The sequence below is a fragment of the Schistocerca gregaria genome, chromosome 5, assembly GCF_023897955.1.
Source record: "Schistocerca gregaria isolate iqSchGreg1 chromosome 5, iqSchGreg1.2, whole genome shotgun sequence".
NCBI classification, from domain to species: Eukaryota; Metazoa; Arthropoda; class Insecta; order Orthoptera; family Acrididae; genus Schistocerca; species Schistocerca gregaria.
The window spans coordinates 584,163,717-584,235,805 of record NC_064924.1 but is presented as its reverse complement, the minus strand read 5'-3'; positions in this window follow the sequence as shown (position 1 = coordinate 584,235,805).

Below are 72,089 nucleotides of genomic sequence, written 5' to 3'. Positions count from 1 at the left end.
TTCTTGGAGAACGAAAGCCTCCTCTCAAAAAATCAACATTGATTCAGCAAACCGAGATCTTGCTGAACTCAGCTCGCACTGCTCGTCCACGAAATCCTTAGTGCCACAATCAAAGACGCTCACTTTGATGGCACCTCTCTTACTTTCGGGTAGGTATTTGATAAGTTCCGCATTGATGTAAAGTGAACAAAATACGAACTTATCGTGTGTCGGACAAGAGTTGTGACTATTTTCAGAACTATGCTTATAGATCGCAACACCTAATTGTTACGTGAACAAAGTTGATAAATGCAAAGCTAATTTCAGGGGCACCCCAAGGTGTGTTACAGGCCTGTTAGTGTTAATGGTTTATTTTAATGATATGTTGGAGAGCGTCGGAGGACAGCGTGAGGCTATTCGAGGACAGTGTTGTTGCCTGTAGGATGTCTGCAACGTCAGAAGACTGTGGCGAATTGCAGGAGGAAATGCAGAGTACCGGAAACTGTTACAGGAACTGACATTTGGCCGGGAAAATAAATAAACATAACGTACAGTGTAAAGATGGGTGAAGATATTAGCAATTTATCGTTTAAACTACTGCTGATAAATCAGTGGAAATAATGACTATCATACAATACGTATGTAACCAATCAGAACGATCTCTAGTGGAATGAGCATATAATTAGAGGAAAAACAGATGCCAGATTGAGATACACTTGAAGAAAATACTACCTTTGGCATGTCTGGGGCTCTGACTCTTTAGTGAATTACCTCACCATCACGCAGATAGTTCATAGAGATATACGACATGTTCGAAGAAGCATTGCCCTTTCGAAAAATGGTGCCCCGATACTGTCCCATGAGAGGTAAATAAGAGGGGCAAGACGTCCGTGACGTATCATTGTGACGTGAAAGTACCCCCAATCAACACTAGCTGTGACCTGAAGTCTAATACGATGGCTCCCCACAACTTACGCCAGGAGTATGTTCTGTTTCTAAAAAACATCGGATGCATGATACAGTTCACTAAGTAGACGCCATACTCGCAAAGGTGGTAGTCCGAGATATGCGGCGCAATTCATGAGCAGTTCATTCTCCCCTGTCACGGCACCATTCCAAATGCAGCCGCGTGTGTTCCGCTGTTAATACGACTTATGCACAGGACGGTAATTTCCTAGTTCGGCTGGTGTTAGTCTCCGACCAATGACGCCGGATCACACAGAGTGTTGCAGAAAGTTTGTTCATGGTTAGATGTCGAGGCCCCGAACCCTGAAGACGAATATGGCTGTCCTGACCTTGCCATGCAGTCCGATGTTTGCAAGGTTCCACTCACCTTGTGGTGAATCTCTTGTCACACGCACGCCCCTTTGAAGTTACCCTGGAGACGAATATGGCTGTCCTGACCTTGCCATGCAGTCCGATGTTTGCAAGGTTCCACTCACCTTGTGGTGAATCTCTTGTCACACGCACGCCCCTTTGAAGTTACCCTGGAGACGAATATGGCTGTTCTGACCTTGCCATGCAGTCCGATGTTTGCAAGGTTCCACTCACCCTGTGGTGAATCTCTTGTCACACGCACGCCCCTTTGAAGTTACCCTGGAGACGAATATGGCTGTCCTGACCTTGCCATGCAGTCCGATGTTTGCAAGGTTCCACTCACCTTGTGGTGAATCTCTTCTCACACGCACGCCCCTTTGAAGTTACCCTGGAGACGAATATGGCTGTCCTGACCTTGCCATGCAGTCCGATGTTTGCAAGGTTCCACTCACCTTGTGGTGAATCTCTACTCACACACACGCCCATTTGAAGTTACTGAAATGCAGTTCTCAGCGGGAAAAAGCTATAAAACACAGCTGTACACCTCGTAACCCCAAGTCGCACTAAAACAATTGTTTTATCAGTGGAAGGAATAGTTAAGTGAAAGTACTCGTCTTAATGTGCTTAAATTCCACTCCATCGACACCAGTTACTACCAACCCTTACTCTAAGCAGTACGAAGTTCGAAAAGTCCACAGACGAACACAATTCATAACCTTAGCCAGTTTATGGTAATCGTTAGTCTCACTGACCAGAAAAATGATAAACGAATTCTTTCTTTTACAATGGCACACTCAAATGTTGTTACAGTCAGTCTCACGTAACAAAACGTACACTTTCGAGAGCAAGCAACACACTACGAGGAATGTAGCTGTTTAAAACTTCACGAAAAGTTCTGAATTTCACACCTTGCTCTAAATCGAACTCTCTTCCTCAATTTACGGCATTTCTCAAACATTTTGGTATCGAAGTATCACAATATTAATAATTTTCATCGCAGCACGTATCAGTAGGTCTGGTCACAATGAGATCCTACCCAACCTACTTATCTGCCTACACAAAAGAAGTTCCTAATTCCCAAAATATGCGTCAATATGCTACTTTCTGATTGGCAGAGGAATATCACAGCCAATCGGAAAGTGGCATCAAACCACTCAGTCTCGCGTATCTATACAGAACCAACGAAAATTTGTCATTGAATCAGAGTAGTAAATTAACATAAATTCTGAAAACCCAAAAATATGAAGTTAATTCTCTCTTAACAAAATACTTTACTGAAATCATAATCTCATTACCGCAGTACCACAAACTGACGAAGTAGCTTATCAGAAATTTCCCGATACAAATAACTAACACACACGTCATTCTAGAGCAGTCCTCACGCAACCAGTTACTTCAATGTATCGTATAAGAACCATACATAAAACGTTATTTCACATTGACAGCCTCATTCACTCCCACAACTGAGAGCAGTTATAATAGTCATTAATAAATAATAAGATAATTAAACAAACAGAACTCAAATAAAAATGACGGCATTTTGACTACAGCTCAATCAGTGTCCTTCAGCTAGTGACCTCTACCAGATCACGTAGACACTATATACACTCGGGCATCTGTCGCCGCCTGTCCTGCGCTTGACTCATAACACACGTCTGTTCACTACTGCTGTGATGTCAACAGGCATGATGTAGGGCTCTACGCCTCAGACTGTCACATTCAACTGCGCGGCCAGTCTAGATGTTGCACCATTTGGGATTCCTGTCTTATGTGTGCTACACTTTACTATCGGGCAGTGTACACTGCTCCATCTCACATGCTGACATTACGCCTGTTGTCGATGGCGGTGCCTCTCACGTCTTCAGATCCACTGTTGGCTCGAAGCTGACAATGGACAGTGTTGACCTTAAGGTGTGTAGGTGGACGCCAAAACCTTGTCAAGTTGCTGACTGCCTGTAAAATGATCAGCATATCCTGGTTTGGGCCAGTTCTAGCCATTGTTCTTCAGTGTTGTTATGTTAGAACGTGAATTTATATAACAATGTACATAGTCCTAACATGACATTTATCCGATTACGTCTGACGCTGAGGCGGGTTAATCAGATGATTCCTATGTAATAAAACTGTATGAGCCTTTACAATTGGCTTCATGTTGGTCAAAAGTCAGGAAAGAAAACGCGCTTACCATTTAACAGCTCATATCTAGTACATGAGAAGGTTAAAACAAACTTTTCTTTATTTAGGAACAAATGATACCATTTACAGCTGCCTAACTTTTAACACAAATCTTAAATGTAAACGTATGTAACACACTGCTCGTTCGTAATCTTACACACAATGTCTGGTAAGAGTACGCTATATGTAGTCGAAGAGTATGCACTTACATAAACTACAAGAAAACTATCCATGGCGTTCATAAACTGTGCATTCTTAATGCCACCACTGGCAGCAATTGTCACACCTCATCCAGTCTTCCGTGATAGGCTCGATTGGTTCAAATGGCTCTGAGCACTATGGGACTCAACATCTAAGGTCATTAGTCCCCTAGAACTTAGATCTACTTAAACGTAAGTAACCTATGTACACCACACACATCCTTCTTGTAGACTTAACTTCAATCTGGGCAAATCAAAACATCAGATACCTCCTTGGATTTGGAATACCTTGTTACTGAGGATGACCTAGAGATTCTGCGTTGTTCGTTGTTGATATTTTGTTTCTTCTTGAGTTGGTCTGGCTTAGCTTGTTTTCCTAACAATGCACTTTCAAACGCAGACCCAGATTAGATCTTGGATTTTTGGCCACTTGCTTTTTTGCTGAAGGTCTATCATATTTTGGCAGTGGATAAATACTGTATGGGCCTACACCTGTTCATACATCGACGCTCTGAACATCTCCAGATGACCTTGTAAGCAGGGCATCCATAGCTGTGAATAGTCGTTTTTTTGTTTTTTTCTTTTTTTGTCATCAGTCTACTGATTGCTTTGATGCGGCCCGCCACGAATTCCTTTCCTGTTCTAACCTCTTCATCTCAGAGTAGCAGTTGCAACCTACGTCCTCAATTATTTGCTTGACGTATTCCAATCTCTGTCTTCCTCTACAGTTTTTGCCCTCTATAGCTCCCTCTAATACCATGGAAGTCATTCCCTCATGTCTTAGCATATGTCCTATCATACTGTCCCTTCTCCTTATCAGTGTTTTCCACATATTCCTTTCCTCTCTGATTCTGCGTAGAACCTCCTCATTCCTTACCTTATTAGTCCACCTACTTTTCAACATTCGTCTATAGCACCACATCTCAAATGCTTCGATTCTGTTCTGTTCCGGTTTTCCCACATTCCATGTTTCCCTACCGTACAATGCTGTACTCCAGGCGTATATCCTCAGAAATTTCTTCCTCAAATTAAGGACGCTATTTGATATTAGTAGACTTCTCTTGGCCAGAAATGCCTTTTTTGCCATAGCGAGTCTGCTTTTGATGTCCTCCTTGCTCCGTCCGTTATTGGTTATTTTACTGCCTAGGTAGCAGAATTCCTTAACTTCATTGACATCGTGACCATCAATCCTGATGTTAAGTTTCTCGCTGTTCGCATTTCTACTACTCCTCATTACCTTCGTCTTTCTCCGATTTACTCTCAAACCATACTGTGTACTCATTAGACTGTTCATTCCGTTCAGCAGATCATTTAATTCTTCTTGTCTTTCACTCAGGATAGCAATGCCATCAGCGAATCGTATCATTGATATCCTTTCACCTTATATTTTAATTCCACTCCTGAACCTTTCTTTTATTTCCATCATTGCTTCCTCGATGTACAGATTGAAGAGTAGGAGCGAAAGGCTACAGCCTTGTCTTACTCCCTTCTTAATACGAGCACTTCGTTCTTGATCGTCCACTCTTATTATTCCCTCTTGGTTGTTGTACATATTGTATATGACCCGTCTCTCCCTATAGCTTACACCTACTTTTTTCTGAATCGTGAACAGCTTGCACCATTTTACATTGTCGAACGCTTTTTCCAGGTCGACAAATCCGATGAACGTGTCTTGATTTTTCTTTAGCCTTGCTTCTATTATTAGCCGTAACGTCAGAACTGCCTCTCTCGTGCCTTTACTTTTCCTAAATCCAAACTGATCGACACCTAGAGCATTCTCAGTTTTCTTTTCCATTCTTCTGTATATTATTATTGTAAGCAGCTTCGATGCATGAGCTGTTAAGCTAATTGTGAGATAATTCTCGCACTTGCCAGCTCTTGCCGACTTCGGTATTGTGTGGATGATGCTTTTCCGAAAGTCAGATGGTGTGTCGGCAGACTCATATATTCTACACACCAACGTGAATAGTCGTTTTGTTGCCACTTCCCCTAATGATTTTACAAATTCTGATGGAATGTTATTTATCCCTTTTGCCTTATTTAACCGTAAGTCCTCCAAAGCTCTTTTAAATTCCGATTCTAATACTGGATCCCCTATCTCTTCTAAATCGACTCCTGTGTCTTCTTCTATCACATCAGACAAATCTTCACCCTCATAGAGGCTTTCAATGTATTCTTTCCACCTATCTGCTCTCTCCTCTGCATTTAACATTAGAATTCCCGTTGTACTCTTAATGTTACCACCGTTGCTTTTAATATCACCAAAGGTTATTTTAACTTTCCTGTATGCTGAGTCTGTCCTTCCGACAATCATATCTTTTTCGAAGTCTTCACATTTGTCCTGCAGCCATTTCGTCTTAGCTTCCCTGCACTTCCTATTTATTTCATTCCTCAGCGACTTGTATTTCGGTATTCCTGATTGTCCCGGAACATGTTTGTACTTCTTCCTTTCATCAATCAACTGAAGTATTTCTTCTGATACCCATGGTTTCTTTGCAACTACCTTGTCTGTACCTACGTTTTCCTTCCCAACTTCTGTAATGGGCCTTTTTAGAGGCGTCCATTCCTCTTCATCTGTGTTGCCTACTGCGCTATTCGTTATTGCTGTATCTATAGCGTTAGAGAACTTCAAACGTATCTCGTCATTCCTTAGAACTTCCGTATCCCACTTCTTAGCGTATTGATTCTTACTGACGTATGTCTTGAACTTCAGCCTACTCTTCATCACTACTATATTGTGATCTGAGTCTGCTCCTGGGTACGCCTTATAATCCAGTATCTGATTTCGGAATCTCTGTCTGACCATGATGTAATATAATTGAAATCTTCCCGTATCTCTCGGCGTTTTCCAAGTGTACCTCCTCCTCTTGTGATTCTTGAACAGGGTATTCGCTATTACTAGCTGAAATTTGTTACAGAACTCAATTAGTCTTTCTCCTCTTTCATTCCTTGTCCCAAGCCCATATTCTCCTGTAACCTTTTCTTCTACTCCTTCACCTACAACTGCATTCCATTCGCCCATGACTATTAGATTTTCGTCCCCCTCTACATACTGCATTACCCTTTGAATATCCTCATACACTTTACCTCATCATCTTCAGCTAGCGACGTCGGCAGGTATACCTGAACTATTGTTGTCAGTGTTGGACTGCTGTCGATTCTGATTAGAACAACCAGGTCACTGAACTGTTCACAGTAACACACCCTCTGCCCTACCTTCCTATTCATAACAAATCCTACACCTGTTGTACCATTTTCTGCTGCTGTTGATATTACCCAATACTCATCTGACCAGAAATCATTGTCTTCCTTCCACTTCAGTTCACTGACCCCTACAATATCTAGATTGAGCCTTTGCATTTCCCTTTTCAGATTTTCTAGTTTCCCTACCACGTTCAAGCTTCTGACATTCCACGCCCTGACTAGTAGAACATTACCCTTTCGATGATTATTCAATCTTTTTTCTCATGGCAACCTCCCCCTTTTCAGTCCCCTCCCAGAGATCCGAATGGGGGACTATTCCGGAATCATTTGCCAATGGAGAGATCATCATGACACTTCTTCAATTACAGGCCACATGCCCTGTGGATACACGTTACGTGTCTTTAATGCAGTGGTTTCCATTGCCTTCTGTATCCTCATGTCGTTGATCATTGCTGATTCTTCCGCCTTTAGGGGCAATTTCCCACCCCTAGGATAAGGGAGTGCCCTGAACCTCTATCCGCTCCTCCGCCCTCTTTAACAAGGCCGTTGGCAGAATGAGGCTGACTTCTTACGCCGGAAATCTTCGGCCGCCAATGCTGATTATTTACCAAAACTTAGGCACTGGCGGGGATCGAACCCGGGACCAAAGACGTTTTGATTATGAATCAAGGACGCTACCCCTACAACACGGGTATAGTCGTATAGGGTATTAATAAATCGCTTCAGCCGTGGTTAGTCCTTTATTATTGGATGACTACTGGTTTCATGGCACTAATAGCCTGAAGGACGTACCTTTTAGCGCAACGACACCGGTAGTGATCCAGTAAAAAGGACTAAATACAGCTGAAGTAATTTCTTAATACCCAAGATGACCCTGAACTTCATTTGTGTCACATTCTTGGTTTCTTCCTGGTGACTGCACAACCATATCCTCTGTCAGTGAGGTGGAGCACCTGACAGGAACTTGCTGTTTTAAATCCTTTGGCTTCTTCAGTTGTAGGAAATTCGGCTCTCTCAGTGATTTGTGATCGAGTAGGCTTCTGCTGCGTAGACTTCCGGACTGAGAGGAAATACTCCCGTTGATTTGAAGGATTTGTCAGGTGTTTCTAATGGAGCTACTCTAGAATACACAGTTCGAAACAAAGAACTTAGATCCTCCTGCCTAAAGAGTCTTCCTGGATTAGCATCCGTCGGAAACAAAGAGGGAGGGAGAAGAAATGGTTCAAATGACTCTGAGCACTATGGGACTTAACTACTGTGGTCATCAGTCCCCTAGAACGTAGAACTACTTAAACCTAACTAACCTAAGGACATCACACACATCCATGCCCGAGGCAGGATTCGAACCTGCAACCGTAGCGGTCGCGCGGCTCCAGACTGTAGCGCCTAGAACCGCTCGGCCACTCTGGCCGGCGAGAGAGATGAGGGGTGGCATTAAGTGTACGTGCGTAGTCTTTCCCTCCACCTTACAGTGTACTGTTAACCGATCTGCCGCACGGTTCAAGAAAGTATCACAAATGGCAATAACTCCTTTGTTCCGCTATTTCTCGTGCCGCGGTTTGTTCCTCACAGAACGGTGATTCTTTTGATAATTAATTTTACTCTCTAGTGCATACCTAGGAAACGCTTATTTTGCTTACGATGTACAACTTAAAGATTACATAGTTTGAAACAAGAACTTACATTTACCTATCTTAATCAATAAATCTGGCGGAACCCTCCAAGATTAACTGTAATAGTGTCGCTTTCAGCAACAACTGAATGATTTTCACTGTCGGTCAGTGTTGTCAATGTAGATAAAGTACCTCTACGAATTCTTACCAAACGTGTACACCTACCAGATGGGTACTCTTATCCGACCTTACGCTATGTGACGGTAGTCGCTGGAAAGGAACTGAGCTGTTGTACATACCTACTTCATATATATTTTGTGTACGTTTAACTTATCCATAGACCTCCTCTTCGAAATAAAACCCAGAATGCGTCATTGTGTAGTTGATTTGCATGTGAAATTTTTGAGGGTCACGAAAATCTGTAGTTTGGTTTAGCAGTTTTGCCAACTTGTGGTGTAGGTAGAAAGCAGAGTGTTTGACCTACATGGACAGCGAATGTGGTTTTTATCAAGTGTTGTTGCTAAATAGGTGAGTGGCAGAAGCGTCACTCTCTGTTTCCTTCCCCCATTACTCTTTTTGATGGGAACACCGGACAGCTCTCGCGCCAGACACACTTACTGGAGTCACAGGTAAGGTCAGGTGCGAACTTCAGATGCTCTGTTCTCGTACGGATTCATGTATATGAATATTTCACGTGTAAGCAACAATCGTGTTTAACATTTCTACATTAGCTTATATATGTTAGGAAGCATTTGTGTATTTACTCGTGCTTTTGCCTTCCTTTTCGTATATGTGAATGAATGCGGTGTATATGGGTGATACTCTGTTTCCAACAAAGCTGCTGCCATTTGGAGTGGTGGTAGAAGCGACTTTGTCTTCCTAAGCCATTAGGAAAGATAATTCATAGCAAATGTTTCATTTGCACTGGTAGTTCATGGAATACTAATTCCGTCTACCGTTTCTTCCGAATTTGAGCACTTTTTGTGCCAGTGCCTTAGTTTCGCTAACTTACCACTTGGCCTGAGTATTAACTGAGGCTTCTGCTCTTCCAACGGATGTGAAATGTTTGCGGCAGACAGGAGGATTACTAGTACCAGGATTTTTTCTTTGAACAGGCGAGTTTTCCTTCATCAACATGATTCAACGTGCAGCCGTGAGATCCTCAGATTCTGCACGTATTCTGGTGTCATTACTTACACTAAAAACAAAGAAGACTCGAACCCCCGGCGGGAGGGGCCGCGCAATCCTTGGTTCGGCTCCTCAAAACACGCAGTCACTCCGCGCGGCCATTGTATATACATTGTTTCCTCCCTATTCATGCATGATGACCTATCTTGTGTGCTGAGTCTTTAGTAGACAAGTAGACGTTTTACCTGTAGTGGAGAGTGTCGTATTTTTATCCGTATCATGTGCACGAATGGTCGCATATTCAACCTTCGTTTTAAGACATATATTTCCCAACCTTACACATGCCGCTTGGTGTTGCGAGCAAACGTAAACCAATAGAGAGCCTTATGTATATTACTTTCTCTTTATTATTGGACCACTAAGATGTTAATATCTTCAATGGGGGCTATTAATTCGATTAAATTTATTCTTTGTGCTATCAGTAACTTGTCTTACATTGTATAATAAATCCATGAATGAAAATTAAAAAAAACAAATGTTCTATGTCACAAGTTCATCTCAAGATCCCTATTGGTGTTACGTGATTTCAGTAATTGCGTTATCCTTTACTTACCTGAAATGCTTCACCTTGTGAGGGACCCACCATGACAAAGTATGAAAGAGGACCAAGTAACTCACAGTTAACGATGAGAGTAACAATCTCAAACTCGACAACCCAGACAAGGAAAGTAGGTAGCTGACAATGCTTACACTGTTCATTCATCCCAGATTTTATTTCCTTCTGAAATGGAAAATCTGTAACTGAGCGAAAGTCATGTGCAGTGTAAGACGCAAAAATTTTTCGTCAATAGCTACCTAACGTAATTTATTTAACCTGTGGATGTAATTTGTTAAACTGATAGTAGTTGGTTATCAAAGCATCTAGTAACTGGGAAACTATACAACATAACACATATCTATTGATTTCATTCTGAAACTGTGTCAAAGTTCGCACTACACTGATTTATGACACATGTGCCCTTTAATATTATTCTAATTTCGATAAATTAATAAATATCCTCTCCGCAGCTCGAACTAATATTATTCTAATTTCTATAAATTAAAAAATTTCCGCTGCGTCGCGCACTCGAACATGGTCGAAATGAAAGTTCTAACCAGTGCCGACAATACCTTCCGTCCCCAAACAAACTAAGCGACGCTGATACTGTTTCTTTTTCCTTTCCTTTTTAGGTAACGAAATTTACATCTAAAATATTTTTATAAAATGGAGCATTTAGCAGTTACATTTCTTTTATGTTTACCTGACGCTACGATAATCTTCACAGTTGGCTTCCGGCAGGCACTTTGTCAGTCGTAGCCTGCACGATATTAATGCATTTGTTCCGTTCACTGGTAGTATAATTGTGTTTCTGACGCCTCACATTCATATCAATGACGATCTGAATCATAGTAAACAGCTGATTGCTCCATATTCACCTGAGGAAGTCACGAGAACGTGCATTCGTCACTCACTTGTCGCAGTTTTGTGTGGTGGTTCACAAGTGTGGAAAGTTAGTCTCTTGTAGTCTGAGTATGCACAATAGCCACTGTTGATCACGGACACGCCGAATTACACAGTTTTCTTCAGCGTGCTATGGTCCATGCCTCTAGCACCAATTATTACCCTGAATTCACAGTCAGTAACCTTTCGCAGTGCTGCCATTTTCACTACACACATGACGGCAATAGACTGCTCAGGTAATGTGTTTACACTGGCGTCAAACGCTGTATATAATACGCATCATTCGGGTGTCACACACAGCGAATCTTCAGATATGGAGACTCGTACCATGACTACGATATCCTGAGCTTACAATCAAAAATATAAAACCAATAAGAAGAAGTGAAAAGGGTGGAAACGAAATGCTTTTTTATGAACAATACCATTTACGTTAATTCAGCTATTTTCATTCTTTGCGAAAAGTTTCGGTTACTGCCTTCGCCCGTCATTGTCATTTGCCATGAATCACTTGCATAAGCTTCTTCTCATCTGAAACTGACGTGTAGGATTTGTTACAAAACTCACTGAAATTTATTTCAAGGGTTCTAAGTTTTGGATCTGATGATGGCAGTGGACGAAACTTGTAATAAGTTGAAATGGATGAAGAGTACTGTATGCTGTAATTACAAAGGAAATCGTAATGGGCACTGCTTCATTTTAGGAATTGAATGCCTTTATCAGTAAAAAATGGCCTACTTCGTTACGCCACAAAGCATTATAACATTGATCCAAAATACGTTGTCCTGGCAGAAGCAGATTCCCGTCTAACCGAAACCTCCTCTGTATAATGGCATTCTTAATGGCTGCCGAAAGATTAAACGGAATCAGAACTGCACCCGGTCACTGGTTCCCGGTCCCGTGTACCGACTGGAGCCTCGCTAATTACGCAGTCACAGTGGAAGTCTCAGGGGAAAAGGGGGGGTGGGGGGTGGTTACCGCTTTCAACCGATTGGGCACCCACCTCCTGCTAGCAGCGCGATCCCCATGTGCTGGCGACACGACGGCGTGGATTTCGACTCGGAAATTACGTCTCTCGGCTCCGAAAATACTGCGCTTTGCATACAAACACGCAGTGCGTACAGCTCCCATGAGAGGTCTGTTTCGTATTCACCTGCACTCAAAATCTACTCTTTCGCCTCCGCGTTAAATAACAGGTACGCTCTCATGTTCTTTTCTGCATTTTGATGACAACCCTTGCTTTCTATACGCAGCTTCAAAAGGTAATTCTTGTATTAGGAACACTAATAATAATGTTCTACTGTCACCAGGACCAGTTAAGGCACTGTAAGCACCGTTTTGTATCTCACAAGGACATAGACGAATGCTTTGTCAGTCTGAATTATATAATATCAAACAATAAGCTCGGATTTGCGAAAATTATTCTCTGGACTGGTGAAGTGTTGTTATTTACGAGGGCTATCCACAAAGTATATTACGTTTTGGAATTAAAAATAAACAAAATATTGGAATTTTTTTTATTATATACAGATGAAAGCCACACTTAAATACTACTTTTCTACATAGTTGCCATTTAAATTAATGCACTTATCGTAGCGATGGACGACCTTGGAAATTCCTTCGCCGTAAAATTCGGCCGCCTGTGCCTTCAACCACGTAATGACTGTCTTTTGGGACAGAAATGGTGTGATATTTTGTGGATTTCCTAGAAAGAGGCACTACAATAAACTCTCAAAGGTATTGCCAAACTCTGCACAACCTCAGAAGAGCAATACAAAACAAGCGCAGAGGAAAGTTGGGATCAAAGATCTTGCTGATTCACGACAACGCCCGGGCCAACACGGCAAATGCCACTCGTAAAGTTCTCGAATCTTTTAAGTGGGAGTTGTTTCCTCATGCGCCGTACAGTCCCAACCTGGCACCGAGCGACTTCCACTTATTCTCAGCAAAGAAGAAGTGGTTGGCTATGCAGCGTTTTGATGACGACGCAAAGCTTCAAGAAGAGGTAACCACATGGTTGAAGACGCAGGCGGCCGAATATTACGGCGAAGTAATTTCCATGCTCTTCCATCACTACGATAAGTGCCTTAATTTAAATGGCAACTATGTAGAAGAGTGGTATTTAAGTGTGGCTTTCATCTGTATATAATAAAAAAATTCCAATACTTTATTTATTTTTAATTCCAGAACGTAATATACTTTGTGGATAGCCCTAGTATTAATTTGACTTACCATCTCGTCTACTTACCGGGTCCTATTAGCCCTTCCATTAGGATGTGACGAGGATAGCTATAAAGCTGAATTTTATGTAAATATTAGCACATAGCGTTTCTCTCATTTGTAGTTTACCTCGCCTCTTGGCAGTAACAGCAATTAAAAGTTCCTAATACGAAGGTGTATTCGAATATCCAAAATTATTACTGACAGCTATACTAGACACGTCGTCACACATTACATTTTGTTTAGTGGTTTTATCTAGCGCTTTCATCCTGATTTTTCTTGTTGGTTATCCCACACTATACATTAAGGACTCACAGAGTAATATTATCTCTGCCGCCGTATCACTTTTTAATTGTCTTAAAGTAAATGAAAAATGTGGACGGAAATGTAATTTGTCTTCTCTTAGTGGATGTACAATTGATAGGACACAAGGGAGGTGCGTACAGGGCTCGGTAACAGATTTCGCAATAAATAGTGAGTTTGAAAGCAATTTTGATGGGACGAAGGTAATAACCAGATCAACAATATTGTTTTCATGTTGTTACACGAAGGACACAGAAAAATAATTACCCTGAGAGGAAAAAGATTTCTTTCGAAATTCGCAGTTTATGAAATGAGCATTACAGCCCTTTAAGCGGTTTAACACTCTGTATCGAATATCTTTGCATCTGAAGTGTGCCGATACGATTGTCACGGTATTAGTACCGACACTCACCCATCAATTTTGCACTCGTGTGGATCAAAAAATGTAGATAAACATGGAAATAATAGACCTTGGCGCGTAATTTAGTCATCTGCTTTTGCGTCAACGGACTTCTCACCAGTCTTCTGCAGCCCGTCGAGAGGTTTTCACTGTTGCCCATCTCTATATCTGCGAGTAGCACCTGCAGTATACGTCAGCAGTTACACATTGAATGTTTTCTGGTCTCTGTCTTCCCACACAGTTTTCAGTCTGCTGTTCGAATTATTACAATGGATGTTATTCCCTGATCTCTTTCTGCATGTTATATTATCCTGTCCCTTTTTATTGTCCCTGTTCCCAACTCACAAACGTTCCGCGTCTCCACATTTCCGTTACTCCCACAGTCCTTGACTCACTGCAGTACAATGCTGTCCTCGAAACTAAGTTACATATAAGAATACCCATAGCTGCCTACAGGCGTTGATATAAGTCAACGGGAATAGTTGAAAATGTGTACCCGACCGTGATTCGAGCCCGGGATCTTCTGCTTACATGGCAGAAGCTTTATCCATCAAGCCACCGAGGACACAGAGGAGAGTGCCACTTCAAGGACTCATCTCTGGCATGCCTACCGTGAGACCCACATTCGCAACTGATTGTCCATCCCTATATTCATAGTTCCCCTGGTCATTATACTCACAACTCGCAGCGTCACTGCACAGAAGAAGATAGTCAAATGGCCGGTGAGCCTTAACTACATATACAGGGTGTTACAAAAAGGCACGGCCAAACTTTCAGGAAACATTCCTCACACACAAAGAAAGAAAATATGTTATGTGGACATGTGTCCGGAAACGCTTACTTTCCATGTTAGAGCTCATTTTCTTACTTCTGTTAAAAATCACATTAATCATGGAATGGACACACAGCAACAGAGCGTACCAGTGGGACTTCAAACACTTTATTACAGGAAATGTTCAAAATGTCCTCCGTTAGCGAGGTCACATGCATCGACCCTCCGTCGTATGGAATCCCTGATGCGCTGATGCAGCCCTGGAGAATGGCGTATTGTATCACAGCCGTCCACAGTACACAATACGAGCAGGAAGAAAGTCTACATTTAGTACCGGGGTTGCGTAGATAAGAGCTTTCAATTGCCCCCATAAATGAAAGTCAAGAGGGTTGAGGTCAGGAGAGCGTGGAGACCATGGAATTGGTCCGCCTCTACCAATCCATCGGTTACCGTATCTGTTGTTGAGAAGCGTACGAACACTTCGACTGAAATGTGCAGGAGCTCCATCGTGCATGAACCACATGTTGTGTCGTACTTGTAAAGGCACATGTTCTAGCAGCACAAGTAGAGTATCCCATATGAAATCATGATAACGTGCTCCAATGAGCGTGAATGACGTGATTGCACAACTGCGTGCGGATTCTCATCAGCCCACACATGATGATTGTGAAAATTTACAATTTGATCACGATGGAATGAAGCCTCATCCGTAAAGATAACATCTGCACTGAAATGAGGATTAACACATTGTTGGAAGAACCATTCGCAGAAGTGTACCCCTGGAGGCCAATCAGCTGCTGATAGTGCCTGCACACGCTGTACATGTTACGGAAACAACTGGTTCTCCCGTAACACTCTCCATACATTGACGTGATTAACGTTACCTTGTACAGCAGCAACTTCTCTGACGCTGACATTAGGGTTATCGTCAACTGCACGAAGAGTTGCCTCGTCCATTGCTGGTGTCCTCGTCGTTCTAGGTCTTCCCCAGTCGCGAGTCATAACCTGGAATGTTCCGTGCTCCATTAGACGCCGATTAATTGCTTCGAACGTCATCCTGTCGGGACACCTTCGTTCTGGAAATCTGTCTCGATACAAACGTACCGCGCCACGACTATTGCCCCGTGCTAATCCATACATCAAATGGGCATCTGCCAACTCCGCATTTGTAAACATTGCACTGACTGCAAAACCATGTTCGTGATGAACACTAACCTGTTAATGCTACGTATTGATGTGCTTGATGCTAGTACTGTAGAGCAATGAGTCGCATGTCAATACAAGCACGGAAGTTAACACTACCGTCCTTCAATTGGGCTAACTGGCGGTGAATCGAGGAAGTACAGTACATACTGCCGAAACTAAAATGAGCTCTAACATGGAAATTAAGCGTTTCCGGACACATGTCCACATAACATCTTTTCTTTATTTGTGTGTGAGGAATGTTTCCTGAAAGTTTGGCTGTACCTTTTGTAACACCCTGTATATGAAGGTGGTATTTGTTATCGAGCATGTACCATCTTCATGTATATATAATATTTATTTCTCCAACTAAAGATATTATATGCAACAAACAGACTACTTTTGGCCAGGAATACCATTTCTGTCTGCGCTAACCTGCTTTCCTTGAGTCGTGTGTTAGTTTGCTTCCGCTATAGCAAAATTATTTGTGGAAAACATTTACATATTTTCGAAACACTTGCGGTCATTAATATTCAATAAAGGTTTAAATTGCAAAGGATATGGAGATTATCTGTATTCTCTTTCCTGTTATTTCTCATTACCTTCGTCTATATTCTTTTGCCCTCAGTACATGGTACCTCAGTCATTCCACTGTTTTTTCCATTCAACAGACCCCGTAATTCTTTCTCCAATTCAACAAGGATGTCTGTGTCATTAGTGGATCGTGTCATCGATATGCTTTCAAACTGTATTTTAAAACCACTCTTGAATCTTTCTTTCCTTTCGGTCATCTCTCTGTGATGTATAGGCCCAATAGTAAGGACGAAACACTCCATCCCTGTGTGATAAAGTTTTTAACCCGAGCACATACGCCTTAGTCATAATTCTTATTGTTTCCGCTTGGTTCTTCCACATAGTATACATTAATCGTCCTTCACCACATTTTGCTCCTATTTTACGTAATTTACAACTTCTCGCACTATTTCACATTTTTAACGCTGTTTGTAGATCGGCAGGTTATATGAAGGCGTGCAAAACGCCGCGTGTTTCTGAAATTGTTAATCAGACACAGAAAATTAATTAGGATACATTCACGCTTCTCAGTCAAGTAGCTCCTCAGATGGCATCACAATGACTGAGTGCACCCCACTTGCCAACAGCGCCCTGCAGGCCTGATGGTCACCCATCGAAGTGCTATCCCAGCCCTACAGTGCTTTGCTTTGGTGATCTGACGAGAACCGGTGTTACCACTGCGGGAAGTCCGTTTGCCGCTACTAGTAATACTCAATGTAAATTACCCAGTACGAGACATGCCTAGTGTTACCATCACAACTGGCTCTCTGAAGCGCAGAGGGGCTGTCGTGATTGTTGCAACAGGAAGCTGCTAACTTCTTGAGGGGAGACCACACCCAATGAAATCCTTTCAGCACCAAGATCCCTTTATGAACTCCTAAGTCACCTACCTAAATCGTACATCCTGCTCTTTCCTTCCCAGCAAGCAATCCACGACCATCTGTCGTTGTTCAAAAGGCACAGACTGCCAGTGGTGCAATTACTACTTCCACAAAAGTTGTTGCGTGAAAACTCCAGTCTCTTTTCATTCCACCAACCTATCTAAAAAAACGTCTCACTATGATCCGTCCTCCCGACATTGTAAAAATTTCTTATGTTGAGCGTTTTCATACCCAGCATCACAAGTCTTAAGAAAAGGAAAAAATGCGCTCAAGGGTACAGTCTTATTTCTGGACATCTCATGCTTCTTTGGGAATGCACGAGATTTTTATCAGCTAAATGCACTGTTCTGACGTGACGGAACCGTGGTCTCCCACTGAAGTTCTTTCCCTTGTCACTGTTTGGTCACTACGCTGGAGACATAACATAGATTAACAATAGCACTGGTCCCTTGTGGAATCGCCTGGTGACGCAACTTTTGCACTGACAACTCTTCACGCTATTTGTCCTATTTTCCGGAAATACCAGAGTCCTGCTGGTGGCTGGGGCGCACGTTTTGTTTGCCTCCTACACTGCCTTACCTATCTCAAATCACGCGTCTGTTTGTTGCCAAACACTCTAAAAGCAAGTAAAAAGAAAACCTGCTACATGTTAACTGTAGTTAAGACAGGAATTACCTAGACATCAGTCATATAGTCACTGCAGTTCACTTTGCTTTTGTAAATTTTTGTTGTAATACTTTGCTTATCATTATTCTGTCAGTTCAATGTTTTTTTCATATGAAATGTAAAAGTACATGCCAGATGACGTACTCTTTTTCATAACGTCCCCTAGAATCCAGGTTTTGCGCTACAGATGACTCTCTTAAGACAGGTAATGGCGTACTAACAAGAAAAATTTACGTACCCCCAGTGCTACTGTCATTACCTCCCTTTTCCTATTCCAGTCGCGTGTGGTTGGCGGAAAGAAGGACTGCCGGAAGGTCTCCGTGCGCGCCCGAATCTCTCTAATTTTACATTCGTGATCTCCACGGGTGGTATAAGTAGGGGGAAGCAATATATTCGAGATCTCATCCAGAAACGCACCATCTCGGAACCTGGACAGCAAGCTACACATCGATGCAGAGCGCCTCTCTTGCAGAGTCTGCCACTTGAGTTTGTTAAACATCTCCGTAACGCTATCACGCTTACCAAATAACCCTGTGACGAAATTGGCAGCTCTTCTTTGGATCTTCTCTATCTCCTCTGTCAACCCGACCTAGTACGGATCCCACACTGATGAGCAATACACAAGTATAGGTCGAACGAGTGTTTTGTAAGCCCCTCTCCTTTGTTGATGGACTACATTTTATGAGGACTCTCCCAATGAATCTCAACCTGGCATCCGCCTTACAAACAATTAATTTTATATGATCATTGCACATCAGATCGTTCCGTACGCATCCCCCCAGATATTTCAAAGATGTAACTACTTCCGGTGTTTGTTCCGTTATCATATAATGATACAATAAAGGATCCTTCTTTCTATGTATTCGCAATACATTAGATTTGTCTATGTTAAGGGTCAGTTGTCACTCCCTGCACCAAGTGCGTATCGGCTGCATATCTTCCTGTATTTCGGTGAAGTTTCCTAATGCTGCAACTTTTCTGTATACTACAGCGTTATCCGCGAAAAGCCGCATGAAACTTCCGACACTATCTACTAGGTAATTTATTTATATTGCGAAAAGCAATGGTCCCATAACACTGCCCTGTGGCACTCCAGAGGTTACTTTAAAGTCGGTAAACGTCTCTCCATTGAGAACTACATGCTGTGTTCTGTTACCTAAAAACTCTTCAATCCAGCCACACAGCTGGTCGGATATTCCGTAGGCTCTTACTTTGTTTACCAGGCCACAGTGCGGGACTGTATAGAACGACTTCCGGAAGTCAAGGCAAAAATGGCATCTACCTGGGAGCCTGTATGTAATATTTTCTGGGTCTCATGAACAAATAAAGCGACTTGGGTCTCACACGATCGCTGTTTCCGGAATGCATGTTGATTCCTATAGAGCAGTTTCTGGGTTTCCAGAAATTACATGATACGCCAGCAAAAATCATGTTCCAAAATTCTACAACAGATTGATGTCAGAGATATAGGCCTATATTATGCGCATCTGCTGACGACCCTTCTTGAAAACTGGAACTACCTGTGCTCTTTTCCAATCATTTGGAACCTTCTGTTCCTCTAGAGACTTGGGGTACAAGGCTGTTAGAAGGGGGAAAAGTTCTTTCGTGTGCTTTATGTACAGACGAAATGGTATTCCGTCAGGTTCAGTGGACTTTTCTCCTTTGAGTGATTTCATTTGCTTTTCTGTTCCTTGGACACTTATTTCGATGTCAGCCATTTTTTCATTCGACCTAGGATTTAGAGCATTAAGTGCAGTGCGGTCTTCCTCTGTGAATCAGTTTTGAAAAAAGGTATTTAGTAATTCAGCTTTACGCGTGTCATCCTCTGTTTCAGTGCCGTCATACCAGAGTGTCTGGATATGCTGTTTCGATCCACTTAGCGTAAGACCAGATATTCTTACGATTTTCTGTCAAGTCGGTACATAGAATTTTACTTTCTAAACGCTTCACGCATAGCCCTCCTTACGCTATCTTTGACATCGTTTAGCTTCTGTTTGTCTGTGAGGTTTTGGCTGCGTTTAAACTTGGAGTGAAGCTTTCTTTGCTTTCGCAGTAGTTTCCTAACTTTGTTGTCGAACCACGGTGGGTTTTTCCCATCCCTCCCAGTTTTATTCAGCAGGTACCTGTCTAAAACGCATTTTACAACAGCCTTATACTTTTTCCATAAACACTCAACGTTGTCAGTGTCGGAACAGATATTTCAGTTTTAATCTGTTAGGTAGTCTGAAATCTCTCTTGTATTACTCTTGCTAAACAGAGAAACTTTCCTCCCTTTTTATATTCCTATTAACTTCCATATTCAGGGATGCTGCAACGGCCTTAGGAGCACTGATTCCCTGTTCTGAATTTACTAAGTCGAAAAGTTCGGGTCTGTTTTTTATCAATAAGTCCACGAGTCGGTTCTCTGTTTAATCGCTCGAGGTAATTTTCTGAAAGTGCACTCAGTATAATGTCAGTCGATGCTCTGTCTCTACCACCCGTCCTAAACATCTGAGTGTCCCAGTCTATATCTGGCAAATTTAAATCTCCACCTAAGTCTATAACATGCTGAGGAAATTTATGTGAAGTGTATTCCAGATTATCTCTCAGCTGTTCATCTACTAATGCTGCTGAGTCGGGAGGTCGGTAAAAGGAGCCTATTATTAACGTAGCTCGGTTGTTGAGTATAACCTCGGCCCATAATAATTCACAGGAACTATCCACTTCCGTTTTACGGCAGGATAAACTAGTACTAACAGCGACAAACACGCTACCACCGGTTGCATTTAATCTATCCTTTCTAAACACCGTCTGTGACTTTATAAAAAATTCGGCAGAATTTATCTCTGGCTTCAGCCAGCTTTCCGTACCTAGAATGATTTTAGCTTCGGTGTTTTTTATCAGCGCATGAAGTTCCGGTACTTTACCAATGCAGCTTCGACAATTTACAATTGCAATACCGATTGCTGCTTGGTCCCCGCATGTACTGAGTTTGCCCCGCACTCTTTGAGGCTGTTGGCATTCTATACTTGCCCGACGCCGTCTAACCTAAAAAAACCGCCCAGTCCACGCTACACAACCCCTGCTATCCGTGTAGCCCCCTGCTGTGTGTGGTGGACTCCTGACCTAACCAGTAGAACCCGAAACCCCGCCACCCTATGGTGCAAATCGCGAAACCGGCAGCCCACACGGTACAGAACCGCCTCAGCATCTGATTCAGACCCTCCACCTGCATTTGATTCGTACCCTCCACCTGGCTCTGTACCAAAGGTCCACAGACAGTCCTGTCGACGATGCTGCAGATGGTGAGCTTTGCTTTCATCCCACTAGCGAGACTGGAGGAGGTACGGTTACTAACACTAAGAAAACATCTAAATTAAACACATGCATCCTCAAGGAAATCAACCTAACCTTCACTGAATGCTGGCCTCAATGCTCAAGGCAAGGTCTTGATGAATCAATATATTTTCGAAAAACGAATGAGGACTTTATTACCATCTGATGAAGAAACAACATTTTCTTTTTCAAGTAAGAGTCGGTAAGTTGTATCTGCTACTGTACCTTTAATGAAGTGTGGTTCTTTGCGCATTCATTATATGACAGAATAATACACTATTACTACCACTACTACTACAAAAATAAAATAATATGAAGTATGCGCCACGAAGGTGTTAGCCGAATGCGACGGAAATCATTAGGTGTGATGTATATGTGGAACCCAATAAATGATTATACTCGTAGTTTCATAAAATTTGCTGACTTATTATAGAGAAAATTCTTCCCAAATTGACCATACAAATAATCCATTGTCCACCTCTACCACTAATGCAAGCCGTCATTTGATTTTGCATTTACTACTATAGATGTTGAGTGTCTTCCTGAGGAGCAACGTACCAAACTGTGTCCAATCGGCACGTTAGACAGTGAAAATCCCATGCAAGTTGGGTGGCCCTGCGCATAATGCTCCAGACGTATTCAGTTCAGGAAAGATCTGCCAACCTTGCTATAACAGGTAGGGTTCAGAAAGCTCGAAGACCTACAGTAGAGATTCTTGCCATGTCGAGGTGGGCATTACTTGGCTAAAATGTAATCCTAAGGTGGCTTGCCATGAAGGGCACAAAACTGGCTATTGGCTGTCATTGATGTACCACGGCTGTAAGGGTGCAGCGAACGACCAGCGAAAGGCGTCCTGCTCTGACCACAATGGAACGTATTTGGTATCCCACAACTTCCAGGGCGTCTCCAGACATGTCATTGCTGGTCATCAGGGCTCAGTTCGAAACCAATGAAGACAATTCTACTCCAGTCAATGAGATTCCAGGGTGAAGACGTGTCGCGTGTTGGAAGATGCACATTACAGTGACGGGATACCAGCCTGATAGTCGCCCACAACCGGCCTGACAACCAGGAGTGATAGTCTGGTGTGCCATATTATGTAACAGCACGACCCCATTGTTAATCATCCTTGAGAGCCTAACAGCACAGTGGACAGTCATATGTCGATGATACTCTACATCCCATTTTGTTGTCCTTCAGCAAGATAATACCTACCCACAGACAGCGAGGGTTTCTGCTGGCTTTTCGTGCTTTCCTATCTCTACCTTGGCCATCCATCTTGCTGGAGCCCTCCCCACAGTGGACAGTCATATGTCGATGATACTCTACATCCCATTTTGTTGTCCTTCAGCAAGATAATACCTACACACAGACAGCGAGGGTTTCCGATGGTCTTTTCGTGCTTTCCTATCTCTACCTTGGCCATCCATCTTGCTGGATCTCTCCCCACTTGAGAACATTTGGAATATTATGGGCCAGGCTCTTATACCAGCTATTGATGTTGATGATCTCCATCATCAAACCAAATAACTGCTTGCGTAAGGACAAGGGCATTATAGACTTGCTCAACTTGTAAACCTCTCCGTCTTGAATTCGTCAGCCAGATTATCTCAATCTGCAATCACTTGTCAACTGAACGTGTCATCGCATTTACCGATGTTTGTGTCATACCGAAAGTTCTTTCGTAGTCTATCATTTTTTTTGTTTCATTAGACTGTACATTTAGTGACAGAAGGTTCACTCATATCCCACACCTTGCAAGAATATCTGTAAATACTGTAGTTACTCGAAAGTATAGGTACAGTACATGTCATTTGCAAATCTATGTTCTGATCACAACATGAATCATGTTTGGAAAATTGTCGGTTATTTTGATGATCTAATCATCGACAAGTTCAACAAGAAATATATGTAGAAATACAATATGGTTGTACAAAATGATGCATAAAATAAATTATTGAACACTGAAACAGACAAAACAAATTTATATTTCCAATTATGTAACATCACATTAGAGATGTTTGCGGATATGGCAGAAGTGTTAATTTCATATCAAAGGCACTGTGAACATCACTCAGGATAAAAAATGTTTAAACTTACTTCCATCGGTTGTCCGTGAATAACATGGTGTAGTATTAAGTGTAATGTGATAATGATAGAAAGAGTCTAATCTTTATGTGTGTCACTGAATTCTTAAAAAGCAGCGTTTCCGTATTTGGTAGTTAAGAGTATAGCTAACCAGGATTGGAAGTAAGGAATTGCTAATAATACATCAGAATAAAATACAGAACAAAATGTGTCATAAAAACAAGCAAATCAAATCACCGAACATAATAGTGTACTGAATGAACACAAAGCAACATCGACTGGGAAACTTATCTGAAAGTTGCATCACTTCTTATTTTCGCATTAACACAAGAGTGTAGAGGGGAAGGGAGGGGGCGTTCACTGACAAGCCACGTACAGTGGAAGGGAGTGTATCAGTTTGCAGCACCACAATATGGTCACCTCTCTCAATTTGGACTGAAAACATCTGCTGCATGTAACAGCTGCCGTGAAAACGGTTTTTCAGTTTCTCCAGTTTTTCAGTTTGTCCAGGCACTGTCAGGATAAGGGTGTAAATGACTCTAGGTGAGACTTCACCTGCGAGGGGTGGAAACGACTCTCGGTCTTAATATTGATGTGGCTTTCATGTTTCATTGTAACAAGTCCACACCGTCCTGTGTGTATAGGTTGGAACCAATGGACAGTGGTAAATGTCTAAGAACTATTAATTTTTGATACTGGTGGTCGTTTCCATGGCACCATTGTAGCCATTTGGTTGCCAGCTCCCTTGAGCTGAACAGTAACTAGTCAGGAGTAGGTTCGACAACTGTTCGTTCACCAAGTGTTTAGTTTGAAAAGAATATGCTGATCAGTACTAAATGTGATGCCTGATAGTATGAGGGTATTGTAACTAGGAGAACACAGATATGGTAATGGGTAACAGTAAATTAGAACAGTATTGCATTTCTTCACAAACATAATAACGAATAAAATCATTCATAAGGGAAAAAAGAGTTTACGCTATAGTAAAGTAGAGCCTTTATTCGGTTCATTCTCGAAGGTAAAGGCTTATTTTCCATGACAGTAAACCAACAATTAGGGAACACGTAGGCACAGGGTCCCCTAGTTCACATTAACATCTCTGTTGTCTTGGGCTGCTGCATAGCTATACTGTGACGGCAAAGCTAGCTCTGTTGCCCTCTGCTTCCCTTCCCTCACAGTTCCTGCTGAGTCTGCCAACCTGCAGGTCCGCCATTCACGCTGCACCAACAGTGAAATGAATCTGCCTATAGAAAGGAGCCAGGCGTACTCAAAGCTGCCTCCAGCTTGGGTATTTGGCTCTCACTGAATTCTCTGCTATATCTCGCCATGGAAAACAGTGACGTCATGCCCTAACTTCGCGGGCCCACGATTGCACAATCCTTAATACCAGATCCAGTACAAATATTATTCCACAGCGATAATAAACACAACATAGTGTAGTATCTCCATAATCGTGGTGATACAATTTAAAATTGCTATTCTAATTGCATAAAACGAATTAAAATGTCCTCAAATTTAGTTATAATGATAATCAGAACAGATAGAGACAGTTTCTTCACAGAATGTAAATATTTATGTGATTCTTACGAAACTTGTGTGTTTAATCCTCATAACTATTAGTGTTCTTTGCACTGTTCAACTTGTGTTAACAATTCAATTGAGAAACACTGTCTATTATGGCAAGACAATGATTATATCTCTTGTATTTCATGATTATTTATCGTTGCAGGTGTTGGGGTTAGTACAGTGCTAGTGGGTTATGTTCGCTAATTAACATTTGTCCATATCTTCCGCTTGTGGCCTGTCTTAACTGCAACAACCCTTATTAGGGAAAAATTCACTGAATTCAGTTAGTTCTATAGAGCGCGTAAGTAAACTAGGGAATAGACTCGAACAGTTATAACATTTAAGGTCGTGGTATACGAACTCAGCTGTTTGGCCTTGACGGTGCCATCATTTTGCATCCAGCCTTCATCAGTGTTCGTCTCTCCGTCCTGCTATATCCTCTTTGCCAGAGATTCATACACTACAAAATTCAGCTGTCAACGAAAGTTTGACGACACAGAACACAACAAATGATGCACAAAAATCAGTTAAACCTTTCAATATAACATATCGAGATGAGCTGAAACGCTCACTTTGTCACTGTAAAACACATGAAATATATTGTATTTACGTGAATGTAAAGTTATCTCATTTACACTGAGGTGATTAACGTCCTTCTAATATCGTGCTGGATCTCCTTCAACCCGACACAGTGCAGCTGTTCTATGTGTCATGAGCTCAAAGAGTACTAAATCCTCCGGTTAGTCCCTCAACCCTTAGGGGTAAAACTCAATGGGACTCTGGGCAAGACAATCAGAGCAAAATGCCTAGGATCTTTGGAGGTGATGGAGTCCCAACTCTAACTCACAAACCAGGGCTCCTAAGATACGACTTGGCAAACAAATGGTAATGAGATGGGGAGCTATTAATATCAATGAGGGCTACTCTGGGATGAAGGTAGAGCTGGCAGAGGCTGCAAGTAATATGGGGCTGAACGTTTTAGCTGTTAGTGACATTCGGGTAAGGGGTGAGAAAGAAGAGGAAGTGGAAGAATACAAGGTCTACCTGTCGGGAGTCAAAGCAGGAATAGCACAATCGGGTGTAGGGCTTTACATCAGGAAAGAAACGGAACCCAGCGTAGTTGCAGTAAGGTATGTAAACGAACGACTGATGTGGATAGATTTGACTGTGTCTAGCAAGAAAATTAGGATTTTGTCAGTATACTCGCATTGTGAAGGTATAGATCAAGATAAGATGGATAGTTTTCATAAGGCACTCAGTGATGTAGTTGTTAGAGTAAAGGACAAGGACAGTGTTCTGCTCATGGGTGATTTTAATGCCAGGATTGGAAATCGAACAGAAGGGTATGAAAAGGTTACGGGTAAATTTGGAGAGGATATGGAGGCCGACAGGAACGGGAAACAACTCTTGGATTTCTGTGCCAGTATGTGCTAAGTAATCACAAACTCCTTTTTTAAGCATAAGAACATTCAACGGTATACTTGGGAAAGCAGGGGAACCAGATCTGTCATTGACTATATAATAACAGATCAGGAATTCAGGAAAGCTGTGAGGGACACACGTGTATTCAGGGGATTCTTTGATGACACTGATCATTATTTAATCTGCAGTGAAATTGAGATTGTGAGGCCGAAAGTGCATGAGGTCAGGTCCATATGTAGGAGGATAAGAGTGGAGAAACTTCTGGATAAGGAAATCAGGCTCAAGTACACAACAGCGATCTCAGAAAGGTACCAGTTAGTTGAATGTAGTCAATTACAGTCATTGGAAAAGGAATGGACAACGTACAGGGACACAGTACTAGAAATGGCTAAGGAATGTCTTGCAACAGTAGAGTGTAAAAGTAGGATGAAGCAAACAGCTTGGTGGGATGACACAAGGAAGGCAGCCTGTAAAAGGAAAAAGAAGGCGTATCAAAAATGGCTACATACTAGAGCTCAGGTAGACAGAGAAAGATATGTTGAAGAAAGAAACAAAGCCCTAAAGATAATTGCAGCATTCAAGAAGAAATCTTGGGAACACTTTGGAAACAGGTTGGAGACTATTGGTGAAGCTGCTGAAAAACCATTCTGGAGTGTAATTATCAGTCTTCGAAAGGTAGGTGATAAGGAAATGACAAGTATTTTGGACAGGTCAGGAAAACTGCTGGTGAATCCTGTGGATGCATTGGGTAGATGGAGGGAACATTTTGAAGAGTTGCTCAATGTAGGTGAAAATACGATCAGTAATGTTACAGATTTCGAGGTAAAATGGGATAGGAATGATGATGGAAATAGGATCACATTTGAGGAAGTGGAGAAAATGGTCAATTGATTGCAGTGCAATAAATCAGCTGGGGTGGATGAAATTAAGTCGGAACTCATCAAATACAGTGGAACGTCAGGTCTTAAATGGCTACACAGGATAATTGAAATGGCCCAGGAGTTGGGAGAGGTTCCATCAGACTGGACAAAAGCAGTAATCACACCAATCTTTAAACATGGAAACAGAAAAGATTGTAACAACTACAGAGGTATCTCTTTAATCGGCGTTGTGGGTAAAATCTTCTCAGGTATTGTTGAAAAGAAAGTGCCAGTATTAGTTGAGGACCAATTGTATGAAAATCAGTGTGGGTTTAGGCCTCTTAGAGGTTGTCAGGACCAGATCTTCAGCTTACGGCGAATAATGGAGAAGTGTTATGAGTGGAAGAGGGAACTGTACCTATGCTTTATAGATCTAGAAAAGGCATATGACCGGGTTCCTAGGAGAAAGTTATTGTCTTTTCTACGAGATTATGGAATAGGAGGCACACTTTTGCAAGCAATTAATGGTCTTTACATGGATAGGCAGGCAGCAGTTAGAGTTGAAGGTAAATTGAGTTCATGGTTGACAGTAGTTTCAGGGGTAAGACAAGGCTGCAACCTGTCTCCACTGTTGTTCATATTATTTATGGATCATATGTTGAAAACAATAGACTGACTGGGTGAGATCAAGTTATGTGAACAAAAAATAAGCAATCTTAGTTCAGGTGGCAGATTCGACTGAACGTTTGCAAAGTAATATTTCAGAGCTAGATCAGAAATATAAGGACTCTGGTATGAAGATTAGCATCTCCAAAACGAAAGTAATGTCAGTTGGAAAGAAATATAAATGGATTGAGTGCCAAATAGGAGGAACAAAGTTAGAACAGGTGGATGGTTTCAAGTACTTAGGATGCATATTCTTACAGGATGGCAACATAGTGAAAGAACTGGAAGCGAGGTGTAGCAAAGCTAATGCAGTGAGCGCTCAGCTACGATCTACTCTCTTCTGCAAGAAGGAAGTCAGTACCAAGACTAAGTTATCTGTGCACCGTTCAATCTTTCGACCAACTTCGTTGTATGGGAGCGAAATCTGGGTGTATTCAGGTTACCTTATCAACAAGATTGAGGGTACGGATATGAAAGTAGCTAGGATGACTGCAGGTACTAGTAGATAGGAAAAATGGCAGGAGGGTGTCCACAATGAGGAAATCAAAGAAAAACTGGGAATGAACTCTGTAGATGTAGCGGTCAGAATGAACAGGCTTAGATGTGGGGTCATGTTACACGAATGGGAGAAGCAAGATTACCCAAGAGACTCATGGGTTCAGCAGTAGAGGGTAGGAGGAGTCGGGGCAGACCAAGGAGAAGGTACCTGGATTCGTTTAAGAATGATTTTGAAGTAATAGGTTTAACATCAGAAGAGGCACCAATGTTAGGTGAATAGGGGATCATGGAGGAATTTTATAAGGGGGCTATGCTCCAGACTGAACGCTGAAAGGCATAATCAGTCTTAAATGATGATGATGATGACGTGAATGTAAACTTACCTTACTTACACTGAGGTGATTAAAGTCCTTCTAATATCGTGCTGGACCTCCTTCAACCCGACACAGTGCAGCAGTTCTATGTGTCATGAGCTCAAGTCGTTGGAAGTGCTTTGCAGAAATATTGAGCCATTCTGCCTCTATAGGTGTCCATAATTCAATCGTCAATTGTTGAACACAAATTAGTCATTTTTTACACTTTTCAGGAGAAACAAAGAACTGAATACTGCCATGTGTATTACTGCTACATTACTGGATTTTTCAGAGCTGAAAGTGACGTCATTCTGCTTTTATTGAGAGAGAGATAATTAATTTAGAGTACATCATTTAGATATTTTATGATTTCAATTTTTTTGACTTATTTGGTTTCAACAATATGCGACTATGATCGCGAAACTGGTGCAGGATTTTTTATGATCTTCTGTCTGATGTGCTCAGTGTTGTGACAGGGCATTGTCCTTTCCTGTTCCGATACCACGTATAGATACCAACGCATGGATGTCTCACAGTTGGAAACGGAATTGCACGTTTCCGCCAGTCACCGATAGCCGTCGTGCGGTATCTGAAAGATCCAGCGGTGCGCACCAGCTGAGTAACACCTACAAAGGCTCTGGACTATGAGACGCTCTGCCACCACAAAACAGGACGCCAGCTGCGGCCACATCACCCTTCCGCGCTCAGCGCCTCTTCGCTGCATGACGCTGTCTGTGCAGGTGCCACCCAGTCGAGGCTCTTACTCCATCAACTGTACTTTAGTTCAGGAAGCCTCATCCGTATAGCTTTTGTAGAACTTGACTTACTTACTGCATTACTTATGCGGAGTCTTCGTACGCCTGGAGAAATAAAACTTGCGGAAATCTTAAGTTTATTGTGTTAAATTGTTCGCTAAGCATTTCTGCTCATGTCCAGATTTCCTACGACGGCAGTTGCCACACCACTTAGTAGCCCAGCTCTCCTTACCATCGCGTACGAAGTCATACACAGCATCTTTGATGTTACTACAGTTCGTTTTATTTCATTCTTTTTCTACCAGTATGCGATCCATCACATAAATATCCCACTTGGAGCTGACTGCTCTAAACGAAAAATCAACTGGTGCACTCCTAATCGTTGTAGCCCATAATTTCATCTTGCTCCATGACGCTGTTTTATTTTTAACCCGCTCAACCTGAAGTCACGTCTTACGTATTTCCCTCATACAAACTGGACGTTGAATAAAATAAAAATTATAATCAGCTGAAACTTAAGATAACTAATACCTTCCCACGCCATACCCTATCACGACTCACACAAAAGTAACGAAACTTGTAATTATTCAGACATGGTATGATGCGCTGCTGGTAAGACTAGTTTAGAATAGTGGCTACTATGCGCCAACAGCCCTGTAAGAGTAGCTACTATGCGCCAGTAGCCCTGTAGAAGTTTCCTACACTCTAAGGTATGAAAATTCGAAAATACGGGTTCTTTTGAGCTCCAACGTGGCAGAGGGAGGAAAGCAGTTGATTTGACAGCAATCGAAGAAGTGACTACAGCACCACAGAAAGGTTCGAGAGGTGGCGTGCTAACATGCAGTGCACAGCGCATTGCCCAAATGTTGGACATGTCTTTGAGCACTGTGTATAAAAATCTACGAAACATATTACATTTCTACGCATACAGAATCGCCCATATTCAAGAGTTGCTTCCTGATGATTTGCTAAAAAGACAAACCCCCGCTATGGAATTTCTTGCTATCACGGAGCTGAACAATACGTTGCTGTGGAACATTCTGTGGACAAAGCCACTACATCTACAAGGTCATATCAGTACGTAGAATTGCAGAATATAGGCTACGGAAAATCCGGACTCTGTGGCGAGGATGGGTCCGGCAGCTAACGTTACCTAATCCGTCACAGGCAAACGCCATGAGAGTCTTTTGCGCCAGTCCTTCAGCAGCATATATTAGTGTGTAGGATCACTTGTATGCAATATGACGCTTCTTCGCACTTTTCACGGACATAGATGTGGCTGCTGTAGCGGCATTTTGTAAATGCTAGCCGGCCGGAGTGGCCGAGCGGTTCTCGGCGGTACAGTCTGGAGTCGCGCTACCGCTACTGTCGCAGGTTCGACTCCTGCCTCGGGCATGGATGTGTGTGATGTCCTTAGGTTAGTTAGATTTAAGTAGTTCTAAGTTCTAGGGGACTGATGACCTCAGAAGTTAAGTCCCATAGTTCTCAGAGCCATTTCGTAAATGCTAGAATTATCAGCCGTCATTTCCATACATCCTGTCCGTCCAGATCACCTGATCTACTTGACTTGTGTTGTGGGGCTATATTGAAGATTTTGCAATCCGATATCACCGTGTTCAATGGGCTTACGTAGCTAACAGTGAAACTGTTGACAGCCGAACTTCTGAAGTCATGCACATTGAACAAACAAATGATGTAATTTGCACCGCAAACCTTAGTCATTTTATTGTGATTCATCTGCCTATTGTACTGGACCTCACTGACGTTTAGACGCTTACAGCGTCACTTATTGGTAAGGGTTTGGTTAATTTTTTATTTTATTCCAAGACATTTCTCCTTGATTGAGTAATATGCTGTTCAACTTTAACGTCATTCTGAGGAGTGGTTCGCTTTCTACAGCGTTTAGAAATTGGAACTACGGACACCCTCTACTTACCGTGGGCAGATCATTTATAATAAACACCTAATGTAATACCATAGCACTTCACACTATATCCTGTGTTGGTACGATCCTGGCAGGGAAATCAATTAATGCAAAACGCCAGGCGTGTTAGAATTTGCTAACCTGACGTAGAAAAGTAATTAAGAGACTGGTACACCTCTAACATCAATCTCGAATTACTAACGCAAGTGGTATACTGTTAATGCCCTAGGTGCGGATCCTAAAGTGTAGAGTGAGATAATAGTGAAAATGAGACGAATTTAAGGTCTCAAGGGGAAGGACTTCTAAATAAATACACGTGTTTACCACAATAAAATACAAATATGAAACTCATGTCAGCGTCTGCCAATATTAAGCGAAATTTGTAAGTCTGTGTTACATGGTTTACACAATGTGAGCCCGAGGAAAGGATTTAGAACACGCCCTACTGATGCAACTAATGTTGTGAAATGACATGTGACTTTCTTACTAAACAAATATACTATTTGCTTGACTGTCAGACTGACAAACACACGCATCTAGCAATGCACTTGATAATGTGGGACACATCGCTGCAATGAATTCAATGAATCCTGAAGAAGAATTTTTCTAAGATCTGGTGCTCCTAATAAAGCTCGCCGTTAAGTTATCAGTACCAGAAGTGCAAGGAGCTGCCACCATGAACGTGCTTCTGCCGAAAAGAACTCTGGACCCAAGTCGGTTGTTGGAGTGGAGACCGCAGACCACAGAGATCAATCCAGCGCCAAAGTCAGCACCAAGATAACTTCAGAGTTTTCTGTCTGAACCGTTAAGCCTGCTCTTCCCTTCCTGCGAAACAATGCTTTACTGCCAGTCTGCCTATGGTGTAAGTGTTTCTTTCACAATAAAGGCGTCAAGAAAACGTATCACGTTCAAAGTCAAAAGATCCATCACTCTTTTCGAAATAATTTGTCCAGAAAATAAAACTACATTCGAGGCTTTCTTAGTTTGCGGCATTCCACGTTTCTTATCGGAAGTATAATATTATTGTCGGAAGAAGGTACTATTCTGAAAATGATAGAGCGCTGGTCTCTCGCTGATACAAGTTCTCACTCTCAGCGCTGCTTTGCCGCTAGGGGGCTAGGCAGTAGACGAACTGTAGCACCGTTTCCCCACGGACTCGCCCAGCGATGCACTTTCACCCTGACAGCACATCACGCTACCTGCCTTGTTTTCAGCGAATACCACAGTTCCTGCTGGCGTCTTGGGTCTGTCCCAAAGCCTGCATGTGCCCTGTTCCCAAGCACTCTCCCAAAGTAAAGAAAAAGAATGCCGTCACTGTATGAAAAGTATTTAATACATGAATTTAGTGGGAGGTCAGTGCATGTAGTTACTGTAGTCCAGTTGCCTCTTTTAATCTATGAGTGTAATATTCTGCATACTCATCATCCTCCTAGTTGAATACAATTTTCGTATTACATGAAAAGGGACACGCCAGATGGCTTGCTTCTCTTAAGGTGAGTTGAATTTTCTTATGCGTGGTTTCCAATATCGAGCACAACTGCCTCTCTGGTGCCTTTGCCTTACCGGAAGCGAAACTGATCATCTAACAGTTCGTTAACTTTCTTTTCCTTTCGTTGTAAATGATTCTTGTTAGCAGCTTGAATGTCTGTGCAGTTCAGCTGACTGTTCACTAATATTGCGACGTATCTGCTTTAGCAACTCTGGGAATGTGTGGGTATTTTCTGACAGTATGAGTAAATATCCAGAGTCATAGATTCTATACACCAACTCAAATAGTCGTCTGACTACCACTTCCACCAATATTTACACCTTCCACATCAATTATCATATCTCCTATACATCATCAGACAAGCGCTTCTCCTCGTAAAGCAATGCAATCTACACTTTCCTACTATCCCATCTGTCCCCTGCTTTTAACAGTGGAATTGACATAACAACCTTATTTTTGTCAGTTTTGCTTTTAATTTTTCGAGAGGCTGTTTTGACTTTACTATATACTAAATCAACCTTCATATGAACAATCCTGTTTAGATTTATTCCCATTTTGCCTCCAAGCGTTTCGCCTTATATACCTGCCCGATATTCCTTTCTTGGTAGGATGACGTTACCAGTGAAAAACAAAAAGACACTGTACGAATCAGGGCATGGAATGTCACTTATCTTAATCTGGTAGATAGGTCAGAAAATTTAAACAGGGAAATGAATAAGATGAAGTGGGATGTGGAAGGGATTAGTGACGTAACGTGACAGCATGAGCAGGACTTCTGGTAGCGTGAGTGTAGCTTTATCAAAAAAGTATCAAACAGAGGTAATAAAGAAGTTGGGTTGACAATGAATAAGAAAGTAGGAATGTGACTAAACTACTGTGAGCGACGCGGTCAACGTATTGTGGTAGTCAAATCAGAAACAAAGCTAACACTCATCGGAATAGTAGAAGTTTTTAAGGCAGCTAGCTCCGTAGGGAGTGAAATAATGTACGATGAGATAAGGTAAAGCATTCAGTTAGTAAACGGTGAAGTAGACTTAATTGTGATGGATGACCGTAATTCGGTAGTTGGAAGAGGAAGAGAAGGAAAAGCAGCAGAAGACTACGGACTGGAGAAATGAATAAAAGAATAAGCTGCCTGGTAGAGTTTTGCATAGAGCATAATTTAACCATAGCCAAAAACTGGTTTAAGAATCATAAAGTATGTTTGCACACGATGAATTGAGTTGGAGGCATTGGAAGGTTTAAGATTAATATATAATGGTCAGATAGAGATTTCGGAAAGCAAATTTTAAACCGTAAGGCATATCCAAGAGACCATTGGGACTCGAACATGATCTATTGGTTCTGAAGTATAATAATAAAACCGAAGAATTTGCGAAGATGAAGGATGTATAGGAGATGGGATGTTGATCAGTTAAAAAAAAAGAGGCAGTTAAGAATTTTGAGCAGAGCATTAGGCAACACAGAAACTGGCGACAAGAATACCGTTGAAGACGAATGGGAAGTTTTCAGAGATGAAGTAGTAAAAGCAGTAGATCAAATAGGAGAATTCCCTCGATATCACAGGAGATACTGAACCTAACTGATGAAAGGAGAAAATATAAAAATTCGCCAAATGAGGCAAGTGAAAGGGAAATAGGCGTCTAGAAATAAGGTTAACTGAAGGTGCAATGTGGCTAAGTACGAATGGCTACAATACAAATGTATGGCTACAGAATCGTCTATTACAACGGAATAGGAAAATTGAAGCGTCCTTCGGAGGGAAGACAAGCATATTATTAATGTAAGAAATCTGTATGGAAAATCAGTACTTAGCAAAGAGGGAAAAGTTTAAAGGTTGAGGAAGTATATAGAAGGGCTACACATGGGAAAAGAAGGGCAGTATTATAGAATGGGAGGAAGAAGAGGATGAGATGGGATATATGATACTGGGATACCAGTTCGACAGAGCCCTGAAAGACAGAAACTGAAACGAGTTCCCTGGAGTGCACTGTATCTGAGACAGGGGAAATACAATCGGACTTTAAGAAGGGTGTAATAACTAAAGTTCGAGAAAAGCAAGGAATGCCAAGTGTGAATATGACCAACTATCAGATTAATAAGTAATAGCAAAAACGACGATAATAGAACGTAGTCGAATTTAGTCATGTTATGCAGAGGGAATTAGATTAGGAAATGAGACACTTAAAGTAGTAAAGGAGTTTTGCTATTTGGGGAGCAAAATAACTGATGATGGTCGAAATAGAGAGGATATAAATTGTAGACTTGCAATGGGAAGGAAAGCGTTTCTGAAGAAGAGAAATTTGTTAACATTGAGTATAGATTAAAGTGTCAGGAAGTCGTTTCTGAAAGTATTTGTGTGGAGTGTATCCATGTATGGAAGTGAAACATGGACGATACATAGTTTAGACAAGAAGAGAATAGAAGCTTTCGAAATGTAGTGCTACAGAATAATGCTGAAGATTAGCTGGGTGGATCACATAATTAATGAGGATGTATTGAATAGAATTTGAGAAAAGAGCTGTTTTTGGCACGACTTGACTAGAAGGAGAAAACGGTTGGTAGGACATGTTCTGAGGTATCAAAGGATCACCAGTTTAGTACTGGAGGTACCGTGGGGGGTAAAAATCATAGAGCGATACTAACAGATGAATACACTAAGGAGATTCAGAGGTTTGTAGGTCGCAGTAGGTAATAGGAGATGAAGATGCTTGCGCAGAATATAGTAGCATGGAGAGCTGCATCAAAACAGTCTCAGGACTGAAGACCACAACAACAATAAGTAATAACTGCAAAATACTGGCAGAATTATTTGCAGGAGACTAAAATATCTGGTAGAAACCGACCTCAACTTGTAACCTCCTCCTCACTTATCGACCTTAATGACAGTGAAAAATTAAACCGCGTGTACCTAATGGATATTTGGGAAAAGCAATCGTCACCGAAGTTAATCTGTCGGCAAAGAGGGAGGAAAGGGCTACACCTAAATGAAAGGAAAAATGCAAATGAAACTGGTGTAAATTAATTTTGGAAAGGGGTAAAGTTAATAAAGAAAGTAAATGTACGGCCGTTAATATAGAAAGTAAATATGCGGCCGTTACGTTAACAATTAACTAGCGGTAATTAGATATTTGGGATTTGGGGAAAATTACGGTCGCCAGTCCTATGGACAATTACTATAGTAACTGAAAAAGAAAGCTTATTGCACAAGTAATTAGCACTAGAAGCGTGGCAACTGAAGGTTAACACGTGTAGCGTGAAAACTGAAAGTTTGTCATAAGTAATAAATTTCGCTACACTCCGACGTAATTTAGAAAAGAATTAATAAAACCAGAAAATTGAAAGTTAATTTAGTTACTGAAATTAATAGTGAGCTTTGTTTGTGAAGCACATAGAAATTCAGTAAAATACGATTAGTCTTGGGCTACCTCAACAATCATTTCAAAAGCTACTTGAATCTACGTAATTTATAAGTAAGAGATTTAACTTTGAACTTGAATGAAATTATTCTGAACAATTAACAATTGTAAAATTTAGTACGTACCAAGCTGAGCTGCAGTCACAGGTAAGCTAAAGTACGGTAACAAAACTCGCAATCTTAATTTGTGCTTGTGTAACCTAAATATTGCACCCAGCTATGAATACCTTAACTGAACTTTGAAATTGAAGCACTGAAATCGAATGACATTACTTTAATGCTGGCGTTTGAATTTCAACGACACTCTGGTTCATTCCGGAAAAGGAAGGGACCCTGCTTGGTAATGCAATTAGGACAATGAGCAACAAATGTTCATGCTACGATGCTGTAATTTAGTGAGAAAAATTTAACAGTTTGAAAAGCTGAGGTCTGCCATACATTTCTAAAACTTAACGTGCTACCAGTATTCCTTGTTGGTTGATTGAAGGTTTGAAGTCGTCGATCGAGGAGGTGGTGACAGTCTCTCATTGTCGGCCGTCGCTGTGGCAGAAGCTGGATGTTGGCGCGCCTTCTTCTCGACACGGTCTCCACCGGAAACGGGCTCTTTATGTGTGCCAGCTAACGCTCCCGTCCGCGACACCATGTCAGAAACTAACATATAAAGTCGAGCGCAATTACATGCTGCCAAACCCCGAAAGCGCGGCAACTCGCGGGAGGGTCACACAATGCACTTGCTCCAGTGCCCTCCTCGAGCCACTTTGGTTCCCCACAAGACCTATCGATGTATTCGTTCGACAGCTTAATTTTCCTTAGGCAAGACCCAGCGTAGAATACTTATAATATTTACAAAACAAACCAATTATAAATCGACATAGATGCATATCAACTACAATATTTAAAGGCGCAGAAATGTCATATATTCAGGTAACAAAATAAGGAAACAATTCATAGTACAGTAGATGGAAATAGGAGGATATGCATTTCCGGCGTTACAAACTAAAACCAGTTTGGGTCATAAAACGTATGAGGCAGTAGTGATGCTATAACTTACCTTAGAGCCGTTAAATACATATGAAGCTGTTTTTACAACTGTTCAGTCCTTTGTCAGTGTTACCTAGAATACACTCTTTCAAATTCTGGAGGTAGCAGAGACAAAACACAAGGTGCGAAAGGCTTTATGCAACATGTACAGAAACCAGACAGCAGTTTTAACGGTGGAAGTGCATGAAAGGGAAACACTGGTTGAGAAAGGCGTGTGATATGATTGTCTAGAACATCGATCTTACTAATTACGTGAAGCTGGTAAGTTGTAAAATAACGGAAAGAAATATTTGGAGAAGAAATTAATGTGCAGACAGAATAAATTAAACTATTTTAGTTGGCTGATGACACTGCAATTCCGTCAGATAGCCAGAGACTTGTAGGTACAGTTTCCAGATATGTGTTTCTGAACGAGAAATATTTATTAACAGCGAATGTAAATGTTAGGAAATCCTTTATGAAGGCATTTGTCTGGAATGTAGCCTCGTACAGAAGGGAAACGTGGACGATAAACAGTTTGGGCAAGAAGAGAACAGAAGCTTTTAACACGTGGTGCTACAGAATAATGCTGACGATTAGATGGCGTAATTAATGTGGAGATACGGAACAGAATTTGGGTGGGAAAATTTATGCTATCACTAGACTCAATGGACAGATTTTGAGATCACCAATTTAGTAATAGAGGTAAGTGCTGGAGGAATACTTGAAAAGCGCTACCAAGAGATGAATACATAAGGCAGATTCAAATGGATGTGGGTTGCAGAAGTTACTCGGAGATGAAGAGGCTAGCACAGGATAGAGTAGCGTGCAGGCTTGCATGAAACGAGTCTTCTGACTGAAGAACACAATAATAACTTTAATTTCAATTTCTTAACGTCAATATATCTCTTATACTCGGTGGACTCGAAGTTCCTACCAAAATTTCGAAGATGCGTCAGGGATATTTTCCAACTATAGTGTTATAAGCGATTAGAGAGCAAACTGTATTCCGTGTGATTTCGTATTTCCTTTCATTTCTGTATCTGTGTTGTCTTTAGTACATAAAAATAGCACTGCTGTGTTTCTGCACATACCTGTATTTCTGTGTTTTGCCGTTCAAGTATTTCTTCATCGCTGTGGCCTTCCTTCTTGCTACGTTTATTGTCCAATTTCTCTGGTTGCCCTTTCTCACTGATATACATTGCTATTCAAATGAACTGTTGAGAGTACTATTCATGATCGTACTAGCTACAACCTCGGAAAGCTTCCAAAACAACTCATTTCTCCTCAGGACTTCAGTATCGCACTCCTTTCCACATTAATTCATCCAGACGACTCTCTTATATGTCAACCTACTCTTCGTCACTACTAAGTTGTTTGCGTCTGTCCTAGCGTATGCTTTAAAATATGGTATGCGATTTTCGACTCTTCGTATTAGCGGTTCAAAGTATTGCGGCAATGACTTGATACCAGGGCTTATCCAGGTGAAAACACTTCCATCTTCCATCGAATATATTTCCTTAGGTTTGTTAACAGTGGAATCTGAAAAACCCCTCGTCGTGGCGAAGCTTCTCATGCCAGAGTAGCCCATACAATATCGCTTGGAGATATTGTGCTCAGACAAAGATTATTTTCTGTACTGTAGAAAGGTTGACCATGATCCACGTTCATGTCTTGTATTGTGCCTGTTGTCAGCTCACTGTAGGGTTTACGCAAAGCTCACGTAATGGCCTGTTACTAGGACCTGCAAACGCGGTGTTTTTTCTTTAGCGGGGCAGCGTAAGCCTGCTACCACTTGCCCATCATTTATCTTTATAAGATTATCGACTTAACAGACATGAAGGTAATCCTTCTACACTCTCTCCCCCCCCCCCTCCCCCCCCGCCAACGCCCACAATGGAGGGGAAAGTCGATGGTATCTTACAGTGCATTCTATACGACAAGGGCTGTTTGTAAACTGTACTGCTAATACAAGCATCTGTCGCGCCACTACAGTGTGAAACACTGATATATTACACGCCTCACCTGATTTTAAACAAACCAACGGCGCGTTTTGGAAAGACAACAAGTTATTTGGTACGAGGGTGTTTCTCGGTGCACGACTTTAAAGTGTTGTAGTTTCTTTGCTAGGCAGTAATGTTACATTTTCGTCGTACATGTGGACATATTTTTCTCTATATTATAGCTCGTTACACAGTATAGCTCATGCAGTAACAAGGAGAATGTTACACTACAGTAATGTTGTATTATAACTGACAAAACAGATGTCATAAAGCCGTACATTATTACTTTTCTACCCTATAGACGGATATGGGTAAGTCACAACGTAAATATGACCACAATAAAATGATGGACACCTTAGAAGAAGGCAGAGAAGCGAGTGAGAAACATTGAATATTGAATACCAAGAAGAACGTAAAGTGATAGACATAAAGTTTTTCGGAGATACAATGAGGTGGACAAAAAGCTTTTCAGAAATACAAAGAAGTGGACGCGAAACCTTTATTAGTATATAAGAAATTTTTCTAAAACTTTCAGCGGTAAAGGGGAAACAGTAGCGCACGATTTATGAAATGTTCAAAAAAGCTGCGATTCAGTGACACATTTATAAGGCTTGAGGCAATGAGAATTGAGCCTATATAGGGCTGAATAGTCTATACTCTACGTGGTCTGGTCTAATTTGGTAAAACTGATGGTAAAATTACCAAATGTTTTATTTAATAGATTAAAACACCATAAGAAGAAGCTGAGGCCAACCTTTAATGATGATTGGGCGGCTTTATAAAGGGTAATGCTAAATGTTTAAGACCATAGCGTAGTCGAGAGGAAGGATTAATCGGTAATATATGTCAAAGTTCCAATATTTACACATTCCAATTTAGCCACTTTTACTGATGATGATGATAATAATGATGATGATAATGATGATGATGAAGAAGAAATGATGAGGACAGCACGAACACCCAGTCCCCGAGCAGAGAAATATTCTCAACCCGGTCTGGAATCAAACCCGGGACCTCGGGATGCAGAGGCAGCAACGCTAGCCACTAGACCACGAGCTGCGGACACGTCAAATGTCTGACGGAAGGAGACGGAAAGACATCATCCGTCATTAGCTAAAGCTCGCTGAGAGCTGTGGATGTCTAGTCGGAGTTTTGAATCTAGTTGTCCCGATTGCGAAAGCAGTGAGCCAACTGCTCCGCCATGTTGATCGACAAATGTTTAAAGGTGATAACAATGCTGTGCACGTGTTACAAATTTCAGTTTCTATTTACATTTTACTTTTTTTGGGTTTCTTGTTCATTTAATCGAGAGATTATTGTGAATTTAAATTTTTATCAGTGGGAGTTGTCAAATTTCCTGTTTATTAATGCAAGTGTAAAATACGAAAAAGTGATAATTTTCGATATATCTCTTTACGACCTGAAGTGCGGTCTTGCTTAATTAGCGAAGTTACACACTGTTTTGGAGATTTTGAGGTGAACTATTGGATTCATTTTCTCTACTGGTTATTTTCTTTACTGATTACTCCAGCTTGTAAACAATAGCACACTTCTGCAAGAGTATACGCTGTTAAACTTCATTTTACTTTGAAAGTGAAACACTAACATGACATCAAGTAATGGAATCAAAGAATTGGAACCAGTAGCAAATACGAATAAATGACAGTCTACCTCAAAGGTTTAGAAAGTGAATAGCAAGATATTTCTAAATCCTTTCCCCAACTGAAGTGCCACACTCGACTCCCATGATTTAGCTACTTGTGAGACGATTAACGTTCACTATGCATAGTGTCACATAAACTATAAGAGTACGTTAAGGATGACTGATCAGAAATTTATTGTACATAGTCACTTCGAGATCACCAATTTTCGCAAAAGGGGGTAAAACATATTAATCGGTCATTCCGAGAAGACCATCAATGCGGTGGCTATTGGGAATACCTGTTTCTATTGAAGTCAGAAGTCGGAATATGACTTAAAACTACAACACCTGGACGGAAAGCTAGAAATGGAAGTTGTGACATCAGCGAGAAGCAGCGAAAGTAACAGTTGTGTTGAATGAATAACTTGTTGGGTATAAAAAAAATAAATGTTGTGCTCATTGAACGTTACGAGATTGTTATTTAAGTAGACAGAAACCATATTGTGTTACCAAGCTGTGTTTCTGTGAGTTTAACGCAACATAATATTTGTTTATACAGGTTCTTCATGGTTATAAGGTATTGCCTACCAAAAGGTAATGCAAGTTGCATAGCAGGAAACGAGGTTCAGATGTTCATGTTCCCTAGACACGATTTAAGGAGACCGAAATAGCTTCATTCAATTTGAAGACCGAACTCCTCAGTTACCAATTATTCAGTGGCATGTACTGTTGTGATCGTAATTTAGTAATACTTGTTTCAGAGTATGGAATGTTACGGTTTGCATGACAACTTGGATTGAATATATTACGATCACTGTACTTCACTACTCACTTTGCAGGTGTATCACAGGTATTTCAAAGCTAGCGACATTATGTGGGCAGTGTCTATCACGGCCGTAAAGACTATAACTGCTCCACTTTCGTAACCATAGCCTGATTCCAGTCCTGTGTCACTCATTAAGCCGATCACTTCTGTCGGCGAATCTTCATCCGCAGGACCATACACACAGGCAGCAGAAGAAAAAAAGGAGCCCATTAGAGGCAGCAGCATTCGAGGAAATAATCAAGATTAATGTAACTAGGGATAATAAATATTTAAAAAGAAATCACTAACAGCTTTCTTGAACTTAAAAATAAAGTTAATTTAACTCCTTTACATTACAACTGTTGTATACATAAAAGAATCCTGGAGATAATAAAAGGTATCTGATACATTATATAATGGTAAAACAGAGATTTAGGAATCAGGTTTTAAATTGTAGGACATTTCCAGGGGCAAATGTGGACGCTGACCACAATCTATTGGTTATTACCTGTAGGTTAAAACTGAAGAAACTGCAAAAAGTTGGGAATTTAAGGACATGGGACCTGTATAAGCTGAATGCACCGGAGGTTGTACAAGGTTTCAAGGAGAGCATAAGGGAACAATTGACAGGAATGGGGGAAAGAAACACAGTATAAGAAGAATGGGTAGCTCTGAGGGATGAAGTAGTGAAGGCAGCAGAGGATAAAGTAGGTAAAAAGACGAGGGCTGCTAGAAATCCTTGGGTAACAGAGGAAATATTGAATTTAATTGATGAAAGGGGTAAATATAAAAATGCAGTAAATGAAGCAGGCAAAAAGGAATACAAACGTCTCAAAAATGAGATCGACAGGAAGTGCAAAATGGCTAAGCAGGGATGGCTAGAGGACAAATGTAAGGATGTAGAAGCTTATCTCACTAGGGGTAAGATAGATACTGCCTACAGGAAAATTAAAGAGACCTTTGGAGAGAATAGAACCACGTGTATGAATTTCAAGAGCTCAGATGGCAACCCAGTTCTAAGCAAAGAAGGGAAGGCAGAAAGGTGGAAGGAGTATATAGAAGGTTTATACAAGGGCGATGTACTTGAGGACAATATTATGGAAATGGAAGAGGATGTAGATGAAGACGAAATGGGAGATAAGATACTGCGTGAAGAGTTTGACAGAGCACTGAAAGTCCTGAGTCGAAACAAGGCCCCCGGAGTAGACAACATTCCATTAGAACTACTGACGGCCTTGGGAGAGCCAGTCGTGACAAAACTCTACTAGCTGGTGAGCAAGATGTATGAGACAGGCGAAATACCCTCAGACTTCAAGAAGAATATAATAATTCCAATCCCAAAGAAAGTAGGTGCTGACAGATGTGAAAATTACCGAACTATCAGTTTAATAAGACACAGCGGCAAAATACTAACGCGAATTCTTTACAGACGAATGGAAAAACTGGTAGATGCGGACCTCGGGGAGGATCAGTTTGGATTCCGTAGAATTGTTGGAACACTTGAGGCAATACTAACCTTAAGACTTATCTTAGAAGAAAAATTAAGAAAAGACAAACCTATGTTTCTAGCATTTGTAGACTTACAGAAAGCTTTTGACAATGTTGACTGGAATACTCTCTTTCAAATTCTGAAGGTGGCAGGGGTAAAATACAGGGAGCGAAAGGCTATTTACAATTTGTACAGAAACCAGATGGCAGTTATTAGAGTCGAGGGGCATGAAAGGGTAGCCGTGGTTGGGAAAGGAGTGAGACAGGATTGCAGCCTCTCCCCGATGTTATTCAATCTGTATATTGAGCAAGCAGTAAAGGAAACAAAAGAAAAAATTTGGAGTCGGTATTAAAATTCATGGAGAAGAAGTAAAATCTTTGAGGTTCGCCGATGACATTGTAATTCTGTCAGAGACGGCAAAGGACTCGGAAGAGCAGTTGAATGGAATGGACAGTGTCTTGAAAGGAGGATATAAGATGAACAAAAACAAAACGAGGATAATGGAATGTAGTCAAATTAAATCGGGTGATGCTGAGGGAATTAGATTAGGAAATGAGGCACCTAAAGTAGTAAAGGAGTTTTGCTATTTAGGAAGTAAAATAACTGATGATGGTCGAAGTAGAGAGGATATAAAATGTAGACTGGCAATGGCAAGGAAAGCGTTTCTCAAGAAGAGAAATTTGTTAACATCGAATATAGATTTATGTATCAGGAAGTCGTTTCTGAAAGTATTTGTTTGGAGTGTAGTCATGTATGGAAATGAAACATGGACAATAACTAGTTTGGACAAGAAGAGAATAGAAGCTTTCGAAATGTGGTGCTACAGAAGAATGCTGAAGATACGGTGGGTAAATCACGTAACTAATGAGGAGGAATTGAATAGGATTGGGAAGAAGAGAAGTTTGTTGCACAACTTGACTAGAAGAAGGGATCCGTTGATAGGACATGTTTTGAGGCATCAAGGGATCACAAATATAGCATTGGAGGGCAGCGTGGAGTGTAAAAACTGTAGAGGGAGACCAAGAGATGAATACGCTAAGCAGATTCAGAAGGATGTAGGTTGCAGTAGGTACTGGGAGATGAAGAAGCTTGCACAGGATAGAGTAGCGTGGAGAGCTGCATCAAACCAGTCTCAGGACTGAAGACAACAGCAACACAATAGAACTGGGTGAAACACAGAATGATGGGTGACCTGTTTTCACATGTTTCGACCTATCTGTGCTGTCTCATTACTTAGAGGATATTGTGATCATTTGAAGGAGGTGGTCTATTCAAACTGAGTTTCATTAAAGAAATTCTAGTCACTGAATTTGTTCTTGAAGCTGTACTGCCAACAGAAAATTGTGAGCTCACTGCCGACTGTGATGAGCTCCTTTCAGTTTTTTTGTTGAATTATGTTACTGGTAAATGTGAGAAAGCCTTTTAAACTACTGCTGTACATTTAGAAATGCTCAAGGTCTTCCTAACATTCATACCCACGACAATAACGCAATATTTAAACCGTCAGCGGCTCAGTTTAAAAATGTGATCGTCGTGTTGTATATGCTATGCTCCAAATTAATCACAGATGTGTGTACTCAGTTGTTTTTCCCTCATTTGCACAAACCTCAGTCAAGTATAAAACCAAAAGTCGCAAACTTTATGAGCCACGCAGTTCTTTACATTACGATAGCCATGTGGCTATGATGTGACGGTGCTGCTGTTAGCCTTGTCTGTGGGTGGTGTTTGGTTAGAACAAATATTTATTTGTTTCCGTTTGCTACGAACTTTAGTTTTCAAGGCTATCTCCACAGAGTATATTTGCTGAACGTATCAATCATTTCAGAAAAATAAATTACGTTTACTATTTCCGTGATTCGCTTTGGTTTCTATGTGTACATAGTTGCAGTGAACACGATATCGTCAGCTAGCTTATATTGACAACATAGGTGGCATCGGGACAGCTTTCGCTACTGACAGAGACCATTCGTCTATTATCGACACAGCTATTCCCGTCAGTAAATGTTTGTGTGACCTGTGCTACTTTCAAGTCCTTAGGAACACAGCTTTCGTCAGTTCCAGTACACATGTCGGCAACTTCCTAGAGTGAACTGTTAATGCTTAATAAATCTCGCTACTCAAATACTATTGATAAATCTCATCATTCACTTGCTGTTATAGACTTAGTTTGATCTGTTGGGTCACACCAATAGTCAAGAAAGGATATAGGAGTAACCCATTGAGCTACAGACCCATATCACTGACCTCAATTTGCAGTAGGATTTTGGAGCGTATACTGTAAGTGCACATTATGCATCACATTGAAGAAAATGACACGGATTTAGAAAATATCGTTCTTGTGCAACACAGCTATTTCTTTATTCCCATGAAGTGATGAGTGCTGTCGACAATGACTTCAGATCGGTTCCGTATTCCTAGGTTTTAAGAAGGCTTTTGATACCGTTCCTCACAAGCAATTATTAATGAAGTTGCGTGCTTATGAAGTATCGTCTCAGTTGTGTGACGGGATTCGTGATTTCCTGTCAGAGAGGGCACAGTTAGTAGTGATAGACGGTAAATCATCGAGTAGAACAGACGTGATATCTGGCGTTCCGCGACTTAGCCTCATAGGCCCTCTGCTGTTCCTGATTTACATATATGATCTAGGGGAAAATATGAGCAGTCCCCTTAGATTGTTTACAGATGACGCTGTAATTTACAGTCTAGTAAAATCATCAGACGATCAATTCCAATTACAAAATGATCCAGGGAGAATTTCTGTATGGTGCGACAAGTGGCAATTGACACTAAACAAAGAAAAATGCGACGTCATCCACATGAGTGCTAAAAGAAATCCGATAAATTTAAGGGCTCTCAATTCGACTAAACACCTAGGAATTACAATTAAGAGCCACTTAAATTGCAAATACCACATATATAATCTTGTGGGGAAGGCGAAATGAGGACTGCCCTTTGTTGTCAGAACACTTAGAAGATGCGACAAACGCACTAGAGAGACAGCTTACATTACACTTGTCCGTCCTCTGCTGGAATATTCCTGCTCAGTATGGAATCCTTCCCAAGTAGGATTGTAGGAGGACATCGAAAAAGTGCAAAGAAGGCAGCTCGTTTCGTGTTATCGCGGAATAGGGGTGAGAGTGTCACTGATATGATAACGCGAGTTGGGGTGGCAGTCACTGAAACAAAGGCGGTTTTCTTTGCGGCGAGATCTATTTACGAAATTTCAATCACCAACTTTCTCTTCCGAATGCGAAAATATTTTGTTTACACCTACTTACGTAGGGAGAAATGATCATCGTAATAAAGTAACGGAAATCAGAGCTCGAACGGAAATATTTATGTCTTCCTTTTTCCCACGTGCTACCGGGCGGAGTGGCCGTGCGGTTCTAGGCGCCAGTCTGGGGCCGAGAGATCGCTACGATCGCCGGTTCGAATTATGCCTCAGGCATGGATTTGTGTGATGTCCTTAGGTTAGTTAGGTTTAATTAGTTGTAAGTTCTATGCGAGTGATGACCTGAGAAGTTAAGTCGCATAGTGCTCAGAGCCATTTGAACCATTTTTTTTTTCCACGCGCCATTCGAGAGTGGATTGGTAGCGATGTAGTATGATAATGGTTCGATGAACACCCTGCCAGGCATTTAAGTGTGATTTGCAGAGTAACCATGTAGATGTAGATGTAGATGAAAACGAAGACCATTAAATTGTACTGATGGTCTCCAATTTTACAGGAATATCGGAGCGAAATACTATATTACGGCACTGAAAAAAATTTTGCTTGTTTATTGAAGACCTGAAATGATTAAAAATGGGGAAGTACGTATCATTAATTCGTCGACTGCTAGTATGTGTTGTCCACAAATAACTATGTCATTCCGCAAAAGTAGTCGTACCTTTTGCGTGCCGGCCGCGGTGGGCGTGCGGTTTTGGCGCTGTACTCCGGAACCGCGGGGCTGCTACGGTCGCAGGTTCGAATACTGCCTCGGTCATGGGTATGTGTGATGTCCTTAGGTTAGTTAGGTTAAAGTAGTTCTAAGTTCTAGGTGACTTTTGACCGAAGATGTTGAGTCCCACAGTGCTCAGAGCCATTTGAACCATTTGAACCTTTTGCGTGACGCAAATAACTGTCGCTGTGGACACCAGTACATCCTCGTTCCTCGTCAAAGAGAGAATGTAACATTTTTTGTTCTCTGATGTAAAATGTTGCTGGTCTGTAGCTGAGAGCGCCGAATGGATTATCCGCGGCGCACTAGCACCTCATAAAGGGCGGCCGCGCTGTGTGCCATGCGCGTGTAGTCAAAAGCGTGGCGCGCGCCGGAAATCCGGGACCAGCAGAGTCCGGAGGCGCTATCTCGACCGCCGCCTCCATTGTGGCCACGCGTCACGCGCGACAAAAGACGGAGAGCGTGGCCGACCGCTCGCTGCCCACAGCGGGCCCCTAATTGTCGCGAGTGTATGTGTGTGTGTGTGCGTGTGTGTGTGTCCGACGCCCTCATGGGTTCACCACCAGCTGCCGGCAGGTTGTCTGCGCACTGCGTGTGCTCCGGTAGGGGAGCGCCCTCCACTGCTCGCTATAATACCGCTTTTCGTAATAGGCCGATGGAAGAGGTTCAGTGGGGTGAGAGCTCATGGTGCGAAGCTTCTGATTACCGCTCGTCTCGGAGAATATGGAGATTATGACGAACTTTACGGGGCAAACGGGTGCCACCACTAGTAACACCTGACAGATAAGTAAACCCCGCTATCATATTGCGGTTAGCATCGACGTCGTGAGCTCCAACTCAACTGACAAGGCTTCGGATGTCGGTCGGCGTTATATTTTGAGTGTCTTGGCGCAAGGGTCTCAAGGTCTCAATTTGATCGTTATAATTTATCCATTGTTACCCCAATTATCTATGTTCTTTACGCGAAAACACGTTCATAACACTGACAGTGCGTAATGCATTAAACGCAGAGGAATTAAACAACACTATTATTCAAAAGTGTTGTGAGTAAAGCGGTCGTAACTCTTCTCTTCCACCTCTTACGGCTCCTTCCGCTATTGAGTTAGATAAAACCAAGTCACAAATTTGTTATTACCTATGAAAAATCCAGATCTACTGTAAGTGACAAATACAACTCAACAGAATCCTTTCACTTCACTGTCATTTGATAAATAGTTCAACAGATACTTAGTATTTTAATCCACGACGTGGCCGCAGCAACACTTCACTGGTCATAATTCATTGAAAGTACCATGCGTGTTCTTACAGATTCAGCTCAATGTGGGATAATTCAGAAATGAATTAATATGTCTACGAAATCGTCCTGTCACTAGCTTTCCACGGTTGTCGATAAGGAATAGCAAGGCAACACACTCACATACTCTGACGCTATTGTACAAACAATGAGTACAAATATATACCGGGTGGTTCAAAAAGAAGTGCAGCGTTTCGCGGAGGTCCGCCCTGGGCTGTAATCACCATATGACAGCGAAATTTGGTGGATATGCAAATGCTTTGATACGAAAGCGATTTACCCTGGAAAGAAGATGGTTACTGTTTTGACCACTGGGCTCAAAACCGGCACACTACAGCATCTCGTCGACGCCTCCGGTGCTAATAATGAACAAACACTGTAGGCGGTGGTTAGTAATAAAATCAACATTAGAGATTTCTCGCTTGTCTGACCGCTTCTATCGATGCCCTGATCTTAATCCATTACGTTTGGAAACATTTCTGTACGTTAGAAAAAGAGATACTTGTTAATATTATACATAGATTTAAGTGTTATGAAGTCTTTTCCTGAAGGTGTTTGTATGGTGTGTAAGCCCGTATGGAAGTGAATTATGGAGGATAAACAGTTTTCCTGCCGGAGGTTCGAGTTCTCCCTCAGGCAAGGGCGTGTGTGTTGTTCTTAGCATAAGTTAGTTTAACTTAGCTTAAGCAGTGTGTAAGTCTCGGGAACGTTGACCTTAGCAGTTTGGTCCCTTAGAAATTCACACACACTTGACAATTTGATGAACAGTTTAGAAAAAAAGAGAAGAGAAAGTTTTGAAATGTGGTGCTACAGAAAAATGCCGAATATTATATGGCTAGGTCACGTAAATAATGAGGTACTGAATGGATTGGGGAAGCAAGAAATCTGTGCCAAAACAAGAGTTCTATAGATAGGACACATGCTGAGACACCAGGAGAACACTAATTCAGTATTGGAGTGATGAACAGGAGGTAAAATCTGTAGAGGGAGATCAAGAGATGAATACATTAAGCAGATTGGCAGAGATGCAAGTTGCCATAATTATGAGGAGATGAAGAGGCTTCAGCAGGATAGAGTAGCATAGAATGCTACATCAAATCAGTCTTCGGACGGAAGAGCACAACAACAACAACAACAAATGTTGAGAATATGTGTCAGTCAGTGTAAGCTACGATACGTGAGACTGCCTTTGAACTCTGGGGGAGAGAGGAGTTATCCATGGAGGAATGAGGAAACAGAGGTACTGGTGAAGATGATAAAGAGAGCCTTATTCTGGGTGAAGACCGTATAACATACGGACCCAAAAGAAACTATGGAAACTATAAAATAAGGGTTGCAGAAAGTCGGATAGAACTCAGAGGAAAACTATGGTGGTATTAGATAAAGCAGAGCTCTCAGGTGGGCGAATTGATCCGTGATTTTCTTTCAGAAAGTTCACAGTTAGTTAGCAGTTGACGGAAAGTCATCAACTAAAAAGGAAGCGAAATCTGGCTTTCCCCAAGGAGATGTTGCACACTCGCTGCTGTTCCTGATAAACAATGTAGGGGACAATCAAGGTGGCACTCTTGGACTGTTTACAGATGACGCTATCATTTACCGTCTCGTCATCAGACAATAAAAAATATGCAAAATCATTTTGACAAGATATCCGTTTGGCGTGAAAAGTCGCAACTGACGCGAAAGAATGAAAAGAATGAAGTTATTCACATGGTTACTAAAAGGAATCCGCAACATTTCGGATGCTCCATAAATAACACAAATCTAACGTCTGTGAATTCAAGAAAATCCTCAGGAACTTCAATTAAGAATAACTGAAGTTTCAACGATCACATGGACAATGTGTCGAAAGCGAACCAAAGCCAGGTTTATGGGCAAAACACTTAGAAGATGCAACAAACAGGACTGCTAAACAGATTGTTTACACTACACCTGCCCGTTATTTTCTACAGTACTGTTGCGTAGTGTGGGATCCGCCACTGATTGGATTGAGGGAGGACATCGAGAAGTTCGAGAAATGCAGTTCGTTTTATACAATCGCGAAACAGGGGAGAGAGGGCAACGGATATGGTACGTAACTTGGTGTGGAAGTAATTCAGACTGGCGTGATTCGTTATGGAAGGATCTACTCATGAAATTTCTAACTTAGTCATCCGAACGCAAAAATATTTCGCTGGCGACCATATACTTAGGGAGAAATGATACATAAAATAATAGATATCAGAGTGGTATGTAAGCGAAATGGCTTGAAGGTTTTCGACGAACCCTCTACCAGGTTCTTAATTGGGAATTGCAAAGCAGTCATTCACTAAAATTATGGATATCAGAGCTCAAGCGGAAATATTTAAGTGTTCATTTATCCCCCTTGTTGACAAGAGTGGCATGTAAAAGAAATAGCTTGAAAGTGGTCGATGGAACCAGTACCAGGCTCTCAATTGTGAACTGCCGAGCGATCACGTGCATGTCTGTGTATGTGGGAGATACTGAAGACGATGAGGGTTGTAAAGAAAGATGGTGATGGAATTACTCTAACAAGCGTGGAGTAATGGAATATACCGGGTGATCAAAAAGTCAGTATAAATTGGAAAACTTAATAACCCACGGTGTAATGTAGATGGAGAGGTAAAAATTTGCACACCTGCTTGGAATGACGTGGGGTTTTATTAGAACAAAGAAAAAACTACGTTTACAAAATGTCCCACAGTTGGCGCTGGACAGCAAAACGACAGTGACTGCGCATGTCAATCGTGTATAAAAGGAGCTGTAATGAAAGAGAGAATCAGATGCGCCAGCAGTCGCAGCATGTTGACGTTACCTGAAAAGGCGCTTTTTGTGAAGCAGTGTTATCAGAATGGAGAATGTGCTAGTTCAGCGTTGCGATCCTATCGCCATAGGAAGGAGATTCGAAGGAGTAAAGGTCCGTTGGCAAATGCTGCTGTGGCGAGAATGATTTCGAAACTAGAAGCCACAAGTCGTTTAGACGATAGACCCCATTGTGGCCGACCGAGAACAAGGCGTAATGCTGCTGAGACAGTTCAGGTAGAAATGGAGACTATAGCGGGTTCGTTTATGCACGGGAAGTCATCGTTCGTACAGTCGCACGTCGCACCGGCATTCCATACACTACTGTTTGGTTGGCACTTAGGCGTTACCTCCGATGCTATCCGTACAACATCCATCGGCATCATGAACTGATACCTGGCAATTTATTGAAGCAGAGGGCATTTGTGGTGTGGGCGTATCAAAAGATGGCGGAAGCTGACGAGTGGTTGAGTAACGTGTTGTGGACCGACGAAGCTCATTTCACCCTCCGATGGTCTGTCAGCGCCTACAACTGCAGAAATTGGGCTACGGAAAATCCTAGAACTGTCGTGGAAATTCCATTGCACGACGAGAAAGTTACGGTATGGGTTGGATTCATCACATCTTCCGTTATCGGGCCTTTTTTCTTCGAGGAAATGCGTGATTCTGGTTTTGTAACTGCTACTGTAACGGGTGAGAGGTACGCCGATATGTTACAGAATCTCAGCATCCCCAGCCCGGCTGATAAACACCTGCTGTAACGTACGATGCATATGCAGGCTGGCGCTCAACCCTGTATTGCTAGATACGTGAAAGATCTCTTGCGCGCGTCGTTTGGTGATGACCGTGTGCTCAGCCGCAACATTCGTCATGCTTAGCCACCCAGGTCCGCAGACCTGTGATTATTGGCTTTCGGGTTACCTGAAGTCGCAAGTGTGTCGTGATCGACCGACATCTCTAGGGATGCTGGAAGTCAACATCCGACGCCAGTGCCTCACCATAACTCCGGACATCCTTTACAGTGCTGTTCACAACAGTATTCCTCGACCACAGCTATTGTTGGGGAATGATGGTGGACATACCGAGCATTTCCTGTAAAGAACCTAATCTTTGCTTTGTCTTACTTTGTTATGCTACTTATTGCTATTATGATCAGATATAGCATCATCTGTCGGACATTTGTTGTAGTTTTGTATTTTTTTGTTTCTAATAAAACCCCAAGTCATTCCAAGCGTGTGCGTCAATTTGTACCTGTCTATCTACTTTATTACGCGATTTATTCAGTTTTCAAATTTATACTGACTTTTTGATCACCCAGTATATTAGGAAGCCTTGCTCTTGGAGAAGCGAAAATAATTCATACCAGGAATGGTAAATTTGACGCAGGAAGACGAGCATTCATTTACATGTCAAATGATCATGCAATAATTTTTCAAAGCTGTGAAGCAATGAAATATACGAAATCACAGATTCCGGACACAATAGACTTGGAATAAAAAAGGCAAAGCCTGTAATTGTGTGTGATGTCTTGTCTCAAATATATAATAAGTATCTGGAAGCTGGCCGGGTACCCAGGGAATGGAAAATTTGGGTTATAACATTAATGCGTAAGATGGGGAACATACATGACTGTTGAAATTACTGGGGAATGAGTATGATACCATCACCAGGAGGATTCCACGGGAGAATGGAGATGCAGGATGTAATATCTTAAGAACACAATTGTTTCAGCTCTGGGCATTTTGATAGAGTTGTCGCATTATGGCATGTAATGGAGAAGGGTTCAATCGCTCTGAGCTCTATGGGACTCAACTGCTGTGGTCATTAGTCCCCTAGAACATAGAACTACTTAAACCTAACGAACCTAAGGACATCACACACATCCATGCCCGAGGCAGGATTCGAACCTGCGACCGTAGCAGTCGCACGGTTCCGGACTGCGCGCCTAGAACCGCGAGACCACCGCGGCCGGCAATAGAGAAGGGAATTGACAGACAACTGGACTCCCATTTAATCTTCGTGAATTTGCAGAAGGGCTATCATTCAAAAATGTTCAAATGTGTGAGAAATCTTATGGGACTTAACTGCTAAGGTCATCAGTCCCTAAGCTTACACACCACTTAACCTACATTATCGTAAGGAGAAACACACACACCCATGCCCGAGGGAGGACTCGAACCTCCGCCGGGACCAGCCGCACAGTCCATGATTGCAGCGCCCAAGACCGCTCGGCTAATCCCTCGTGTCCTATGATTTGGTACTAGAAAACAATTGTTTACTATTATGCAGAATTTTGCTTACATTAAAAGTGTTGGATAGCTGTATACAGACTATGTCAGCGCTATCAAGACAGGAACTGGAATGTGGCCGGAGTTCCCTATTACAGAAGAGCTACGCCAAGACGCTGTCACCGACGCAGTTTAATATCTATGTGGAGCAACTACTTCCAACCTGGAAGAGCATCTCTGATAGCATGTTAGTCCATATAGGGACGAAGTATTCTACAAACTTCTCTTCACTGACGACAGGCCATGTTAACTGGAGACCAGAATGATCCTCAGCACATGCTTCGGAAGTTAAGGAACGAACATGAAGGATTGGGTCTCACAATTAGCTTCAGAAAAGGCGAGTACATGGAAGTTGGCGACAGTACCATCGGGAATCTAGAGGTTGCAGCCAGTAAGGTCAGGGACCATAGGTCTTCTATTAGTCTGTATTACGATATCTTCCAACTCAAGAAGTAAGGATGATATAAAAAATAAATTAGGTTAGGGCAAGAAGGCTGAACGACAACTGAACTATTTCGCTTGGGGCAACAAAGTAACAAAAAGAAACAAACAGGTGATATACCGTCCAGGTGTTAAAAACATCGGTACGTACGGAGCAGGAGTATGAGTAGTAAACAAGCTTCTGAGAATCATGTTACTTGCGCTATAGATGGCCTTTTGAAAGCAAAGATACGGCATCAAGCTGGGCCACTAACAAAATACCAACACAAGGGAACCTATGGGTGTTGATAAATAAATAAGAGAAATCATAGAGATGAAAGGCCTAAAATGGTATGGACATCTGCTAAGGGTGAACTATAGCCAGTGGCCAAAGAACGTTTGGCAGTGGACCTCATAGGAATCAAGAAGGTTGGGATGACCTCCGAGCAGCAGGAGTCTACATCTACACTTGCATCTACCTCTACATAGATACACCACAAACCACCGTACCGTGCGTGGCGGAGGGTACACTGTACCACTAATGGTCATTTCCACTGGTAAAGAGATCAAGGGAAAATCAGCTATATATGTGCTTCCTCATGAGGCCTCACTTCTCGTATCCTATCTTCTTGGTCCTTACGTGCAACGTATGTTAGCGGTAGTACAACGTTCGGCAGTCAGCTTGTCGGCCCGAGTGGCTGTGCGGTTCTGGCGCTACAGTCTGGAACCGAGCAGCCTCTACCGTCGCAGGTTCAAATCCTGCCTCGGGCATGGATGTGTGTGATGTCCTTAGGTTAGTTAGGTTTAATTAGCTCTAAGTTCTAGGCGACTGATGACCTCAGAAGTTAAGTCGCATAGTGCTCAGAGCCATTTGAACGAAGCAGTTAGCTTAAAATGCCGATTGTCTAAATTTTATCATTAATGTGTCTCGAAATTAACATCGTCGTCCGAAAAGGGATTCCCATTTGAGTTCCCGAAAGATCTCCCTAAAAGTTGCTAGAACCTACCGAAAACAAATCTAGCAGCCTGCTTCTGAACTGTTTCGATGTCTTCCATCAATCCTAAATGGCACAAATCCTAAATACTCGTGCAGTGCTCAAGAATAGTTAGAAACCTCCGAACAGCCGATATCGCATAGTACATTTTTGGTATTTGAGACAACCGGTTTCAACAGACTATGCTATCCGTTTAAAAATCCTGTCTTTTCAGCAGTTAAAGAAGTCGCCCTTCAGTTCTCGCAAAAGGAGGAAAACCAGGAGGAATACCACGTCGCACCAGTGCCCTATAAGCGGTCACCCTTACGGGCGAACCACTCTTTCCTAAAATTCTCTCAGTAAACCGAAGCAGACCATTCGCCTCCGTACCACGGTACTAATATGCTCTTCCTTTTCATGTCGTTTTGCAACGTTAAGCCCAGGTATTTGAATGACTTGACTGTGTCAAACAGGGCACTAGTAATACTGTGTCCGAACATTTCAGGTTTGTTCTTCCTACTCATATTCAAAAACTTCATTTTTCAACACTTGGAATTAGCTGCCATCCATCACACGAACTAGAAATTTTGTCTGCCTTATATTTTCCTAACGTCACTCACCTTCGACACCTTACCGCAAGCCACAGCATCATCAGCAAACCACTGCAGACTGCTGCCTACCTTGTCCGCCGAATCACAATTTTCTGGGACACTCCTGACTATACCCTTCTCTCTAATGTACCCTCGTCATTGTGGGCAACTTACTGGATTCTATTACTTAAGAAGTCTTAGAGCCACTCATATCTGTGGACTTACTACACATGCTCGTACCTTCGTCAACAGCATGCAGTGGGGCGCCGTGTCAAACGCCTTCCGGAAATCAATAAATAATGAATCTGTCACCCTTGATTCGTAGTTAACATTCATAGTGCTCAAAAGTGAGAAAAGTGTAAGCAGAACTTCGCACTAGCTGTTCTTTCTAAAATCATGCTCACTCTTGGACCTAATCTACTCAGTCTCAAGATAGTTACCTATATTCGAACTGTGGACAGGATTCTGCAGGAAATATACGTTGGGAATATTGGTCTGTAATTTTGCTGGTCCCTTTTTCTACCCTTCTTATATACAGAGTCACCTGCGCTTGGGACTTTGTGCTGGGTGACAGATTAGCGACAAATGCCCGCTACGTAAGGGGCTAATGTCGCAGAGTACTCTTTGTTAATTCGGACTGAGATTCCATCTGGACCGGGTGACTTACTTGTCTTCAAATCTTCCAGTGATTTCTCTACGACAGGGATGCTTATTCTATGTCGTCCATACGGGAATCCGTCCGATGATCAAATGAAAGGATTCTACGATTCTCCTGTGTGAAAGACTTCTTAAACGTGAACTTTAAAACTTCGGGTTATGTTCTGCTATCTTCAACGCCCGTACCATCATCCATTGGTCAACAAGGGATGCTTAGCGATTTTGTATAGGACCTGAATTTTCTACGGTTTTCTTCCAGATCCATTGTGAGGTTGTGACGGTGGTAGCTGTTGTATGCACCTCGCATATGTCATTTCACAGACGAAAAAATCTGTACTAAACTTTGCTTCTCGCCATTTTTGCTCCCATAAAGTCGTTACTAGACCTTGGTAGGTCTTTTCTGTCCTTTATTCTAGGCACATAACTACTGCTTAAACTTTGCACAAAATGTTTTTTGCATCCATTTTGAAGTAAGTGATGTAAATTCACTGTCTATGTGCTTATCTGCGCTATCTAACACAAACACTCTCCTAGCCTTCCCGACTGATTTATTAACTTTCGTTACCATAGTGGCTTTAATGGTCGCGTGGTCTCTAACCCCCGTTTCTATACTGACATTCTCAATAAGATCCGCCCTATTTGTAGTTACTAGGTGTAAGATACCTTCACTCTGAGTGGGCTGCCGGCCTAGCTACTAAAGATAGTTTTCAGAAAACCTAGTCTAATGTATTTTGTATATATTCGGTGGGTTTAGGACGCCTCCAAGTGGTACTGGATGATTGATGTATTTGCGCGCTAGTGACTGTACACTTTCTTTCAATGAATCTAGGACTGTCGGAGCGGAATCAGGTTGCCGGTATCACCATTTACCAACAATTAACTTGGTTTCACCTACTACTTACACGTGACCAACGAAGTTAACTGCTTAGATCTCAACATAGACGAAGTTTTTATGGACTGTAATGAACACTGCGTCTTCTATGGCGCCTAAGCTGTCTTTCCGATAGACGTTCCATGATTAGCTAATTATCTCACAGTTTTCCACGTGGGTTTCATCCAGCTCTCGGTCTCAAGAATAATTTGAGCGTGATAACTTTCCTGGTGGGCAGTAAATTGGGGACCTTTATTACAAATACTTCAACAGTTTACTAATAAAACTTCGGCAGCCGAAGTGTCTTTACTCTGAACGCCATCTGACTTCCGTTGCTGTGTATCGACTGGTTAGCACCTCAAACTATAGTCTAGCCTAAAAACCTTCATGTGCCGTATTAGAGTTGTGCACCCCTCACGTATGAAGGTGAATCACACATATTCCCAAACGATGACGTAGATGTAGAACTCCTTAGCCAAGACCGTCACAGAGTCGACGAAGCTTTTGATTGAGACCGTCCACTCGGCTCCAAACCGAAGTATCCCAGTCAATAATGGAAACAGTGCTGCAGATTGCGAGCTCCACATGCACCCCACGCAAAGGGCCAGTAGTCTTCACCTTTACCTCCCATCACCTCTATGAATTGAGGATGGCCTCAGAACCCATTCGACAGGAGTCGTGAGAGCCGACAGCACCCAGCACGCTCGATAGCCACAGGTAAGGTCACCTCCGCATCTCGGATGAACACCACTCGGCTGACTTCCTTATCGTCGCTGAACGCTATTGGCTAAGAGGCTCCATAACGCGCCCAACGTTGGATCTCCCAGTAAGTAGTAAAGCTCTTCCCCCGTGTGCCTGCTCTGGTCCTTCTGAAGGAGCGGCCACCTATCCACTCGCAGGGTGAATGGGCGAGGCCAGGCGGCCAGTCTCCACATTGGCCCTCAACCTCGAACGACGTGAATGCGTTAGCATCCCCACGCTTACCCTGCAGCGAGATCAGAGCGATCTCGTCCGATACACTAGGAGCTGCCTGGGAAGCAGGGCTCGGGGAAAACAAGCGACATCTGATGTGTCCCATGTGACGCGACAGATTCTCCGCCACCGCTACATCCCGAGGCAGCAGCCGGAAGGTGACTGACCATTGCCAAAAACGCACTCAGCTGTTCATGAACTGCGGCGAGTTCCTCCTGCATCCGCACACAGAATGCACATACCCTAAACTTCCCAGAAAGACTAACTGAAGAAGTTAATTATAAAAACTTGATACCCTCCTGATGTGTCATCAATGGACCTTGATACCCTAATGAGCTACGTAGCTGTCTTTTCAGTGAGCAATGACTGTGCTACACACTAAATGAAATGACACTTACAGAAATGTGAGATTTAACCTCTTAAACAGAAAAACCAGTACGATCTTTTGCAAACACACTACAAGAGAAACACGGAAAAAATAAAGAATTATTGGTCATTCTATAGGTGGGTGTAAGCCAAGAAGTGGCTTGTCATGTCATGTCAGGAACGTGACGGTTGCGATTAGAGTACAAGAATGAAACTGATGTGAGGGGGTGACATAAAATACGCCAAGCGAGAATCGATACTTGCCATCGAATACTCTCACTTTGGTGGTAGTTAAGGTCTTCCATTACTTCAGGAGGACTCATGCCACACTTTGTTGACAGTTTCCGTAGTAAGTAAGTTGGCTTCCTCCAATTACTAATTTCATCATCGCGAGTAGGTTCCTTAGCCAATATAAGTGCTATTTTGTGTGCCTTAATGGAAGGATGTACGTTTATACAACAGGTATTGGTGGTTATGGAATAATAGTAGCAGTTCCAGTGTAGCATATGCATCTGGGATCTACGACAACTTGTCTCAGATATTGCTACGATAAACAGATCAGTTTGCTCCGACCGCTGGCATTGGTATACGAGCCCGTAAATACTAATGAATGTGTTGTGCAGTTATACGACATAAACGGTATTAAAACAAATGACGGTGTTGGTTGCTATGAAGGCCTAGCTATGAATATTTATTTAAATTCAGAATGTTTTCAGGTCTACTAACATGCCACGTTGTTTGCCGCCGCAAAGCAGTCAACTTTGTATTCGTCCATTTCAGTTGGACCTGCTAATAACGACAATATCCGGCAGCGTGGTATTAAACTTTTTAAAAATGTTTATCAGTACATTTTTTCTAATTTCAATACAGTTAGCTTTCGACTATATGTTTAACGCGTCTCTATTTCGTAAATAAATTTCTCATTTAGGCGTTTTCAATATATTTCAGAAAAATATCTTTTCCAGTACTTCCAGAACTGATTTTTGCATGCCTTTTACTGTGCACATGCTGATTCCATACAATACTGCACTATCAATGTATATTTCCTGAATTTTTCTTTCCGGTCGCCAGTAATGTTTGACTACAGACATGTCTATCTGATTACCTACCTAAGCTACGTCTGTCCCTTAACGGTCTTACCTCAACCATTTACTCAGATTATAGCATTTCGCAGAGATTTCTGGTGCTGCGGGTACTATTGAGCAGTACCGTAGTTGCATATAGATTCTGGTTTCAGAGTGACAGAAAGACATTCGCAACTGTTGGTATGTGTAACTCACAGCAATCCAGTCTGAACCTGGCTGTAACTTCTGCTCAGAATATTGCACAAAACTAACTTTCCCTATCCTAAACAGTGGTGTCGCTACGTTATTCCCCTCTTCAGTAAAGACCTGGTCCCCAGGTTCACTCTTCACTAGCGCTTAACTAGTTTGGGTCGGCACCTGTGGCATCTTTCCCCACTAATGGAAAACATAAATGTGGTCTAGTGCCCTCTTAAGACCATGACATAAAACAAAATTCAAAAACTCCATACTGGACGACCACTGCTCGGTCAACCCCTTATCCATTATTCTAACACCCTCGGTATTCAATCCACTGGGACTTTGACTACCATGGGTTCTCTTTTGAAATAAGCTCTCCGCATTATCAGAAAGAAAACATCGCATTACAAAGTTAAGGCTACGATGACACTTGTCACAGAGGTGCTCAACATGATCGTTAATTGCCGTAGCCTTTCCCTACACTGCGCGACATGTTCAACAAGCTGTTTAACTGATAATCACACCTCTTGCATTAAAATTAACTGGATTACGGATCTCAACAGACCTGGCTCCAGAGCTTGATTTAAGAAGGTCAGATTCTACCTTGCCTAAAACTCTAGAGTGGCTTCTGGCCAGTGCAACTGTGGGTGCGTAAAATTCAATTGAGTGACTCCTGAAATTGATGCTGGCAGAATGCAGGTTGGTCCTATTTTGTTAAACTTAGTTCCAGTCATTTGAATTCCGCTTCCTTTGAACTGTATACGTTTGGCTTCTGCAAATACCCCCCACTCAAAACATCTTGCAACTACTACCAAAATCTCGTAGGTGGAGAGGATCCAGTGCATCCCAACTCGTTGCAAGGTACATTTTGGCTCCACTATGTCCCGTGGACAGTCTATTCCTTTCCTCCTAGCTAAAAATAATTGCACCTTGCAGGTGTCCCATATTTGTAGCTTCACAGGTTTTCTTCCACCATTCACCATTTTTGATCTAAACTCAACACGGTTTGTGTGACTACTTTCATCTTTAAATTTAGTTTACAAGAACTCGTACAATAAACACTACTTTCCTGACCAAGCATTGTCGACAACTAAAAAATTTAAACAGGAAATCGTACCACTCTGACATCGTTCAACACATGTTTATCACGGCTTTGCTGCAAAATTTATTCCGACGCATTTCTTTCTCCAGAACTGCATTTGATTTCTCCTCCAACAACGTTCTACATAAATCAGACGCTATACTTCGATTTCCAGTGGTCTGAAGACAGGGATCACCATCACCCTTCCTCCATTGTCAAAAAGACTGCTGCCCCTAACAGGGCCACAATACTCGAAAACACATATAAAATACAATGCTTAATTAATCTATGCAAACCCACTAATACATGACATCAAAACAAAAAATAGCTACAAATACTCTACTACTTCCTGGACTGCAAAGCATACGGTACTTTATGCTGTACTCTACCTCTCTGGTTTTCTCTGTGTTTAACATCTCTCTTCACTCTCTCTTTCTTCCCCTTTCCTCCCTGTGACATGCCTGGACTCATATCAGGCCAACCCATAAATGTGTGTAACTGGCCAATGTGTACTATCATTTCTTCTGGACAGCTGGTGCTCAACATTAACGGAGATGAGGTTTCAACAACTTGGTATGGTCCTGGATTCCTCATGAGGAACTTCTTCGTTTTCGATTTTTTGTGTGTAGGGGCAGGACAGCGTTACCAATTGCCCACTCCATATTGCGGTAAACTTTCTGTCTGCTTCACTGCGTCTTCCTGCCTTTCCAAAGCCTTTGCATTCGCCTTTTGAACCCGTTTCCAAACATCCTGAACTGTTCTCGCGAATTGATGTACTGATTCACCAGTCCTTCCTTTCTTAGCTTCACTAAACCAAACGGTGACGGTATTTTTTGCACGTACTCCACGTCATATGGAGACAAACCAGTATTTGTGTGGACTTTTGTATTGTACGCACATACAATATGCCTCAAATACTCGTCCCATTTATGGTGATGAGAATCCACATAAAAACTCAGCATCTTCATTATTGTTCTGTGTACCCATTCTGCCCTTCCGTTGCCGTGTGGATACAAAACGCTCGTCCTCAACTTCTTTACGTTCCACAAATTGCACAGTTCCTTCATTAAACCCGACGTGAAGTTAGGCCCTTGGTCACCACTTATTGTCTCCGGTACATCAACCATCAAAATCCAGTTGTTTCCTAACACTTGCATGACAATTGCTGCGCCGGCCGCGGTGGTCTCGCGGTTCTAGTTGCGCAGTCCGGAACCGTGCGACTGCTACGGTCGCAGGTTCGAATCTTGCCTCGGGCATGGATGTGTGTGATGTCCTTAGGTTCGTTAGGTTTAAGTAGTTCTAAGTTCTAGGGGACTAATGACCACAGCAGTTGAGTCCCATAGTGCTCAGAGCCATTTGAACCATTTTTTATTTGACAATTGCTGCCTGTTGATTTTTCACAGTCACCATCTCCACATACCTCGAAAAGTGGTCTATTATTGTCGGAACTAAGCTGTTCCCCGATGGTATTCGCCTAAACGATCCTATGACATCTATCCCCAGCAAAGAAAGAGGACATGTCGCTTCCTGTAATCGTTGCAGCTATATCAGTTTCCGGCTCAAACCTGCTCTCTGAGCACATGGTATAGAATTCCTGACATACTGATCCACATCTCCTTTCCTACCTCTCCACCAATATCTCTCCGCCACTGCCCTATTCGTCGCTCTACACCCTCCATGACCAGACAACAAGTGATCAAGTGAATCTTTTGAAACCTCATACCTCAACTTTGCTGGCACTACTATTCTTGGCCCTAACCACGTTTCCCTGCACAGAAGACCGTCGTATGCATTCAAGTGTGGCTGTGTCCGATACAATTTGCAATCGTTGTCAGCGTCCTGTAATTCTTGCCATACCGCTAGGTCATAACCTATGACCTCTACTTTTGCCACCTTCCTACTTAGTGCATCCGCAATACTGTGCTTCTTCCCACGCTTATGCACCACCTCGTAGACGAATTTACTAAGCCTCACAGCTCATCTAGCGAGTCTAATAGACGGATCCCTCAACCCCACCAACCACTTCAATGTAGCATGATCTCTCACTACCCGAAACCTTCTCCCATATAAATAACATTTGAAACATGTGATTCCCTAGATTATGCTAAGCATCACCCTCTCTGTTGTTGAGTAATTCTTCACTGCTGAATATAACTGCCTAGACGCAACCGTTACAGGATGTTCCTTCCCATCAATTTCCTGGTTAAGAAAACACCGTAATGATTGATTCGGTGCATCACATGCTAGCAAAACACCTTTTCAAAATCTGGAAACACAAGAACCGGACTTGATGTTAACACTTCTTTCAGTTTGTCAAAAGCATTCTGACAATCTTGTGTCCAGTCAAATGTCCGACTGTGCTAAATCTGAAAAACCCTTCATGAACTTTCGATAGAAGTAGCAAATTCCGATGAAAGACTGCACTTCCTCAATTGTTTTCTGTTCCAGTGACTCCCTTACAGCCTGTACCAACCTCGGATCTATTCGCACTCAGTTCTTACTGATAATATGAACCAAATATTTTAGTTCTTCTAATGCAAAATGACACTTCTCCAGGCTTAACGACAAACGAGCTGCTTTAACCGCATGAAGACTTCCCTTAACTGCTGTCTAAGTTGCCCCATACTACTTGAAAACACTATAACGTCATCCAAATAGACCAGACACAGCTGTGGTTTCAAACCCCTCAAGACACTGTCTAGCAACCTCTGAAATATTGCCGGAGCGTTTTCCTAGTCCAATGGCATTCTAATGTACTGGTAATGACCTCCGGTTTTGGGCGATTCTCTTGAGCCACATCTAACTGATGATAACCACTTGTCAAATCCATCACAGATAAGTACTGGCACTGTCCTAAGTGATCCAAAGTCTCCGATATATTCGGAATGGGGTATGCGTCCGTTACTGTCTTATTATAGAGGTATCAGAAGTCACAACAGATCCGGTTTTTCTTAGCTCCATCCAAAGACTTTTTAGGCACAACGACAGTGCCCGCTCCCCAGAAACTACAACTATGCTCTACAATACCAAGTTCCTCAGATCGTTGTCCAACGTAAATTTTTGCATGATGTTGAAGACAGAAATCTTCTCCTATGATCATATCATAACCCTCGCTTACCCATTGTACTACCTCAATGCATGCATCAAATGGGACTTGCCCTTTGCGAACGTTAACTGTCACCGACCGAAAAGGTGCGACCTCCCTATACCCCCACTCCACGCAATCTATTACATGTTGGGTCTAGCTTCCTTCATCCCTTTATATTCCTTGTAGCCACTAACACTTGCGCCCCTGTGTACTACAAAATCTTAAACTTTTTAGTTCCTATGGATCTACCACTGAAAATTCCACCTTTGCATACGTACTCGTAGCACTGAAATGAAACGGGAGCTCCTTAGTTTGGTCTCGGGCCCCCTCTGCCGTTTAACGCTTGTCCACCTCTCGTATCTCCACTTCTCCATCCTCCCTGCTGCCGATTTCCACCCATTCCTTTATTTCTCGGTGACTGGATACATTGCCTCAGCACCTGTCCCGTACGACCACACTTATAACATTTTACACCCGCTGTAATCACTATTTACCTCTCGCGTACCCCTGTTGCCACGTCTGTTTCATCACATTGAATTGTCAGCTGAATGGCTGAATACGAATCTTTCGTACTCCCTTCACGCACTTTCCGTGACATGTGCGCCGGTAACCCTCTCAAAAATATATCTTGTACCCTTTTCTCGGCCTCCTGCAACAGAACAACATTCGTCTCATTGCTCTGACCCAACTCGTATATATACACATTAATTTCTCTTAATCTGTCTAAAATTTCCCTACCGTCTCGCCCTGTTTCTTTGTCATTGTACTTACCTCTCTATAAAGTACCAAACTTTATTCTGTTTCTTGAACCTTTGTAAAAGCCCCTCCTGCTACTACTTCAACGGTCCTGCCTTCCTTAAGGCAACACAAGACCTTACATGCGTCTTCGCTTCGTCCCTTAATCTATTCTTGGCTACATGTAACAACTGTCCATCAGACCAACGATTCATCACAGCTGAAAATTCCAAGTCCTTCACAAACAAACGCACATCTTCAGATGCCTTGCCAGAAAACGGAATAACCAAACTCACGACAGCTGTATCAATCCCCTGCACTCTAGGCAACAACGACTGATCAGAAGCGGTTTCCCACTCACTTCTAAATGTTAATTCAATTCTGAGCTGTGTATTGTCTGCTGTAAATTGTGCCCCTTTTTCCAACAAAATCCGTACTGCTTCTGGTTCCGACATAGCTCGCGTCCCAGACTCTGCCATTGCGTAGCTTTCGTTCCCATTCAGTCTCAAAACAAAACATTTAAGTACAAGAAAAAGCTGCCTTCCTACAGCTCCATATCATCACACTCAGTATTATCATAAACCAGTACAAAAGTAATTAAATGCCACGAAAAAAATCAATCTTACTGGCCTACAATGTGGCTTGCCAGGAACCATCCTCGAAAAAAAAGGGGGCAAGAAAACAGAAAACGTCCAATACTGAAAAGAAAACTGGTCAAAGCTCACCACATCTTGTGACATTAATGCTGGTGGCGGGCTCGAACGTTGTACTGGACAGACAACATGAGCTACTCTAACTTCAATGTAGTGGTGGGTCCCAGGAGGTGCTGCATTAAAACTCAGAGAGAACTTTCCAAGTAATTTATTTGTTACCACTAAAGTGCCCTGTTGACCTTGGTCCATGTCACAGGGTCCCGGAATACTAAGGCCACCGCCCAGGCGACCCAGTGCAATGTGCTGTGTGTCGGCCTTGAACGCCAGCGGAGTGTGTCGTCATCGGGATGCCAGGAGTTGGCCTCGCGGTCTGCGTCCCTGCCAACTCAGCACGGCCCAGTGTGAGCTGTGAGCGGCTACGATCGTGGTGATCACAAACGCCCGTTATTCGGCGTCCAGATCTGCGGGCCTCGCTTCATGATGCCTCCACTATGTGTTGGAAGCCAGGACAACTGCCCACGTTAGTGAGCTGTATAGTGGCCCGCCACTGGCTGGCTGGCTACGGACCCGCGTCGGCTTCAGTGGGTCGAAACAGCAACCCGTCGTGGACGGGAACACTGGCACCCCATCTGCTGCTGTGTGTAGCTGGTGGTGTCACTCGCCCTGCCATCCAGGAGAAGCGTTACACTTGAATCAATCTCTTTAGAAAACGGCACCTATTCATACTTGGCTGTGCACTTCTGTTTTGCCAAGCACTCCACTTTACGCCACATACACATTACATGCTAGGATGTCCAGTGGGCCCCTTCTGCCGGCGACTTGCGACATGTAAAACAGCTACGTATACTCTTTCAGCAAGTTGATGGCCCTGTGGCCTCTATTCTACTTCGTAACTGTTGGCATGCGCAACCCACTGCAATCCGGCCCGCATCTGGCTGTAACTTATGCTCAGACTATCGCACAAAACTAACTTTCCCTATCCTGAAAGTTGGGTCCGCTACACTATAATTAGTTTGTATGACGAGAAAATGGTTGGTTGATTTGGGGGAAGGGTACCTAGCAGCAAGGTTATCAGTCCCATCGAGTTAGGGATGCTTGGGGAAGGAAATCTGACGTGCCTCTTCAAAGGAATCATCCCGTAATTTGTCTGAAGCACTTTAGGGAAATCACAGAAAATTTAAATTAGGATACTGTACATGGGTTTTTACAGTTAGCACCACCAAATGAGAGTCCAGTGTGCTATCCAATACGCCACTTCGTTCGGTGTACAAAAATGTAGTCCATAAACCTCCACAACATTTTCCTGATAATATGCACTAACACAAGTTCTGAAGTCACTAAGTTTGTAGTTTTGAAAGAAGAACGACTTTTCGTTTGCGGGGAAGGTGACTAAATTATTTTTATTTATTTTTTATTGTTTTATGATTTTATCATTTTTACTTTTTTCATTTTTTACGGAAACACTTTTTTATGATAGAATCAGGATCTTCTTTGTTCTTCAGATGCTACAATAGAGAACAGAAAAGCTTAAATTAAGACACGAAACAATGCAGTTATTTTCACTACGTCTACTTGTAAGCTTAGTGAAGTACTATTAACTTACATGTGGTTCATAGGTGTCGGCGGCATTTGGTGAACAAGTGTTCATGCCTTATCAACTAATCACAAAATCATAAATCGGGAAATTGTATAGTTACCATCAAGGGAAGATATTCCATCGTTAAAACCTAAAAATGTGGCAACTATTAAATAAATATTTTAACCACCTATTCATCAAAAATGAAGGTAGGCTTTGGTGGTTAAAACATGAAAACCTGTTTAGAGCAAAACGTGGGCCATACAATGAAAGAGAGAGTGCAGCAATTAGTGGAGCTGCGCGTCAGCTGATAGATGTTTATGACTCAACTTGAGTGGGAACTAATATTACGTGATGATGACTATGATGATGATGATGATGATGATTAGTTAATGGGGCAAGCAACCGAGGGTGGGAACTTATTACGTGATGATGACAATAATGATGATGATTAGTTAATCGGGCACTCAACCGCGTAGTCATTAGGGCCCATACAAAGTTCCAGTTTTTTCACAGTGCAATCGAGCTACTGTCACGAATGATGAGCATGATGATGAAATGCTGAGGACAACACAAACACCCAGTCCCCGGGCAGAGAAAATCCCCAATCCGGCCGAGAATCGAACCCGGGACCCCATGATGAGGACATAGCAATGCTAGCCATTAGACCACGAGCTGCAGACCATGATATTACGTGCAAATAAATTCGGTAGTATTTAAATCAGTACTTGCATACGTTTTAGGAGTGTTATAATTAAATATAAGCGAATAATTGAGATTATATATCGCTAACGTTCTTAAAACACATACTTCAGTTTGGTACTAATCGGTAGGAATTTTTAAAACGTGATTATTGGGATATCAGCTGTCATTAGGAGCTACTCCACTTTCTGTTCTTACGATTAGTCGGGTTTGTCAAAAATTAAGCGATGTGAACTCGCTGCCTTACTTTGCATCAGGTGGCAGTAGCAGTCAGAATGTTACAGATGGGGAACTGTGATATCTTATAATGGATCCTGAATATTTGTTTCGGTTTCGCTGTCAGCACGTGGTCTCAGATTAGCGACCAAAGCAGTGTTGAAGACATTCTTCTTGTTTGTTTTTCTTTTTTCAAGTTTTTCACGCCTATCATTCCATACCTCAAAACCGTTTACCTTCCAAATGTATTTGTAAGACCTCAGTCTCTACTAATCAACTTCCCCTTCATCAAGACACGAATGAAAGTCATTGTAAAGGAGAGCTAACAGTATTTCTAGCATTAAGAACCAGTGCAGGACTTACAACCGTCTTTCCGGCAGCGCCTCAGTATATCCTTTATTCATGATCATTATTTCATTATTGGGTCGCTTGGCATCGCCGTCTGTCAGCAGAAGCTCTGAATAAATTATACGTTCGCTGAAGTTTTCTTACTGCGCGGAATCTGAAGGGTTCTCGACTCCACTTCTCCCGTTCACTCCTCTGGTAGAACAATTAGGATGAGTGGCGTCCATTAGGGGGAGCACCGGATTAAGGAGAAGAGCAGGTGGAGAGGTCTCCCGACAAAGGAGGCGCCGAGTCGCAACAGAAAGGACGCACATGCGGCTTTAGCCAGGGCTGTGCGTTAATGGAGGACGCGCCGCTGGGTTACCGCTGCGTTAATTGATGAAAGATAGTTTAGAGACACTGTGCAAACAGCCACCTTCCAACGCTCTCCGAAGAACCTGGTTATATCACCTGAAGTTACTACAAGTTACTACTAAGTTTCTGTAAACAATTCCATCTGTTCCTGGTTAACAGAATCTGACGTCACACTTCATGGCGAATGACGTTATGGATAACAGTCAGTTGTACGAGACATGAAGGGTACATGTAAATATAGTAAATATAGATTCATTCGTCCAAAACTACGTTTTAGGAAGCCTAATATGAGTAACGTGTTTAAGGTTATCATAATTCATGTTTTATCAAGTCAAACAATATCTGAACTTCCATACAAAATTAAACAACTTATGCACCAACAAAATTTGAAGTCATTGCACTCTTAAACGTATGACACACAACGTGTTGAAATACGCCGAATTACGCCATAAGTGGGATACCCGTGGTCTAGGGGTTCGCGCGGTGACGGGCGGTAGCGCGGGCCAGTGTTTACGTCGCGAGCAGTGCTGAGGTGGAGAGTTGAGCAGCGTGTGCGAGCGCTGTTAACGTTTGTTTCTGTGTAACTGTTGTAAGTAAGATGTCGACAATTAACAGAGCGAACAGCATTCAGTGTGTTTTCGATCGCGCTGCCTTGCGACCGACGGCGTTTGAAATTCATGAGTGGATCTTTGAGGATTTGAAATTGCCTGAAGATATAGTCGACACGTTGCAGTTGGACTTTGTGCAGTACTCGTTATTTATAAAATATATTTCGAGTGACACTTATGAGAAATTCGTTGAGGAGCATGTAGGTGTGAGACCATTCCGTCATAATGATGGCAGTATTAGTAATGTCCAAATCGTGCCTTCGGGACACGGAGTAAGAACCGTCAGGGTATTTAATGTGCCACCTGTGTGCCCTAATGATCTGATTGCACGTTCTCTGTCACTGTACGGCGTTGTTTTGTCAGTTACAAATGAAAAATGGTCGAGTGCCTATCGCTACCAAGTTAACAGCGGGGTGCGAAGTGTACGTGTAGATTTGAAAAAGCATATACCTTCGTATGTTGCCATTGGCGGCTGTCGTGCACAGGTAACTTACATTGTACAACCCCCTACCTGTTCGATCTGCCATTCAACTGAACATCTGCGGATGAACTGTACACGTCGACGTTCATTTCAACTTCCACGGGAACGTCTTGCAGAAGGTAGTGAAAAGCTTGTTCCACTATTGAGTGAGGTGGTCGTGGGGACTGTACCACCACCCCGACAGCCGGAACATGTTAGCAAGGCCGAGATGCCAGTTCAGGTGGAATGTAGTGCCAAAGACATTCGCGGTAGGACGGACGTCGATTCGGCACCGTCATTCTCACCGGGGCAGTTACCGCTGGATACCAACGATGCGCCAGCCACCTCTGAAACTAAGCCGTGTGAGATACAGGAGCGGGTGCAGATCAGTTTGCCTGAACCACCCCTATCGGTAGAGACTGTAGCAGACACGAAGAAGGCCGCTGAAGGAGAAGCAAAGGGAATAGTAGCAAAGAGGAAAAGTTGAATGATTTGAGACCCGTACACATGTCAGAAAGTGGCAGCGAGACTGAACCTCAATCTTCTTGCTCCGTGCGCTGCGAGGACACCGCGAGGCAAGAACGCATTCGTGAACTAATCAAACACCTGAAGGCACTACTGAGCACTGAAAGGGATCAGAGCACCGTCACGGCTAAGAGGAAGAGCGAGCAGAGCAACGAGCAGCTGCAGCAGCGCTCCCGCAGGAACTCGCTGACGTCAGTCGCAGCCCCGCGTGGTGGCCAGGCGGATGCGACCACGTTGACAGACTCAGCCGGCGGTGGCGGGCAGGGCGGCGCGCGCACCGCTCAGCACCCCGACAGCAACGAGCCGTGGTGGCGGCAGGAGATGCAGCAGTAGCTGCTCTCGCACATGACCATCGCGCTGCGACCTTCCCCTCCCTGACCCGTTATTGGTTTTGACATTTCGTTTCGTCTTCCAAACGTTACCAACGAGTTTGGTTCAAAGCCGGAGAGACGGACGATCCGAAACACAGAGCTCATTGTCCTCTGAACCATAATGGGTGACAGCCAAACCTACAACATTACCACACTTAACGTCCGTTCGCTAACTGATTTCTTGTATGGTACCAGCGTTGACATTGCCCTCCTACAGGAGGTAGTCACAGCCATAGAAATGCCTGGTTACGTTCTTATTGATAACACCAATCTTCAGGTTGCTGTAGGCACTGCCATCATTTTGCGCGACGGTATACCCTTTACGGATGTGCTGCGGCTGCCCAGTGGTCGTGGCATTTCTCTTCGAGTGAATGGTGTGCAGATTGTTAACGTGTACGCCCCCTCAGGTAGCACTCATAAAGGAGATCATTCAGAATTTTATAAAACTGAGGTTCCCATTCTTCTTAGCGCTTATCGTGAACATCTCATCCTTGGTGGTGACTTCAATTGTGTGCTCAGCGACAGAGACCAAACTCCTAACACGAACAGATGTATCGAACTTGAACATTTAATTCATGGCATGCGTCTTCACGATACATGGGAACAACTGCACCGTGAAAGGGTAGCGTACACCTTCGTAACCAGTCATTCTGCCTGTCGGCTGGATAGGATCTATGTGTCCGATGCCCTCCAGCGACACACTGTGAACTGTGACGTAGCTCCTGTCAACATCTCCGACCATTTTGCATATCAGTGTTACCTCAACCTACAACGCCAGCCAATTTACCGCGGGAAGGGCTACTGGAAATTGAATGTCAGTCTTCTGCAGGATGCCCAACTTGAAGAGGAGGTGAACTTAACGTGGCAACAGCTCCAGCGGCACCGACGTCGTTACGCTAGCGTTCTACAGTGGTGGATTCAGTGTGCTAAGCCTAAATTACGCCTCACCCTCATGAGCTACGCCCGACAAAAAAGCTTTTGGCAGAAACAGACTATTGAATTTTATTATCGCTGTTTGAAAGAACTGTACAGTCGCACTAACAATCCTTCTCACGACATCGACGTAAAGATCAAACGATATAAAGCGAAAATCACGGAGATACAACGCCGACGAATGCATGGCATCATCGTGCGAGCCCACCCCAAGGACGTTGCCGCCGAAGAACGGGCCTCTCTGTATCACATCCTGAGAACGACGAAACGGTGTAAAGCCATGTTGATTGAAGCCGTCGTTGATGACGCTGAGAATGCCATCACGAAGCAACGTGACATCATCTCGCACGTCTACGACTATTATAGTCAACTTTACAAGAAGCAACTCGTTGATGAACACTCGTGCGAGGATTTTCTTAGGACCTTGAGCTGTCGCTTGTCACAACAGGATAATGCAAAGTTGGAATCTGTTTTCACACAGGACGAAATCCGACTGGCGGTTCACAGTGCAAAGAAAGGGAAATCACCATGACCTGATGGTCTCAGCGCTGAGTTTTACCAGCGATACTGGAACGTCCTCGGTC